General features: G+C 51.1%; 2 protein-coding genes across 4 annotated transcripts; both read right to left on the bottom strand.

Annotated features, from left to right (window-relative positions):
- Positions 1 to 31,593: 31,593 nt before the first annotated feature.
- Ifitm10 (interferon induced transmembrane protein 10) lies at positions 31,594 to 45,627 on the bottom strand. 3 transcript variants are annotated; one of them, XM_057779864.1, is made up of 3 exons: positions 45,200 to 45,627; positions 43,982 to 44,344; positions 31,594 to 32,186 (listed from the first exon to the last, which is right to left on the bottom strand). In XM_057779864.1, exons 2-3 carry the CDS (start codon positions 44,132 to 44,134, stop codon positions 32,037 to 32,039), a joined length of 303 nt encoding a protein of 100 aa, XP_057635847.1. In that variant the 5' UTR covers positions 44,135 to 44,344; positions 45,200 to 45,627; the 3' UTR covers positions 31,594 to 32,036. The 3 variants fall into 3 exon arrangements, with proteins under 3 accessions (XP_057635847.1, XP_057635846.1, XP_057635845.1); XM_057779863.1 differs by having other exon boundaries at positions 43,892 to 44,344; positions 45,109 to 45,614; XM_057779862.1 differs by having other exon boundaries at positions 43,892 to 44,344; positions 45,200 to 45,614.
- Positions 45,628 to 48,830: 3,203 nt separating this feature from the next.
- Positions 48,831 to 60,598, bottom strand: Ctsd (cathepsin D). The gene is made up of 9 exons (XM_057779170.1): positions 60,430 to 60,598; positions 58,215 to 58,374; positions 56,302 to 56,425; positions 55,586 to 55,704; positions 53,852 to 54,072; positions 50,311 to 50,433; positions 49,929 to 50,073; positions 49,741 to 49,839; positions 48,831 to 49,650 (listed from the first exon to the last, which is right to left on the bottom strand). The coding sequence occupies exons 1-9, from the start codon at positions 60,495 to 60,497 to the stop codon at positions 49,483 to 49,485; spliced, it is 1,227 nt and encodes a 408-aa protein (XP_057635153.1). The 5' UTR covers positions 60,498 to 60,598; the 3' UTR covers positions 48,831 to 49,482.
- Between the last annotated feature and the right edge of the window lie 10,113 nt (positions 60,599 to 70,711).

The raw sequence follows: 70,711 nt of genomic DNA, 5'->3' as shown, positions 1-70,711 counted from the left end.
TGCGTCAGTGCCCCCAGCCCCCTGCCGCCCAGGAGGCCCAGGGTCTGCATGGCCCAACTCTGGGACGCATCACCGTCACCGCCCAGACGGTTCCTAATTAGGTAAAATTAGGCCTTGCATTCCTCCAAAATCCCCAAGATCTCTGCAATTTCAGGTCTTCCCCAAAGGAAAACATCGGGTGATTAAACAGCATGAGCAAGAATGGTATAGAATGTTCTCTGGCTGAGGAAGCAGCTCTGGTTTCCCACCCACCTTGGCTGGACAGAGGATCTGCTGGGAGGTGGATTAACCATGGCCTTGTTCTCAGGGCCTGGGTGGCCGTGGGACTGGGGGAAGGGGGCAACTAGACCTGGTCTTGGATCTCAGCTGGTGGGGTGTGGGGCTGTTAGGTCCCCATGACCTGTGTCATGCCTGTAGGCAGCACCAAAGACAGTGTTTCCAACAGGGAATTGTTGAGATCAAGCTGTGTCCCAACATAAGTGACTCCATATTGCATAAAACTGTAGTGTTTTGGGTTGTGTGTTGTCCAGAGAGACCCCATTTTATGAGTAGTCTTTGACTTCATTCTGAGAATGAAGGATGACTGCCTGGGTGGACACATGAGTAGCACCGTCCAACACCACACTGATGAATAACTTACTCTGGGAGTGGAAAGTGTACACCCTAGTTTTATCAGAGTTAAGTGAAACCACGGGGGCACATGGGTAGATTCTAATCATACCAGGGAATCCAGGCCCAAGAATTCACCAGACAAACCAGACCAAGGAAAGAGTGGAAATCCCTCACCTGGACTCTGTAAAGAGGTATTGACTTTGCCTAGGGGTGGCAATCCCCCTCCCCCTTCCCACACACCCCAACCTGTCATCTGATCACTTGGCTCAGTGACTGAGAGTACTGCCTGCTCTTCCAGAGGCTGAGTTTGGTTCCCAGCACCTACGTTGGATGGCTCACATCTAACCTTTACATGAGATCCCACTCCAGGAGATCCAGCACTCTCTTCTGGCTTCTCCAGACACCAGGAACACATGTACACATGTGTGTACATACACAAAAAAGGTTTTTAATGCTTGTTGTTGAGCCCTTTATAGACAAAGCCTGCTGAACAAGGCTCAGGCCCGCACAGTGAAGTCCTCTGGCTCAGAGTGGAGTTTAAGGACAGGGTCTTCATCTCTGGGACACTCCACCCTCCCCACCTCAGTTGCTGTGTTTTGCCTGAGAGGGCCTTTGCTTCATCCAAGGTGTTTACTTTGGTTTTGTTGGTTTGTTTGTTTGAGCCTTGGCTGAAACTGTCTATGTAGAACAGACCAGCTCTAATTCACAGAGATCGGTTTGTGTCTGCCTCCTGAGAGCTGGTGTAAGGGTGTGGGCCAGCACTCCAGGCCTCACTCTGCATGTGGGGATACTGTCTCTAGACCCTTTGGGCCCTAGACATTCTGCCCCATAAAAACAGGTGCTCAGCTTCGCACACTGTGGGGTGTGGGGTAGGGGGAAAGTGTAAGAGCAGAACAGGTTCGGTACTCACAAGGACAAAACGTTCAATCAAAATCAGTGTGTCGTGAATCCATGGTGTTTCTGGTGAGGCCGGCACATGTTCTTTTCTTTTAATTTACATGTGTGTGGTGTGTTTGCATGGTGTGGGGGTGGGCAGGGTGCGTGTGGAGGGTGTGGTATGTCTCATGTGCAGATATGTGGTGTGTATGTGTGATGTGTATGTGGGGTGTGGCACATAACACATGTGGAAGTCAAAAGACGTTTTAGCACAGTTGATTCCCTCCTGCCTTCCTGTGAGTCCGGGACAACTCAGGGCTCCAGGCTTTCTTACAGCAAGTTCCTTAACCTACTTAGCCGTCTCTTCACCCTAGCGATCTTCTCATCCTTAATAAGTGGTAAAATTATATGTACACTGAAGAATTGTTTTAAAATAATTTTATTTATGTAAATTTTAATGTAACATTAATGATCGGCGAATGTTTGATATGCATACCTATTTTTCCCCCGACAGCAGGTCGAAGGCAAACTTGTCAGGAGTGGGATATGAATACACATCTCTCTGTATACCTGTGCATCTGGGGTTGGGGTAGGATTTCTCAAAGGAGAGTTGATTGTAGAGAAATGTTATGCTTATTCTAGAGCACTCCCTGCCTGTGGGCCAGCTGCTGGGGACAATCTCAGTCTTTGGGGACAATCTAATCCACTCAAATGGGATAAAGGTGGCCACTATGGCACTCCATGGTCTCCTCTCTCAGATAAGAGGGTTATAAACTGTGGGCACGAGTCAATGTCCCCTCCATTTCTTCTCCAGAACATTGCCAGGCTGTGCTCACGAGTTAGGCCCACAGTTCTCAACACACAACCCTGTGTGTGCTCACGTGTCAGATGGTGTGGTCTCCACACAACACAAAGACAAGTCAGAGGTGGACATTGCTGTCCTTGCTGTGAGGACTGATCTGACGCCATGTTGGGGTATACTCACACACAGGATAGACGACCCGTTGCTGCCATTAGAATGCTTTTCAGGTAAGCAGTACGGTTTCAGGGAGAGGTGAGCGTGGCCTTGCTGCTAGGGGTGGAAAGCCATGGGACCTACTGGCCTGATAAGGGGTATGGGGGTCGATACTCAACTGGTACCAGGGACTAAGGACAGTACACCTATGTGTTCCTGACGCCTTCACTGACTTGCCCAGCTTCCAACATTGTGAGTGTGGAGGTTGGGGGCTTTGTGTCAGGGGGCCATTAACGTGTTCTCTGTTGAAGGAGGCTATCACAGCAATTGGCAGAGACAAGGGGACCACACGGCAAAAAAGGCTGCGTGGTCACTCAGAGCACAGCAGATTTTCGTTGTTGGCTTCAGGAAGACCATCTCCTAGGGAGGGGATGTCAGCCGGAAGGTAAGGCTGTGACTTTTGTCATTTGACTTTACCTTTGCCTCTCTGATTAGTCATCCTGTTCCCTGAGGCCTCAGTGCTAACTCGCAAACAGGCACGTACAAACAGGCACACACGTCAATAATGAGTGAGTGACACCAGGCTTCTGGTTTGAGGCTCTGGGAGACCTAAGAGGCCTGGACGTAACTACCCTTATCAAATCTCACTGAAACATCCTGCAGGGAGGCCGCTCCCACCACAGGCTTTCAGGCTACAGGGTAGGGAAAGAGGTGAGGGTTGAGGAGATAGTCCCTTATCAGCTGTGTGTGCCCAGCTCTCAGGACAGCTTTGAGGCTGGCCTCATCCCCTGGGTCCTTCCCTTCCCGTCGAAGGAAATTGAGGCTCAGGGCCCGGAAGTGGCTCAGCCAGATCACAAGCAGGCATGCTGACCATGCTGGAGGAGGCTGGCTCCCTGGGGAGTCCTGATTGTACCACATGTCAAGCGTGAGCATCAGCAGATGCTGGTCCAACACCCTCCTCCAGAGCCAGGAACGGCTCTCCTCTGGCGTGGGAAAAGTACACAGGGTCAGGGTCACTCCTCATGGCTCTTCCATAGGAATCCGCTCACAGTGGGGCCTGCCGGTGAGCCCTACACATACAGGTCTGCCCTCCTACGTAAGAAGGTCACTAGACTCTTTTCCTGCCCTGGCCTTCAGGTACCTGCCTATCCCTGGCCTCTCACCCCTAGGTGTCCCACAGTGGGGTGATCTGCTTCCCCCAAGCACTCAGACCTAGCTAAACCTACCCTCTAGAGCTGTGGTTCTCAATCTGTGGGTCACAATGCCCCAAATCATTGGAAAACACAGATAATCGCAATCCAGAAGAGTATCAAAATTACAGTTATGAAGGAGCAATGAAAGTAATTTATGGTTGGGGGTCACCCCAACATGAGGAACTGCATTAAGGGTCACAGCGTTAGGAAGGTTGAGGACCACTGTTCTGGAGGGATACAAGATGGCCTTCACAAGAGAAAGTGAGCTCTTGTTGGGGGCTAAGGCCAGGTTCTGTGGGGTGTGGGGAGCACACTTTGCCTCCATCTTGCTAGGAAAACAGCATTCCTATGGAATGGAAGAAAGGAGAAAGGCCGCAAAGACGGCCCCAGGGCCACGTGTGTCACACTGGTGTCTTCTAGGGCCATGAGTTAACTGGAAGATGGGAGCTTGCACCACAGAGACAGTGGCTGCAGCAGAGTGACAATCAAGTGACAGAGCAGAACCTGTGAGGTCATCTTCAGAGCCACAGGCTCCTGAGAGCCATCAGAGGTAGGCTTGCAGCTCACCCCTGAGTCCCGCCATGCCAGCTCCCCTGAAACTGTACCACCAAATTCTTATATTGTTAAAGAAATTACAGGAAACCATTAATTCTTTGTATATTTTAAATGGTATTAAAATATTCATTTTATCACATTATTATGTGTTATAATATATAAATAATATAGTATAGTATATAATTTTATTTATTATGGGGTTGGGGGAAGGACAGTCACATGCCTGACACATGGAGAGGTCAGAGAATGACTCTCAGAAGTCAGTTCTCACCTTCCACTGTGTGAGTCCAGGGAACCAAACTCAGCTTGTCAGGCCTAGCATCAGTGCCTTTACCTGCTGAGTCAGTTCACCAGCCCTGAAGACGGGATTTTTGCAATGACTTCTTCTTGAAAGACAGCTTAGAGTGAGGGAGTAAAAGAGGGAGGAGGGAAGGAGAAGAGAAGGGAAAGGAAGGGAAGGGGGAGAAGAGAGGAGAGGAGAGGAGAGGAGAGGAGAGGAGAGGAGAGGAGAGGAGAGGAGAGGAGAGGAGAAGAGAAGAGAAGAGAAGAGAAGAGAAGAGAAGAGAAGAGAAGAGAAGAGAAGAGAAGAGAAGAGAAGAGAAGAGAAGAGAAGAGAAGAGAGATCTACATTGGGAGAGGCAGGCACAGTGAAAGGCACACCTTCCACTGGTGCAGAGCTGAGTCCATCTTGGGGACTGTGGTCCCAGCACTGACTCATTCTTCTGGTCCTCTCACGAGAAGTGGTGGAACAGGCAGGAGATAGCACGGAAAGGAATGAAATGGGGTAGCAGGGTGTGGGTCTAACAGGTCAGAGGATCTTGTTTTCTCTCACAGGGTGTTGGAGAGATCAGCTGTGTAAGAGACAGGGAGGTGGAGTGGTGGTGCATGCATGCAGTCCCAGCACTGGAGAGGCAGGGGAAGGAAGGCTAGGGTTCTAGTCTGCCTGGGAGCCACAGGAGACCATGCCTAAGGAAAGAACAATGGTTCAACTTTGCAGTCATCTACTTCTAGAACACAGACCGATTGACTCACAGCTTTTGTGAGGCACAATTCACACATGGCACAGTCAGTGGATCTGGACACAGTGGCAAAGCTGGGCAGCATCGCCACAGTTCATTCCTAAAGAATCACAGCCATCAGCAGCCACTCTGCCTCCCTACTGTCCTCCAAGGCTACACAGCCGCTAATCCCCTTTCTCTTTCTCCCTTTGACCATGATAGAAATTGAGTAAGGACCAGGGTCCATCCATGGAGCATGAGCTAGCTTGCTGGAGCCCATTCCCTATGGTGGGATGCCATGCTCAGCCTTAATGCAGGGGGGGGTCCTGCCCCAATTTAATGTGCCAGACTTTGTTGACTCCCCATCAGAGCCCTTACCCATTGGGAGGAGTGGGTGGGAGGTGGGCTGGGGAGGGAGACGAGGGAAGGCGGGAGGAGGGGTGGGAGCGAGAACTGTGGTTGGAATGGAAAATTCAATTCTAAAAAATTAATTAATTAAAAAATTGAATACTTGTGGACTCACCTGGGATGTGGTCTTTTGTGACTGGTCTCTTTTACCCTAGATTCATGCAGGTCTCATACCTTTTTACAGCCGAATACAATTCCATCACACAGATAAACCACCATGAGTTAACCCACGTACACACGGAGAGGCATTTATTGTTTCCACTGTGGGTCTTCTGTAAACATGACCGCTATGAACCTATGTGTGCGAAACTTTACAATAATTTTCACATTTATTACTTATGGAGGAGGCCATGTGTGTACTGTGGTGTGTGAGTGGAGGTCAGAGGTCAACCGTGAGGATTGGTTCTCTCCTTAACCCATTGTGGGTCCCAGGGATTGAGCTCACGTTCTCAGGTTGGTGGCAAACTTCTTCACCTGCCAGTCTATCTCACTGGCCCATGTGTGAGCCAGATTTTACGTGGACACATGCTTTCCTCTCCGGATGGTGTGCTCAGGTGCAGCTGTTGAAACATGTGGGAAGTCTGTGTGTACTGTGTGTAGAGACACAGCAAAGTCATTTGCCAGAGCCGCACTGTCATCTAAAAGACCATCCAACATACAGGGTCCGAATCTCCCCACCACACCCTTGTCTTCTCCTGTTGTCCATGAAACTTCAGTGCTCTCAGAAAGATTTATTTAAATTATTGTATGTGTTTGTTTGAGACAGAGAGAGAGGGGAGGAGAGAGAGAGGGAGAGAGGGGGGAGAGAGAGAGAGAGAGAGAGAGAGGGAGAGAGAGAGAGAATGTTGGTATCTATGTGGAGAGGACAACCTGCTGGAGACCATTCTCCCCTCCTAGTATCCGGGTCCAGGGTCTGAACTCCGGTCAACAAGCCTGGTGGCAAGTGTCTTGACATGCTAAGCCATCCCACCAGTCCCTCTCTCAGTGAGGTTTGGATCTGCACTCTGCACTGCCCACTGGTGAACAAGGTGAGGCTCTTCTCTAACGCTAGCTTTCTGAAAAATGTTCTTTGGAACCTGTCTGCTCTGATGGTGCCATCGTTTCTTTAGACTGAGTTTGTCATCTTCAGTGTTGGCTTTGCACGCTACCCATCATTCATTTCTGCCCGCAGCTTTTTGATGACCCTTGCAGAATTTCCACATGGGCAGGCAGGCAGCCTGTCTTCCATCTTCCTCTGCAATCTGTTGCCTTTCTTGTTTCTCATGCCTCACAGGCCAGACCCTTCCTTGAAGGGTGGCAGACAGGGCCGGGGAACCACATTCCTGCCTTGTTCCTTATCTCTGAGGGAAGCATTTAATCTCCCAGAACTTGCTACAAAGTCCACCGCATATTTTTCATAGATGCCTTTTTTATCAGATGGAGAAAATGCCTTTGAACTCCCAGCTGCTTGAGAGTTTTATGCTGAATAGATTTTTGGTTTTTTTTCAAGTGTTTTTCTGATATAGATGACTATAATCCCGTGGGAATTTTCATTTGTTAATATGGTGAATCTGGTCTGTTTATATGGGGAATTTGCTGACTTCAAATACCCGGATATTCTTTGCTCCTAGTAAAGGCTCTGTGCCTCCACCACAGCTAATCCTTTGTATATGTTACTGGATCTGACGTGCCAAGTTGTTCCATAGTGTTCATGAGAAATGCCGGACTCTAGGCCCCTTGATGCTCCCATCTTATTTTTGATACCAGTATGAAGCCACAGCAGCCTGGGAGTTGGGCAGGAAGCAGGGAGCCACTATGGCTTCCTTGCTGAAGGCTGGTGGGTTCATTAGTCTCAAACCACCACAGCAGTGTGTGGCTGTGTCAGAACACCATTAGCTACAGGTGTAACTTCCTGAGCAGGCCCGGCCGGCCCACTCAATCAGCCACTTTGACAGAGTTTTGGTCCTTTCTGTGGGTCAGGGACTTTATCATAGAATTCCCTTCTGGTCTTAAACTAGTTTTTTAAAAAGATTAATTTTTAGTTTTTAATGTTGTGTATGTGTTTGTGTGGGACATTGTGTGTACATGGGTGAAGGTGCCCGAGGAGTCCAGGATCCCCTGGAGCTGGAATTATAGGTAGTTGTGAGCAGCCTGATGTGAGTTCTGAGAACCAAACTTGGGTCCTCTGCAAGAGCAGGAAACATACTTAAGCATGGGACCCTCTCACCACCACCTCAGTGTTTCCTGCTCTTTTTATTTAGAATCTATAGAACCAAAATCCAAACTGAAAAATAAAAGCCCTGTGGTTCTGAAGGAACATCCAGGGGAAGTTAAGGGGACCCAGAGGTGGGGTAGGGGAGGATGCAACAGGATACCAGTGAACATGCAAGATAATTGACTACCAAAACATAGTCACTTCTCCACTGACCGTCGTAATAAAGAAGGTACATGATTGCCAGGCATGGTGGCGTACACACCAGCATTAGGGAAGCAGAGGCAGAAGGGTCAGGAGTTTAAAGCCATCCTCACTTACACAGCAATTTCAAGACTAGCCTGGGCTACACGAGACCCTGTTCAAAACAAAACATAAATAAAAATACATTTTTTCAGGAGAAAAGTGTTTCCAGCAAGTATAACAACAAAACTATGAATTCCTATCCTTTCTAGATTGTTTTTATGTGTACGAATGTGTGCCTGCATGTATGTCTGTGCACTGTAAGGCCAGAAGAGGATGTTAGATCCCCTGGAACCGGAGTTACATGTGGTTGTGAGTCACCATGTGGGTGCTGGGAATTGAACCTGCGTCTTCTGGAAGAGCAGTCAGTGCTCTTAACCTCTCCAGCCTCCTGACTTTCTACTTTTTCTTTCTTTTTTAAAAAAGATTTGTGTATTTATTATGTATACAGTGTTCTGTCTGCATGTATGCTTGCACACCAGAAGAGGGCGCCAGATCTCATTACAGTTGGTTGTGAATGTGGTTGCTGGAAATTGAATCCAGGACCTCTGGAAGAGCAGCCACTCTTAACCACTGGGCCATCTCTCCAGCCCTCTGACTCTACTTTTAAGACCCAAATTAGTTACACAAATCAACAGGCAAAATAACTGGGCAGGAAAGAACAGGTGATTCCCATGGGACTCAGGTTCTGTGGAGACTCTTGGCATTTTCTCACTAAATTAATATCATTAATACCATCAATCATGGTGGTTGATTAGCCAGTAGCCAGGCAGGAAGTATAGGCAGGGTGACCAGACTAGGAGAATTCTGGGAAGAGGAAAAGTAAAGGCACAGTCGATATCCAGAAGCAAAGGAAGCAAGATGAGAATGCCTCACTGAGAAAAGATACTAAGCCACATGGCTAAACATAGATAAGAATTATGGGTTAATTTAAGCTGAAAGAGCCCATTAGTAGTAAGCCTGAGCAATAGTCCAAACAGTTAATAATTAATATAAGCCTCTGTGTGTCTATTTGCGACAGAATGACTGCCAGATCGGGTGGGACAGAAACTTCTGTTTACAAGAGACCCTGTCTGAAAAGTCAAGGTGAACGGCTCCCAGGGAATGACACTCGAGGTTGACCTCCGCTTCCCTCTGCCTGTTCACACAAAACACAAATAAAATAAGTAAAAGCTGGCCTTGACCTAAGCTGCATAATTCTGACAGATACCAAGCCACACTGGATGAAAATCTACAGAACTTTAAGAAACACACAGGAGCAAATGAGCACACCCTGGCCTATGCCCCTGTATCACGAATAGGGGCTGGAGAGACGACTCTGTGGGTAAAGCACTTTCTTCACAGTCAAGAGGATGCACCTGGCCGGGCGGTGGTGGCGCACGCCTTTAATCCCAGCACTCGGGAGGCAGAGGCAGGCGGATCTCTGTGAGTTCGAGACCAGCCTGGTCTACAAGAGCTAGTTCCAGGACAGGCTCCAAAACCACAGAGAAACCCTGTCTCGAAACCCCCCCCCCCCAAAAAAAGAGGATGCACCTGTAGTCCCAGGGCTGCCCAAAACAAGCTGGCTAGCTAGACTCGCTAAACCAGTGAGCTCTGGGTTCAATGAGGGACTTTAGCTCAGTAAATACAGGGTGACTGATGAAGACATCTAACCCACATCTCTGATCTCCATGTGCATGCATGCACTCCCTCTACACACATACCCCCATATACACAAACACGCGTACACACACACACACACACACACACACGCGCGCGCGCGCGAGAGAGAGACAGAGTGGTTAAAACAGCACGAAGAAGGAAGCTATCAACAGGGGAAAGATGTTGCAAACACATACGTGATAAAGGTTTTAATTCTAAAATAAAAGGAACTCTCAAAACTATATCGTTTAAACCAGGCATGGTGGTATACAATGTAATCTTAGAACTTGGTAGGCTGAGGCAGGATGATTATTGTGGATCTGAGGGCAGCCTGGACTACATAGGGAGATACTAGCTCAGAGAAAACCAAACTACACACAAAATACTACATTGTGCAGAGGCAGATGAACCAGTTCAAGCAGATACCAGGCCTTGAAGAGACAGGGTGTAAATGAAACGCTTCAAAGGCAAATGAACTAGCAGAGTGTGCGGCCTGCACTGCCTTGCAAGGAACACAAGTCCATCAGCAAGACGGATGGCAGTTCCACAGGCATTGTGTAAAGAGCCAGAAGAACGAGGTGTCCCCCACTCTGCCCGTGGGAAGGTAGAATAGCACATCATCTCTGGAAAATTGTTTGACAGTTTCTCAAAAAACTAAACATACACTGACCATACGGCCCAACAGCCCCAGTTCTGGGCGCCCAGCCCGAGGCGAGAACATGTGTGTTCGCACGCAGCCCGCACACAATTGCACCTACACTCTTTGATGTATAACCCTAACTGGAAATAATTAAAGTATCCTCGCTGGGAGGGTAGGGGGAGTGAGCTTGTGGGTCTGTGGTGGGAAGTACAACCGTCCACTTAGTGGCAGCCAGGCTCTCAGGACATCGCACAGTAAAAAGACAAAGAAGACTAGTTCCATATAGTCCCCTCCTATATCACGTTCAAAGTGACAAGATATAGTGGCCCCTGGGAACGGACAAGAGGGCTTGAGTGCTTGCTTCACGAGAGATGGGAGTGAGGTGTGCACAGAAGTCTGTCCGTGTCACTATGACAACTGCAGGGCTCTGCTTGCTGTGAGTTGGGTGCCCCATGACAAGAAAGTCAAAAGGGGACACTGTGTGGCAGCGTGGGGGGACTCCAAGCTGTGCTAGGAATTTCCTGTGACCCTGATTATTAAAAACCATTCATCTGAGCAGATGGCTCCCTCAATAAAGGGCCTGTACAGGAGTGAGGACCTGAGTTTGACCTTTGGCCCTCGGTTTATAGGCTGGGTATGGCAGCGCATGCCTATAATCTTGGCATGCACTTGGGAGGCAGAGGCGGGAGAATCCCTGGCGCTCCATAGTCAGCCTGCCTAACTTCATCAGAGAACGCTAGTTTCAGCAACAGACTTCCTGCAAAGACGAAATGGAGAACATTGAGAAGGACATCTGATGCTGACCTCTGACCTACACACACACACTCACATGCACGCACGCACGCACCACTGTGTGTCTATGCAGACATGTACATACATGCAGACAAGTACACAAACATCATGACCTGGGCTGTAATATTGGGGATAGGGGCACTAAAGCAAGAGGAATTTGAGGCCAGCCTAAGCTACATTACTATTAGGCCTCTAAATAATAAATAACAGCAATATATATATGGACTAAGAGTGTCGCTTGGCTCCTGTGCATGAAGCCCCAGGTTCAATGCACAGAACAGCAAAAACAAAACCAGAAAGCACAGCCAAAGCCACCATCAGAGGAAACATCTAGCAGGCAACTTTGAGTAAGAGGCCTTGTGGGTCGGAGGAGAAGGGAGAAGAAAACAACATGTATCTGGTTAGTTTCACAGACACTGCAGAAAAGATAAGACAGACTAAACCAGATGCCTGTAAAATCAGGGAAGAAAAGCCAGGCATGTTGGCACCCCTATAATCTCAGCACGCAGGAGACAGAGGCAGGAGGATTACTGTGAATTCAAAGCCTGGTTGTGAGTTCCAGACATCCAGGGCTATGTCATAAGACCTTGTCTCAGAAATAAAATAAAGTAAGATAATACTACAGAAGAAAGAAGACACCCCCTCAGGAGCTATTCTAACATTTAATCTTCAAAAAAGAAGAAAGACAATTTAAAAGGACAAGAAAAAATGCAAAAAGACTGAAGATAGGAAGCAAACAATGAGTACATTGAAGGCCCAAGGCTTGTGAGGGCAACTGGGAAGGATCTCACCCCGCACTGGCAGCTTCCTGGGGGGAGAAGTGAAGGACTGGGTGGACACTTATGCCAGCTGCACGGGCCCCACTTAACCCTGCTGTCGAAGACACTGTCCTTGGTGCTACCTGTAAGCAAGACACAGGCCAAGGCGGCCTAACAGCCCCGCACCCCACCAGCTGAGATCCAAGACCAGGTCTAGTTACCCCCTTCCCCCAGACCCACGGCCACCCAGACCCTGAGAACAAGGCCATGGTTAATCCACCTCCCAGCAGATCCTCTGTCCAGCCAAGGTGGGTGGGAAACCAGAGCTGCTTCCTCAGCCAGAGAACATTCTATACCATTCTTGCTCATGCTGTTTAATCACCCGATGTTTTCCTTTGAGGAAGACCTGAAATTGCAGAGATCTTGGGGATTTTGGAGGAATGCAAGGCCTAATTTTACCTAATTAGGAACCGTCTGGGCGGTGACGGTGATGCGTCCCAGAGTTGGGCCATGCAGACCCTGGGCCTCCTGGGCGGCAGGGGGCTGGGGGCACTGACGCACATGTTTACCTGAGGTCCTGGGCTGCAATCTGGTTCGCATTGGGAAATCAGACTGTTTACAGGAGGCCGCAGCTGTCTCTCTGTCTCTTTGCTTTTCATTTTTCTGTGACGTTCTGCAGGTCTCCCTGGGCCCCCTTAGGCAGGTCAGCAGCATCCTTCGAATCTGCCCACCACATATGGCCCTCATGGGGACTCAGAGTGGGCAGTGTGGATTTGAGTGGACTGTGGAGACCTGAAAAACCCAGAACATAGGACAGAGGGCACAGGACACAGGCACTGTGGCCACAGGCCCCAGGGGACAGCAAGGTTTGTTCCATTTCTAAATTCCCATCTGGACCAAGGAGCAGGATGCTGCAGAAGGGATAGGATGGAGAGAGTCACTTCCCTGTGGGTTTGAGCGGTGCGTAGAGAGGCAGGACAGGGTTCAGCAGGGCCCAGAACAGTCAGAAACACTGCAAGAAGAAGAAGCTGTTGTCTTCCCAGAGATCAGAGGTCCATATCCTTACCCTGGCCTCTCCCCGTTTACTTGTCAGCCTCTTCCTGCTGGGCCTGAATCAACTCAGGGATTCTTAAGGAGGTGGGTCATGGGGTGGGGGGAGTGGAAGATCACAGCACTTAACAGCCTGGCCCACAAATGGGTCAGTGGGCACCTCCATGCACCAGCCTAAGCTCCACCCTTTAGGCACCCACTGGAGGGTTCTGAGCTTTCACTACCTGGAACCCTGAGGCCCCTGCCTCGGTGCCTGCAAAGTCACGTTCTGTCTTCCCAGGACTACAGTCTCAGAGCATACAGCCACCAGGGGGCGCCCACGCACTACTCAACTTGTCTAAATAGATTCCTTGCTTGGTTTGGCTGACTCTTCCAGAATTGGCTTCTGCAGTCTCACCAGAGAGACAGACTGTGCCTAGGAAAGAGGAGGCAGCAGAAGAAAGAAGCTTGGGTCCAGAGGACACACTAGCCTCTCAGAGAGCTGGCAATTTGCTCTTCGTGATCTCTGATTTGCAAAGCCCACCCCATCAAACTGGCTTTTTATGATAGATGAGATGGAGGCCTGGAAGCTTTCTATGACTGCTTGATGCTGTGTAGCTGGGGGAAGAGGGCTGAGTCTATGGAAGACTAGACTTTGGCCCAGCCACTCCGCCTCTAGACTCCATTCTTGAAGGAAGTGGGTGGGATGGTCACTGCGGCCTTATCCATGGAGACAGAACAATGCGTGTCTTCCATTTGAGGGACTGAGGTGCTCCCTGGAGCCCTAGAGTAGAACACTGCTTTTCAAGGGTGCACAGATGCCCTGGGTGAAGCACCCAGCTTTCCATCTGAGTATCTGAGTCCTTCCTAGATGAGCACCAATAACACCACTAGGTTTTTAACATATGTCTATACATGCCTGTGCTCTGGCTACTGCAGGACCCTAAGGACACACTTAAAGGGTTCCCTTGACCCTGGTTTCTGATGGGACTGGGACTCTACCTATGTAAGCACCCACATTCTTTGGCTCTTTCCAGTGTTCACCTGGATAGACCATATGGTGCTTCTCTTCCAGAGGCCACTGTCCTGTGTATGGGGTGGGGACAGGCCTTCCACAGCTGTGGCTCTCAGAGCTCTGGTCACTGTGATGGCCTAAGAGGCAGGCTGGCCACAGTGCCTCCCTGCTAGCTGTTGTGTGCTGTGCCTGCTTCTATTTGTGTCCATATCTGCCAGTCAGCCAACCAGTGCCATCAGAAACCACAAGATGTGGAATGACATACCATCTCAGTGCCTTATATAAGCCAGAGTCAGCCAGCCAGTCCTAGAGCACTGATTCCACAGGACCCAAGTTCTTAAGCTGTATGTATCCTCCACAATCCAACCAGGATCCCACAGTCTCTGGGAAATTCTGATTCCTGCTCTGGTCCTGATCCCTGCTCTGAACCTCAGTGATGCATTGATCCTGAGTCCCAAAGGGGCCTGATCCTGAGTCCTGCTCTGAGTCCTCCTCCCCCAGTGCCCTGATCCTGAGTCCTGTTCTGACCCCACCCCACCCCCAGAACCCTGATCTTGAGTCCTGTTCTGACTCTCCTCTATGCACCCCGCATGCCCTGATCCTGAGTCCTGCCCTGTAGGAGACAACAGACATAAATACAGAGGACAGGGCTGTGTGAGGGTGGTCACAGAGACTGGGAACGCAGGAACATAACAATTTACCTAGCAACCAGAAGCTGGAATAGGCAGACAGGATCCTCTTTTAGAGAATCATGACCTTGTTGCCCTTGATCCTGGCCTTCCAGCCTCCGGAACTGTATTACAGTAACAGTAGTAGCAGATACCTGGTCCTGTGTGTGTCTATGCTTGTGTGCACACATGTGGGGGGACACATGTGTGCTTGCACATGTGTGAAGTCCAGAGGTCAATGTTGGTGTTTTTCTCAGTCTCCTCTGGCTTACTTTTCTGAGACAGAGTCTCTCATTAAACCTGGAGCTCTTTAGTTCCAGCAGTCTGGCTGGCCAGTGAGCTCCCAAGATCCTCCTGTCTGTCACTCCAAGGTTAGGATTACGGGTACACACTGCCACAGTTAGAGTTTGCCTGAGTGATAGGGGTCTTATGCTTGCTCGGCAGCACCAGGGGCCAGATCTTGAAGCCACCCAACGGATCATTTGCTGCACAGCCCAGCAAATGTGTGAAAGGGACAGAGCTGGGTTTCATCACAACACCTCACCCCACAGGAACTTTGCTACCGCCTCAAGAGCATATGAGGAAAATCATAAGCCAGTAAGAAGAATTTATGAGACTAGTGTGGTTATCTCAACCCCAAATAAATAGATTTTCTCTGGGGAAACAGCACAACCAGGAACCAGGAAGCGACTGCGTGCCAGCCTCCAACCTGATGCTGGGCAGGAAGAAGAAGGGGTCCACATCTGCACACCCCTCTCACCCCTCTCCCTTCTTGCTCCTCCGATCTACTCCATCATCAACTGACTACCAGAACCATGAGCTGCTGTGGCTGTTCTGGAGGTCAAGGCTCCAGCTGTGGGGCCTATGGCAGATGTTCAATGTAAACTGGCCACACTGGGACTCACACTGTGACTTCTGCAGATACAGTTTCCTGGGTGCCTCTGGCCACTGCATCATTAATACCAGGGGGCAAAGGCCCTACCTTGATCTTTGCTTTGGAATCAAATGGCCAGGAGACTAGAGGACAGAGGCCAGGAACGAGGTCACACTCTCTTCAGTCCCTTTCCTGTGTCCCTGGTTCTGTTCTCTGCCCCATCCTCTGGAGGAAGAGGGTGGTAGAGACCCTGCAAGGCCTCCAAGTCCTCCAAGATGGACTCCTGCTGACCCACCCGACTGGCTTTAGACCCTTTGCCTGCTGCGGTTGTGGGGTAAAATGGACATGTCCCTTTCTAGACTGAGCAGAGCTCATAAGACTAACTGAAAGCTGGGGCTTGCAGCTCTGAGTCTTAATCCTCCATCTAGGACCCCTGAGGCACTGTCCTTGCTGCGCTGTGGCCAGATCGCATTGGCCAAACAATGCAAAGCAGAAACACCTTTATTGGACTTAGCTGAGTTTTCACAAGTTGGGCAGCCTCCTAGACCAAGATCGAGAACATTCCAGCTCCCCCAGAACACCTCTGTCTCACCACCTCCACACAGGCAGGACCTTGAACTCTCTCATCAAGTACTGGTTTTGCAGGGTTGGGGTGGAAGAAGGTATACCAAGTACGCAGGAAGTCCTGGGCTCAATCCCCAGCACCACGGAAACAAGATACAGTGGTGTATCCTGTAATCACTTGGGAAGTAGAGGCAGGAGGATCAAGTCATCCTGCCTACATAGTCAGTTTAAGGATAACCTGGGCTACAGGAGAAGCAATCTCAAAAAGAAGGAGAAGGAGAAGAAGGAAGAAGAAGAAGGAAGAAGAAGAAGAAGAAGAAGAAGAAGAAGAAGAAGAAGAAGAAGAAGAAGAAGAAGAAGAAGAAGAAGAAGAAGAAGAAGGGCTGAAAGTCTGGCTTTGCTGTTAGTACTACTTTTACCTGCCTTTGGGGAAGCTCCCTAGCTCAGCATGCTGTCCCCACTGGCTCAGCTCCTTTGCCATTTTTTTCTATGACCCATCTAGTAGTGCATTGTGGGAACAAACTGAAAACTCTGGCAGGCAGGCAAAGAGGAGTCTGAGGCCTGGAATATGAGTAGTCAGAGCTGGGATTCCTGTACGGGAGAGGATGCTGCAGCAGGAAAGGGTAGGTCCAGACCATCTGCCACAGCCAGAGAGGATGGCAAGGAGAGACACTGTTCTGAGCCGGTAGGCCAGGGCCACCTGCTCACGGATGTGAGTATCCAGAATCCCCAGCTGTGCCCAGAGCTGCCTACAGAAGGCACAGGAAAATTCTAGGCAAGACCACAGAGCTCCAAGGGTCTGAGCTCCAGACACACACACCTAGACCCTGGGGAAAGAAGTCACTTTGGACAAAACTAAGGACAGAAGAGATGCACAGGGGCGAGGACCTCAACTGACCACTCTGTGACAACAATGACAAAAAATGTCAGTTAGTTAACTTTTTAAAAAATCATTTATATTTTATTTTCTTTTTGTTTGTGTATATATGTGTGAGAGAGGAAGCGTGTATCCCATGTATATGTGGGTGCCTAGAGAAACCAAAAGAAGGCATCAGATTCCCAGGGTCTGGAGTTACAGGTGGTTGTGAGCTGCCATGTGGGTGCTGGGAACTGAGCCCAGGTGCTCTCCAGAACAACAAATGCTTTTGGCCACTGAACCGTCTCTCCAGCTGAGCCAGTGGGTTCTTTGGCTCCTTGGAACCTTGGTCAGAGCAAAAGGTGACTTCCAGTTGTGGTAAGGAGAATCATGCAGCTGGCCTCAGACTTCTATGTGGCTTAGGATGACTTTGAACTCCTGATCCTCCTGCCTCCACCTCCCAGGTTCTGGTGTTACAGGTGTGTGTCACCATCACACATTTACTTGGTAAGTGCTGAGGGCCAAGCCCAGAGCTCCCTGTATCCTAAGCAGGCACTCTACTAACCGAGTCACGCTCCCAGTCCTAGAACCCACTGGGCAAGTTAGGCTGTTTAAGGACTCTGTGCACATCACCAAGAGACAAGTACAGAAGGGGCCCAAGGAAGGACAGTGCCTAGTGAGGTTTCCTTGTTCGCCAAGTTGATTCTAATTAGTCAGTGAAAGGGAACTACATATCCCATCATCCCAGAAAAACATTCACAAGGAAGAGAGTCAAGTTAGAACATCAAGATGTTTAATAAAATCTCAGCAACACTTTTATACCAGATAAGAGAAAGGAGACACTGATGACTGTGGAAACCCCAAAAATATGAGCCTCTGTTCACGTGGACCAAAGATCAGAGGGCTGGAACTTCCTCTAGTCCTTCAGGGTTATTGTGTTTCCACCTAAAACAAAGGTCCCACCTAGATTTAGCTAGGGCAGTTCTGCTCTCTCAAGGTTACTGTCAACAGGTGTGGCTAATAGCCAGACCTTGTATTTCAAGAAGTCTCTGGATCCAACTAAATTTCAGTTCCCTTAAGGAGATAACTTCGGGTTCTACCCAGGGAGTGGTATGCCTACAGAATGTTTTGGTCCAGGGTATGAGTGTGACTTGTTTTGTTCTAGCAACAGAATGCTAGGCTGTAGCCTGCGACCTTCAGTGGGTCTGTTCATTTCCCTGTATCAGGTTAAAGCAGTTTTTGTCCTAATCCTACCTTTAGTGAGCAGAGGTATTTTAAGCAATTGGAAATTAAACACAGGCAGTACTCACTGGAACTCCCCCCAATACTATTCTATGTTTCTCTGTCTTATTATTTTTAAGTGTGTCTTCGTATTCTTTACTATATTTCTAAATCCCCACACCTCTACCCTGGAGAGAGGTATTTTTGTCGAGGCTGGTCCCCGACAGATGACCAATATTAGAAATGAAAAGGGAATCATCTCAGACCCCATGGACAGAGAAGCAGGATCAAATCAAGCTTTAAAAATGTCTATCTGAAGCACTCGGGAGGCAGAGGCAGGCGGATCTCTGTGAGTTCGAGGCCAGCCTGGTCTACAAAGGGAGTTCCAGGACAGGCTCCAAAGCTACAGAGAAACCCTGTCTCAAAACAAACAAACAAACAAAAAAAAATGTCTATCTGAGGGTGGAGAAATAGCTCAGAGGTTAAAAGCACAGGCTGCTACTTCAAAGGACCCCAGTTTGGTTTCTAGTGTTCATATTGGATGGAGTAGCTTATAAAGGTCTGTATCATCCTCTTGTAGCCTCTGCAGGTGCTACACACTCATGGTGTACACACGAGCGCACAGGCACAATTTAAAATAAATAAAGCCTCTGCCTGCTCAAGAATCAATCAAAAAAGCAGAGAGACATCCTGTGGGGTGGGAGGAAGGAGTCACCAGCTGCAATGGACTAACATCCAGGGTATGCAAGACACAAAACCAACCCCAATTCAACTAACCCAACCCAAAATGGGACACTTCTCACACAAGAGTACATGTGATGCAAATACAGAAAATGCCTGGCAAAACGACATAGAGACCAGGTGTATGCAATGGTAGAGTTCAGCTACCCAGTTCAGAGCCCTGGGATCCATCCCCAGCACTGCTAGAAAACAAACCAACCTACTTTTTCATCCCATGAGAATGGCTAGTAAAAATAAAGAAGTCAGGGATGTGGTCAACATGGCTCACACACCTGATAATGCAATCACTTGGTAGGCGAAGACAGGAGGACTGCATTGAGTTGAGACCCATCTGGGCTACAGTGTAAGAACTGATATTAAAGGAGAAAGACAAGACATTCTGGAAACAGCATAGAAGAAGAGGATGTCTGTGTGCTGTCAATGGGAATGTAAACTGGTCCAGCCATTAAGGAGAACAGCATAGACTTCCCACAGAATTAAAAATAGACCTATTTTATGATCCAGCTATTCTACTTCTGGGTTTATAGCCAAAGGAAATTAAATCCACACACAAAGAGATACCTGCAGGTCCGTGCCGTCTTCAGTCCTGATGTGGAATGGCCCAGGAGTCCATCAATGGACAGATGGATGAAGAGAAGGAATGTATGTATGCACACTCGAGTATGGCTCAGTTGTAAAGAAGAATGAACCCCTGCTGTTGGCAGCAAAATGGACAGAGCTGGAGAACACTGTTGGCGAGGTAAGCCAGGCTCAGGAGAAGTTCCTCACCTTCTCATTCACAGTGGGAGCCATGAACTTTGTAACCATAACACCATACACAGTAAATAGACAGGTCTTCCCAACGGGGATGAAGCGAACCAAGCTCTGTAGTGACACGGGCCACCAACTGCTCTCAAGAGAAAATGGATGAGCGGAACCATCTTTTGCCTTAAAGTCTAAGAAAAACAAAAACAAATGCGGAAGAAAGCCCTCCATGTCTGCCTGTTTTCACTAGTGACGTCTAGAAAGTTGTTGAGGAAGTAATAATACAAATTTCACATCATCTTTCCCCAAAAATAGAAGAGGAAGGGCCACTTTCAAATTCTTCTTCTTTAAAGTGAGGACCCAAACCAAACCAAGCAGGTTTAGACATGTGGACACAGACACAGAGACAGACTCCTGGGGAGTGTCCACCATGGCTGCCACATCCACGTCAGCCCACACCACAGTTGAGGGCAATTGTTCAAGGAATACAAGGCTGGGAAAAGGTTAGACATGAGGGTAATCGGCCATAAGAAGACACTCAAGCCGGGCAGTGGTGGCACACACCTTTAATCCCAAGACTTAGGAGGCAGAGACAGGCGAATTTCTGTGAGTTCGAGGCCAGTCTGGTCTACAAGAGCTAGTTCCAGGACAGGCACCAAAACTACAGAGAAACCTTGTCTCGAAAAAAACAGACAAACAAACCACCAAAAGAGAAAGAGAGAGAGAGAGAGAGAGACTCAAGAGGCTGGATAGGCTTACTGGATAAACCTCAGCTCCATTCACAGTAAGGCAAGGACACAGGCCTGAGACACCCACAAGCCCACAGCAGCAGTGTACTCGAGAATTAAGGGGGGTGGCATTTACCCTGTGGTCAGGAACACAACAGGAAAGTCCATTTTCGCCCCTAATGTGACCCTAATTGACACAGCCTGCTCAACTGCAAGGCGCCCAGGAGCACAGGGATGTTGACAGCTCCGTGGGTAAAGTGCCAGCTGGGCAAGCGTGGGGACCCAGCTCCATTCTCAGCACCCACACAAAGGCTGAAGGGTGACACATGTCTGTGATTCTGCTGCTGAGGGATGGCTAGGGTCAGGAGGATCGCCTGGGCTCCCTAACCAGACGGTCAAGTCCACGCTCAGGAAAAGACCCTCTTACACAGGGATAGAAGAGAAAAAGAAAACCCGCTGATTGGCCAGTGTTGTAGTTATGCATTCGTTTAAATATGTGATGTGTGTTGTGTATGCTTTGTGGTCCAAGTGCACCACATTCACAAAGAGGGACATCAGATCTTCTGGAACTGGAATTGCAGGTAGTTGGGAGCCATCATGAGGTTTCTGGGGAGTTCTGCAAAAGCAACGAGTGCTCTTAACTGCTGTGCCTGCCGTCTCTCCCGTCCTCAGATGTCATAATCAATGCAATTTTAAAAGTCACATCATTCCACCAAAACTGCTAGAAATATTCAGTGAAATCAACATCACAGGGCATAGGACAACCCCCCCCCAAAAAAAAAACAACAAGCAGTCACTTTTATGACTCAGTATGGCAGTGAGAAACAGTGAGAGGCCAAACTTATTAGAAATACCATTCAAAATGGCTCCTACACAAATAGGCCTCTGAAATATTCATGATGTCATTGGCGTTTAGGGAGTTGCTTCTTACAGTAACAACGCAATGCACTGCATAGTGCTGCGCACGCAGTACGAGGACCCGGTAGTGTGGACGTGAGCATCAGGAGCTCTCATCCGCAGCTGGTGGGAATGCAAACTGGTCCGGCCACTTGGCAGATGGGCTGACAGCATCTCACACAGCTGTGTTCACCCAGCGACTTGTAAACACATCCACACACAGCCTTGCGTGTGGGTGTTTGCAGCTGTAATTGCTGAAACTTGGAGGCAAGCCGGATTTTGCCCTTCTGCGTGTGGATGGATAGACAAACAGGTCGATCCAGACAGTGGATTATGATGCAGTGATAGAAAGGTGTGAACTAGGGCTGGGGTGCGCAGCTCCGTGATGCAGCTCCAGGCTCTGGCTTCCGTCTCCCGCAGCACAATGAAGAAATGATCTGTACAGTCCCTCAGAGCTTAAACAGAACCACCCTATGTGATTTGAGGATAGTATGCCCCCCATAGACTCATATGCCTGAACGCTTGATGCCCAGAAGTGGCACGGTTTTGGAAAGTTGCGCATCCTTCAGGAGGCAAGGCCTCATTGGAGGAACTCTGTCACTGGGGTAGACCTTCAAGATCCTTTTCCTGTCCACTCTCTACTTTCTGACTGTAGAGTATTGTTGCCAGGATCCTCTGGCCCGTCACAATGTCTTTCCTTCCCTGCCATGATCTGCTGCACTTGAACAGACTGTGCAGAATAAACCTTCCTCAAGATGCCTTTAGTTGGAATTTTGGTCACAGTTAGAAGAAAAGAAACTAATACACAACGTAACCCAGGAATCCCATTTCAAGGTTTATACCTAGAGGAACTGAAAACAAGGAGTCGGTAGCAAGCTGTATATGCAGCAATATTCACGGTGGTGCTCGAGAGTGACCGTGGTGTCCATCAACAAATGACCGGGGCGGCAGTGTGGCCGTGCACACAGAAGAGTTCAGCTCTAAGAGGAAGGGGCTCTGCTAAAATGGGGATGAACCTGAAGTCACTGTGCTTGCTGACTGAGACAGGCCTGCCACAGGGGGACACCCACTCCCTGTGGGATCCCACTCCTGCAAGACCCCCAGAGTCAAGGCATCCACAGGGCAGAGTGAGAACCAGTGGCTGGGGATGAGTGTCAGCGTTTTATAGCAACAGGTCTCCAGTGTGAGAAGATGAGAGAGCTCGAAAGCAGATAATGAGACGGGCTCTGTGTGCTACTGTAGAAAATGGGAGGATGTAGAGAGGTGGGGTGGAGGTGGAGGTGATCAAGACACTTTATTCATGTATTAAATTGTCAAAAGTTGAATAAAAGCATCAAATAAGCAAATGATAAAAATAAGAAAGATGCCAAATACCATGTACATTTTGCCACAATATCAAATAATAGGGAGATGGCTTCCTAGGTGAAGTGCTTAGCTTGCAAACATGAGGACCTGAATTTGGATCCTCAGCCCCCACATAAGAAGCCAACCATGACAACATGTGTCACTAACGTAGCACTAGGGAGGCTGAGTCAGGAGGAGCCCCAAGGCTGGCTGGCCAGCAATTCTTACTGGATCAACAAGGTTCAGCTTCAGTGAGAGACCCTGACTCAAAGGATAAGGTGGAGAGCCACTGAGGGAGACACTTGATATGAATCTAGTTAACATGTGCACACACACACACATGCACATGCGCACACACGCACCTCATACTCAACTGAAAAATAGCTATGGAACCATGAACAGAGAGAAGGCATCTTGAGTGAATATTGGGAATGGGAATGAGCCATAACCCAACCATGCAACATTCTGGAGAAAGAGAAACAAATGGTGGAGACCGTGGGGGCAGTTAAGGTGTTCCAGGGGAAGGGGACGGGTAGCCATGGAACAACTAGGATGGTTAGGGAAAAAGTACTCTGCCTGGTACGGTGGTGGCCAGTCCCTAGCACAATACACTTGTCAGAAGCCACACACATCTCCCACCAAGACAGAAAAGCAGTGTGAACTAGGGGCTCTGCTGACAAAGGCGTGTCAACGTGAGCCGTAGACTGTGACAAGTGTCCCTCTCTGGGGTGGAGCAGTGATAATGGGTAAAGCTGTATATGGGGGCTGGGGATGACTGGTACATGTGGGTGACAGGTAGATGGAAGGACAAGTGGGGTCAAGTGGGGTGGGTCAAGTGGGGAGACTGCGGGTGCATGGGAAGACAGGTGAGTGGGGTGGGGGACGAACGTGTGTGGTCTGGTGCACGTTGGGTCTGTGTGCTCTGCCCAAGTCAGTTGTGAGCCCAAAGCTACTGAAAAAATGAGGCCTATTTTTACAAAATCAATCAAAGGCTTAGCGATAATCTAACTGTACATGTTCAGAATTTGTTTACTACAAATTACAAGATACTGACTGGAGGAATCGATGAATATGTGCGTGGAAAGAGCATGCCCTGAGGGTTCAGTTGAAGACTCGGAGGAGAGACGATGTCAGGTTCCTCAAACCCACTTTCAGACTCACCGGGGTTTAAGAGAAACACGGGGTTCTATGTAGAGAAAGACACACTGTTAGTGGAATGTATGTGGAGAGGGGGGAAAGAACATCTAAAGAAACTGAAACAAGAAATCAGTTAAGAGGAAAGGGAATTGACTGATTTTAAGACTTTTGTGGAGTGACAGTGGTCTAGACAGAAAGCACAGCCCATGTTTTTGTCTGAAGTTCACTATGTCAAACTTACTCCCTTGGTGTTAATTTGTCCATGTGTGTGGGTGTACATATATGCATGTGTATGTGCGTGTGCATATGTGTGCATGCAAGTGTGTGTGCGTGTGCACATATGTGAAGGCCAGAGGTCAACACCGGGTGTCCTTCCTCAATCACTCTGTACATTGTTCTTTGAGACAGTGTCTCTCAGTGAACCTGGAGCTTGCTCACTCAGCCATCTGGCTGGCTAATTAGATCTGATATTGGATTCCTCTCTGTATGCTGTGCATGTTTCATTAGCATTGGTTATTAAGGAAGCTGTGGCTAAGCCAGTGGCTTAGCAGGGTAAAGCCAGGCAGGAAATCTGAACAGAGATAGAGAGTAGGTGGAGTCAGGGAGATGCCATGTCACTGCCAAAGAACACACTGGAAGAAGAACACAGCCTCATGGCGATACAGAGATTAATAGAAATGGGTTAATTTAAGATGTAAGGGCTAGTTAGGAATACACCTAAGGGTATTGGCCAGACAGTGTTGTAATTAATATAGTTTGTGTGTGATTACTTGGGTCTGGGCGTCTGGGAACAAAAGAGCAGTTCCCCACAACGTAGCTCCAGGGATCCTCCTGCCCAACCTTCCCAGCCCTGGGACTACAGATGCCTAACACCACATCTACCTTCTTATGTGGGGATCTGAACTTGGGTCCTCACACTTGTGTGGCAAGCACTTTAGACTGAATTGTCTCCCCAGTCCCTTGGCGGATCATCTTGAATGGGTGGGGAGAAGCCTGGAGCATGAGTGACCCTCCCTTCTGGTGGCTCTGTGAGGATGTTTCCACAGACATTGGTCCAAGAGGCAGAGGGAAGGTCATGAAGGGGAAAGACCCATTCTCAGTGTGGGAAGTACCACTTAACAGTTAGGGCCCAGACCCGATGAAAGTGGGAGGAGAGGAAAGCAGGCAGCGCACACAAGTGCTGCTCACCTCACTGCTGCCACCACTGCCACGAATGTCAGAATCCCGATTCTTCCAGCTCTCTACATGAGCTCACAGGAGTGGCCCTTGAGAAATCAGCCTCCGGCTGGAGCTGCATCCTTGGTCTCTCTCATTCTAAGGCTCCTCATGTCTTGGACTGAGCAGCTACCAGATTCTTAGCTTCTCCAGCATGCAGACATCACTGGACCATCCAACCACCTATGATGTAAGCCAGCCTACTAAATCCCTCCTTAGGACACATAAACATGTTTACATATGTAGATACACATACTGAATAAAAAGAAATCCCACCGGAGGCAGTCCAAATTTCCAACCACTTTTACAACGAGTAATCTCAGAGGGCAGCACACTGAGTCTGAAATAATAAAAGCTGACTGGCATGGCACCCCACACCTGTAATCCCAGTACTCGGGAAGCTGAGGCAGGAGGATTGTAAATTCTAGGCCAGCCTGAGCTACACGGCTCAAAAAAAAATGACAATAAAAGAACGTCAAAGATAAATCAGGTACATAGGGAGTTCAAGGCCAGCCTGTGCTACGTGGGAGGGAATGAGAGAGGAGGGGGATTGATGAGCTAACCATTTAGTGTGAGATGCTGGAATCAGGAGCAGCAAACAGGACAGCACAAAGAACAGAAACTCTTTAAGAAATTAAAACCATCTGTATCTGTTACCTTTCTCATTACTGTGGCCAAATGCCCCAGAAGAAGAACCTTCAGAGGAGGAAGGATTTACTTTGCCTCATAGTGCATTGTGGGGAAGGCCAGGTAGCCGGGGCTTACAATGTGGCTTGTCACATCTCAGTGGATCAGGAAGCAGAGAGGTCGTTCTGGAAGGAGAATCAAGCTGTGGGCACTTACGTCTTGCCTCTGCGGACCTCCTATGTCTCCATCTAGACTCACCCCATGTCCTAAAGGCTCCGGGAACTCCCAGGACAGCAGCAGCTTCTGGGATCCAGTGTTTATACATTTAAGCCTGTGGAGTGCGTTTCAAATTCAAAGCATGACTCCTTCCACTTAGAGACTCCAGGGCACGTGGCCCCATCATCTGCTGCTCCAAACACAGCACAAAGACACCCCTCTCCCAGTGATATGTCCCCAAGGGAGCGGGAAGAACACCAAGTCTATCACATGCCTCTGCGTCTGAAGAACAGCAAATACAGCAGTGTTTTAAAAATACGAATACAAAGGGAATATTTAAATTTGGTTCAGACACACAAGGTTATTTCAATGTTAAAAAACAACAAATAGAATAATTTACAATCATTTTTAAAGATTTATTTTTATTGTGTATGTGTGTGTCTGTGTCTGTGTGGGTTTGAGTGCTTATAGTGCTTGTAGAGGCAAGAAGAGTGCATTAGATCCCCTGGAAACGGAGTTACAGGGGGTTGTGAACTGCCCAGTGTGGGCGCTGTGACTCCAACCTAGGTCCTCTGCAAAGGCAGCCGGTGCTCTTAATCACTGAACCTTCTCAACAGTTCCAGGTTTATTTTTTATTTTAAATTATGTATAGTGTGGTGTGGCGCATGCGTGTGCGTGTGATGTCTAAGGAGGCCAGAAGAGGACGTCAGATCCCTAGGAGCTGGAGTTAAGGTGTTGTGAGCTATCTAATGCAGCTCCTGGGAACTAAACCTGGGTCTTTTGCAAGAACAGCCAGTGCTCTTAACCACTGATCTATCTCTTCAACCTCTAACTTAATAAGGGAGAAAAGAATCGTGCAATTAGATCAAAACTGCAGGAACACTGTTACAGGGCACTCCGTAGAAAGTAAACATCATTGTGCTGACAAGGCAGGCAAAGGCACTTGCTACACAAGCCAGATGACCTAAACTCAATCTCTGGTCCTTGAGTAAAAAGAGAAAATGGACTCTAAACTCTGACCTTCACATGTGTTCTATGACGCACATGTTGCCATGATCACATCATACACAGAATAATAAAAAAAATTAATTTTTAAAAAATTGCTGGAAAGCTGGCTCATGGTTAAGAGCACTTGTTACTCTTGCTAAGGACCCAGGTTTGTTTGCCAGCACCCACATGATGGCTCACAGCCATCTATACCTCCAGTTCTAAGAGAGCTGATGCCCTCCGTGGGCACCACATACACGCAGTGCAGACATACGTGCAAACGATATTCAGTGAGAGTGAGGGCAAGCAGGCAAACACAAGCGCTTCCTTCTTCCACGTCCTTTTACATAGGCTGCCGTCAGAATGTGTCGGCACATTCTGGTTAAGGGTGGGACTTCTGGCTTCAAGTAATCTGATTGAGAAAATCCATCACAAGAGTGCCCAGCAGCTTGGGTTTTAGTGGATCCCAGATGCAGTCAAGTTGACAGCCAAGACTGGCCATGACATATCATTGCCATTGCTGGTCCTTTGCTGACGTCAGATTCCAGCTTCTTCAGCCTTGCACCCTGACTGAAAACCACTGTCGATATGCACTACATTTTCTTTATCCATTTCCCTATCGTGAACAGTATTGCAGTGAACGCGATGTGCCGAAGTCTCTGTGATATGTGCCCAGGAGGAGTATGAGTTTTACTGTTTAATCTTATTTGAATGGGGGGTTGTGAAAGGGCATGTAGAGGCCGGAGGTTGCTGTTGGATGTCTCCCTCAGTTACTCTCCATTTTATCTTCAGAGACAGGTTTTCCATGAAGCTGGAGCTCACCAATTCTACTGGTCTGGCTGGCCAGTGAGCCCCTGGGATCTGCCTTTGTTTCCTTCCCCAGTGCCAGTGGCTGGCTTTCATGTGTGTCCTGGGGCTTCTCATGATTACAGGACAGGCGCCTTACCCACTGAGTGCCTCCGCAGCCCCAAGCTTATTACTTTTTAATGTACGTTTTTATGGAATGCTAAAATTTGTCCTATCATCTTGCAATCTAGCAAGGAAGCCCTCATGGGCATATTATGAATAGTCGTGAGCTTCCTTATGCAAATTCTAGAGAACTGCAAATAATCAGAATAAATATCTTAGGGTGTCACGTGACCTTGAAGGACTTATCTTTCCCATGAGGGTTACACAGAGAAAACCTGCTTTCCCAACTGCTCTGCCACACTGTAAATGAGGCCTTAGGAAAGGCAGACAGTGAAGAAACCCAGTGCATACTGATGAGCTTAGATATCCCGGGAGCATACACAGATAGAGCCCCACAGCTACAGAAAAAAAAAAAAAATCAGATCAAAAGACCCACTGAGAGAGATGCTGGCCATGCACCTGTGATTTGAATATCAGTTATGTTTTGTGACAACTGTAATGTATACCCAGAGAAGAAAATATCTCAGGCTGTGGCTTTAACAACCACATAAAAATTCTTTGTCTAGGAATCAACCTGACAAACTCTTTGAGACAGTACAGAAAACTAGAAAACATTCTGGGCAGAAATCAAGAGAGGCCTAAGGAAAGGCAGCCTACTGCACACTCAGGGATTTGGGAAATTCAGCGTTGTTGGACAAATGTAAGCTCCCCCCCCCCCCGTGTATCTATGGATTTAACCAAATTCCCATGAGGCTTTTGCTTTTGTTTTTGTTCTGTACTTGACAGACAGATTCTGAAAGCCGAATGAAAAGCAGAGTGGAGTAGACAGGAGGTTTCTGAAGAAGGACAGCACGAGGTAGCTCCGCAGTGGTTGCAGGTCTGGAGCGCACCCCGGGAAAAACCTTAGAAGACTCAGGTTGGAGGAACAAAGAAAGAAAGAGTGGCTGTCCAGAAAAGCAGGCAGGGTTTGCGTCCACTCTGCTCGATTGTATACCTACAAGTGAAAAGAATCCTCAAAGGCAAGTGCAGACAAATCAAGACTGTCTGTGATTTAAAGGGAAAAAGTCACCATGGAAAGGGACTGCCTCACAGAAAAGGACGTCCCAGTAGGTGACATACACTACAGCCACCAGAAAAGACTGATGGCACCTAAGACATTGAAAACCTATTCCTTTCTGGTCTTTCTGGGGCTGGGCAAGAGTGCTGGGCCTGGTTCGGCGTCCACCATAAGAGCAGCCAGAGCAGACATCAGCCGAGGAAACAGTGAACAATGTCTCCACTAGATTCCCAGTCTGTCGGACTTTTTGTGTCCATCCTTACTGACAGTGGCGACCCTGACACATTCCTAATATGGCCTATCCCTTCGTGGCCAGCCTCCATCACCAGCCCTCACACCTGGGTCCCTGGCAACCTCTCCTCCTGCCCTTCCTTTTATGTGTCCTGCCCCATGGATTTTTCCCACTCTCTTTGTAGGTGTTTTAGTTCCTAATAATAACCACTAAACCCCTCCCCACCTGCTTTTTTTTCACAGAGACAGCTTGTATCTAGACATAGTAATGAGCAAATATTTTTTAAACTAGTTTTTCTTTAAAAATCAAAGACAACACCTGTTCTACGCTGGAATCATTTATGAATGACTTCAGGATGACAACCCTCAGGGAAGTTACTGGAAACTCAAACCGAGATGTGCTCAAGTACATATTTTATATTCTTATGCATGCGAAAACGTACTAAAGGGTGATTTGGTTGTCTCCTACTGTGGCATTTATGAACAACATACTATAAATGTGTACGTATAAACACATGCACGTTGAACAGAAGCTACATAGAGTAAAACATGTGGCTTTATACTTTGGAAAATAGCCAGACAGTGGTGACTCACACCTTTAATCCCAGCACTCAGGAGTCAGAGGCAGGAAGATCTCTATGAGTTCAAACCTAGCCTAGTCTACAAAGCTAGCTCCAAGACTTCTAAATCTACATAGGAAATCTTGTTTCAAAACAAAACAAAACAAAATTGGGAAATAAACGCTCATGTGACCCCCCACCAGCATCTCACAAGTCACTATGGATACTCTGATGGTCACAAAGCTGCCTTTTCATCCCAGTGTCTTCAATTTTAAAAATGTTTTTAAGAACTATATATTTCTTGTTTTATTTATGGCCCATGCCTTTGCTGTGTGAATATATGTGTATCATGTGCATGCAGAAGCATCGGATCCCCTGGACCTGGAGTTTCAGATGTTCCTGAGGTGCCGTGTGTTTGTGAGAACCGAACCTGGGTCCTCTGGAAGAGAAGTATGCATTCTTAACTGTTGAACCATCTCTTCAGCCCCCAAATGCCTTCTGTTGATATATTACAGAGAAGCAGTAACCATGTGAATAGTGTCAAGAAGCTGTGGGGAGCTGCCTGCCACACCCTCCAAGCACTGGCTGACAAGAAAGTGGCTAAACAGTGACAGCCCCATAGGAAGTGGTCAGGACTCTACCATGTTCTACTAAAGGGGCCAAATATCCAGGGAGGTACAAGCTGAAGCTACCATTTTACCACCATGAGCTTGGCAGACGTAGACACCAAACAGCAGGGAGGGCAAGGAGCCACAGGGGCATAGCTTCTGATTTAAAACTGGCATCTCCTACCAAAGAATGTGTTCTTGGAACCCCATGGCCCAGTAACTTACCTAAGGATGAACCCCAAGAAATGCATTATTTCCTGCATAAATAAATAGCCCATCATTTTTCATGAACAGTCACCCTCTCCCCTGCAGCTTTGAAAATAAGACCTGGACACATACACACTTTAAATACACTTTTTTTCTTATCTTTGTCTTTCTGCAAAACTGCAATGATTTTCTTGTCTCTGCTCAAACGCCTGATGAGAAACAATGTAGCCCGGGGTATCTCTTGGCTCAGGATTGAAGGGCGGGAGGGCATGGTTATGGCAGAGGAATGCGGGCTGCTAATTCACATCTCAGTGTACCTGAGAGCAGAGAACACTGACTGGGGGTTCTCAGCTCCTGTTCTCCTTTCCCTCTTATTCCACTCATGTCCCCAGCCTTGTTTTGCTTTGGGGTTGGCCTGGGTTTTTTTTTTTAATTAATTAATTAATTAATTTTTCTTGCCGTGTAACTCAGGATGTATTGAACCCCAGTGACCCCAGGCCTCCTCATCTCTCATTCTCGTCTAGTCCTGTCTAACCTTCCAGCTATCTGGTTAAGACAAGCTCGAGCTTCTGCATGTTCACAGCCCCCCACTGACTCCATCTACCTCTGTGCCCACTGCTGGTGACAACCTCTATTCTTGCCTGTCTTGTCCCAACACTTCTGACACTGCTGAGGGTTTGATCAGAAAAGGGCCGAGCCTCCCCACCACTAAGCATGTCACTGGCCCCTATCTGAGCCCCACGATACCTATTTTTTTTTCAGACCAACCAGGCCCTCATAGGGTGGGGGCTATGTCCACTCTGTCCACCATCCATTTTACAGCTTACCCCCACCCCAGCTCACAGGGCAGCACCCTTCTGGGGCAGCACCACTTCCAGGATCAGCACACGCTGTTGCTGGTCTTGACCTTTGAACAGTGACCTTCAGATGACAGGGAGTCTCTTTCCCCATTTCAGGGGCTAAGTAGGTGAGAACCTGAGCAACACCCTGTGGGTTCCCTGAGACTGGCAGAGTTTCACCGTCACTGTAGGATATTTTCCTGGATACTCCATATCATCTCTCCCACTCCCTACAGGTTTCCCAACTCTGTGCATCCTGTGTGGAATCCCTCCACTTAACACCCCTCATTTCACCATCCTACACACCTGGCCACTCCAAGGCCACTTGGTTTCTGAGCAAGACTTGTGCAGAATTAACCATGTGTAGGCCCTGGGGTCATGGACTGCAAGGAGCACCTGATAAAGGTCCCCAAACATCCCTGCTTGGAACACAGACAGAAAACGAAACTGAGCTGGGCACATGTTTTAATGAAAGTTCACAGATACAAGAGCTTGGAGCAGGGATCACAGCTTAGAGGAAGTTGGGGTCAGGAGTGAGGGAGTCCCAGGTGCTGGCAGCTCCCCTTCTGGGAGCTCCCACATAAGCCCTTCTTGCTGGGTGTCAGGTCTGAGGAATGCAAGAGCTTGGGTCGGGTGCATCGGTCAGGGATGGAAGTCACTGGCAACCAGGCAGCAACAGAGGGAGCCCAGAGATCCAGTGACAACAGAGCAGGGCAGGAGGCAGATAGGGTGGCTGGGAGGAGTGTGCCACTCAATTGGGCACTCAACTTCTGGCGGCCTTGCTGCCATGCATGGCTCTGGGCCTTGGTAGAAGCCCATTCTGCCCCACACTCTTGGCATCCTGAATCTCAGTGACTATCAGTCTCAGTGCTGTGTCTCCAAGACCACTGCCTGCTGGGCTCAGTAGTCGGTAAGGGGGTACCGCAGGAAAATGAAGATGAGGATGATGCAGGAGGCCGCCAGCGCAGAGCTGGTGATGTTAAACAGCCGCGCTGTCTTGGCATCTTCCACGGCTCCATTCAGGTCATTCAGGAGCTTCTTGTCGCGAACCTGGAGGCATAAGGAGGAGGAAGACAGGCAGAGGTCAGAGGAAGCAGTGGGTGGAGGTCAATAGAGAAAGAAAGACAGGGGTCAGAGCAGGAGGAGGAAGGAAAGAGGAAGCTGTCAGAGAAAGCAGGAAGAGGAAGCCAATAGAGGACAGGGGACTGTGGTCATCAGAGGGGGAGGAAGAGATGCAGAAGTCAGGAGAGGAGACAGGACAGAGGCCAGCAGAGGAAGGAGGATGAGGTCAGGAGAGGAGAGAGGACAGTGGCCATCAGAGGAGAGGAAGATGGGCAGAAGTCGGAAGAGGAGGTAAGACAGAGGCCAGCAGAGGGATGGTGAGAGAGGACAACAGAGGAGGGGGAACTGGAGCCAATAAGGAACGGGAATGGAGATGGGCGGAGGGGTATGGAGACTACCAGCAGCAGGATACAGAGGTCATCAGGGGAGGTCGACAGTAGAGGAGGGAGGTTGGAGTGGTGGGGAGCAGGGGTTTGAGTGTCAAGTAGTCTCGGGACCTCCTACAAGCACCCCCGCCTCGGTTTGGGGAGCATAGTCAACGAGAAACTCATCTTTCACAGTTTGTAAAGTAAATAATGTCTAGTCAGAGAAGGAAACAGGGAACAAAGAACACAGGTACCCTGTGAGGATGCCCAGGAATTTCTGTTTTAGTTTGTGCAAATGAATCTGAAGTGATCTAACACGAAAGAGGAAGGTGACCCTGGAGACAGCAGATGCACGGTGAATAGGGTTGCGACGCCAGCAACAGTAGGCGTGAGATGTGGTGGCGTGTGTGTCCAGGGTGTTGTGATCAGTTCTGCCTAGCTGAACATTAGCTAGGGAAATGAGGACAGAGCTGGCCATCCCTAAGAGACTACTTGGTCAGGGCAGACATGTCTTAGGACAGTCCTCGTATACGACATCATCCAGTGAGCGCCAGCTGAACATGATGCAAGCTGAGAGCAGAGCCGAGAAGATGGAGGTGGAGATGAAGGCAGGAGATGAGGACTGGGTTTGGTTGAAAGAAGGAAGCTGGACAGAAAGACACTTGGACTAGCTGATGTCAGGAAAGGGGTCACCTGAGGAGGAAGTGTGGCGGGAGGGAGGGTGAGTGGGTGGGAATGGGGTTGGTTATGAACAGGCAGAGGACAACTGAGGCCTGCTAGGAGGAGGGACTGTCCTGGGGAGGAAGGAGTGGTAAGGGGGAGCAAGGGAGAAGAGGAGGTGTGCGATGGGTACCCAACAGTGGGCAGGACAGAGGGAGCAGAGAGAAGGAAGGCCTGGGCTGGGGTAGAGAAAGGAAGGGGAGGATCCAGCAAAGGGCAGGGGTGACTTAGAGGGTGGGTTGTGCTCTGTGTGAGCTGAATGGAGAGGCCACGGGAAGAGGGCTGAGGAGTCAGGAGAGCAAGCGTGGGAGTGAGATCCTGCCCTCTGGTGATTTGAGGGGGAACCAGCATCTCTGTCACCAAGAATGAGGTGTGACCCCATTTACTTAGTTTGCACAATTTGAGTGAAGTTTTTGATAACGTTTTATCATTTTCTCCAGAAAATTAAATTCTATCTTCCCTTGGATTTAGTATTAGCCTACTTGGTTTGCAGCTGTAATGTCAAACCCATTCCCTCATGGATGCTTGCTGTAGACACTGAATCTCTAGCAAGTATATTCCGTATCCAGTTCAACTACCCCGCTGCTGTCATTAGCCAGGTGTTCTCTTTAGCAAACCAGCTGTTCTACTTCCTCTTGTCAGCCCCTCCTCCAGGCTACAGCTGTGGTAGAGAAACTCTGCAGGTGTCCACTGGTCACCGCACAGAGTTAACTGTGGCTTCTCCTAGCGCTTGCCTGTGGGGTGAAGACTGTGCAGTGTCCACCGCACACTGCTGGGAAAGGCCGTGATTAGTCTCATGCTCCTGGCTCAGCATCTTGCCCATAGGCTCCTATGAGGAAGACAAAGAGGATTCTAGAACAATGCTGAGTAGCAGAGAGTGTGCAGGACAGCCTCGGCTCACCCTTGTTCTTTTGCATTTTATTTTTTTTTTTAAGAAAATAGATATTTATTCTTTGACAGTTCTGGAGGCTAGAAGGTAGCTATAAATACAGAAGCAAATATCAAGTGAACAGTGGGGGGGGACAGGTAAATAAACTCTCTCTCTCACAGACACACACACGCGCACACACATGCATGCACACACACACACACACACACACACTTCAAGTAGCTTAGGCAAATAGGGCCACTGGTGTTTTGATGTGCGTTCGATGGACAGGAGAGACAGTAGGTGAATTTGGCCACGTGCTAGATGAGGGAGGGAGGTACACAGAGGGACCTAGGTCAGATGGAAATAGCAGGACAGAGAGAAATGAGTGGACGTTTGTTGTGGGGGTGGATAGACAGACAAGTGTATGAATACACGTGTCCCGGATGAGCAGAGCAGGTGGTGTGAGGAGACAGGAAGTATGTTGCTTGTGTAGGGTGGGTGCATCGAGTGATCAGAGAGGTATATGGGAAATAGTAACACATTCATGTAGTTAGGATGGACGCCTAGATAGAAGTGTGCTGATGGGTGGGGCAGGTGGGCAGATAGGTTTTTGAAGGTGTGTCAGATGGTTGAACTGGCACATGGGGTATAATGGTGCATTTTGTATCTTTGGGATGAATTCCTGACATGTCTGCTGGATGTGTGGGATGGGTAGACAAACAGATTTAGATTACATGTGGGATGGGTGAGGAGAAAGAGGGAGGAGGTTAAAAGAATATACCATTGACTAATAAATGGAAGATAGGTACAGACTCTCAAATTCACCAACCAAACAGCCAGTCAGTCAGTCAGTCAGTCAGTCTTTACTTCGTGCTTGCTCTGGCATCCTGGGTGTGTAACGGCAGCCATGCATAGCCCAGCTGTGCCCTGGTATGCAGCATAGAACAAAGAAAAGCCTCTGTCCTCGTGGTTCACAGACCAGAGAAGAGTCACAAGGCACGGGACAAGCAGGGCAGGTATCCATGGGATACGGGGGCTAGAGAGAGATCTGACGATGCTAGGGGTCAAAGGTGTCCTGGGAGATCCAGCCTCAGCAAATTGCCCAGAAAGACTTCATTGAGTGGATGTTTATCATCAAGTCAGTGACGGATTTGGTCTCATGGGGGGAAGCACACCAGGTTGGGGGAGCAGAGACCCATGAGGGGATGCCTGAGGTCAGCCAGCAGCTGCTGATGGAGGTCAGAGCACAGATATGGGGAGATCAAGGGAAGCCATCGAGAAGGTGGCGGGGCTCTGTGAAGGCTTTTCAGAGCAACATAGAGCCAGAAGAAAGGGAAGGCCAGACAAAGTCTAACGGAGCCTTTGGTTGAGGATTCAGGTCAGGCAGGAAGGAGGCAGAGTCTGGCCTGGAGGACATGGGTCTAGTACCATGGACAAGAGCTGTGGCAATGAGAGGGCTGACAGATGGGTTCCGGACCTGTGTTGAGGGCGGCACTGACAATGCCGAGTTCAGCATGGCGGATGATGATGGATGGGGCTTAAGATGAGGTGGCCTTCTCGGCAGTGCAGGTCCCGGCACCAGGCTTACGGCTGGACAGTGGGGACAGCGGCGCTGCTGAGTCTGGCGTTCAAGGAGGAGGTGGAGGGCAGAGATGAACACGTGAAAGACACCACATCGGGCCCTGGGGGAGCTGGCTCCACAAAGATGAGGAACCCAAATTCAAAGACCAGGAAACCAAATGGGAACAGTAAGAAGACTTGGGATACTGGACAGAGAAGCAACAGGAAAGATAAGAGGAGCAGGAGATGTGAGTAGGGCAGGAGCAGAATAGTGGAGAAGCAATCCGAGCAGGAAAGACAGGCAGTGCTCCGTGGGCCTGAGAGGTGACAGACGACATCTGCTGTGGTAGAGGAGAATGGAGAGACTGGAGGGTGAGTCTACCAGAGCAAGCAGGGAAAGACGATAAGAGCGTTAGACGAGAAGGGCAGATGAGCAGGACCATGAACGGCAGCCTTTTAGTGAACTTCATGGTCTGAGAGGTAAATCCATTAAGGGAAGGGAGAAAGGGCAGGCAGGCCCTGGGTGGGCAGACCAGTGGGTGCCAGCTCATCCTCCAGTGCCGAAGGGATGGAAAGGAAATGGCGGCTGATGGGGACCAAATGGTCAGGAAGAGCTGATCTCTAGGTATGCACTCCATCAGCTTATACAGTGCAGGTCTTGGCCCCCAGCGATGGTAGGGGGTGGGGCCCTTGAGGGAGGGGCAGCCCTCACATAGCAAAGGCCCCACATGACCTTTACCCTTCCATGCGTGAGAGATGTGAAGAGCCTACAACCCGGAAGAGTACAGACCTCACTGGAGCCTGGCCATGCTGAGGCCTTGTGAAGTTCTGGAAGGTCAGCAGAACTATGGGGAAGTCACTTCACACATGCAGAACGAAGCAGGTGACTTAGATTGGGGGTGTATGACAGGAAGGATGAGCAAGGGAGGTGACATGGTGGGTAGTCAGTGGATACGTGAGTGAGAGGAGAAAGGAGAGAGGCTGGAGGGCGCATGGACAGGGATTTTAGAGTGTTCGTGCAACATTTGGGTAGAGTGGGGGTGAGTATTTAGAATAGATGGGGCATAAAGGAGTACGACTCACTTGACTAGAAGAATGGATCAGTTGAGATGGGAAGGAAGTACTGGAAAGTAGACAGAGATGGGCCAGGAATGTAGCTCAGCTTGGGGAGAGCTTTAGCATGCATAGAGCCCTGGATTGAGATCATCTGAGTGTGTGGGATCCAAGCAAATGCTGGACTGTTTTAAATAAGAACTTGGGCATCCACGAACTTGCGTGTCTGTGGAACCAATCCCCTGTGTGAATACTAAATACTAAATAAATAAATACCAAATACTAAAGGAACGGCCAGGCAACAGCCTTCCACACCCACCTCCCTAGGCAGCTCCATATCACTAGGAAGCTACTCCCATCTGGGCTCCCAGCCCTGTCTCTCTGCATCCTTAGTCTGTCACCACATGGAAGCGTCCTCACATGGACCCACTCACAGTAGATGACAAAACCCTCACCATGGAAAACAAGGCTGTGGCTCGGCATGTCTGGTCCCCTCTCCTGTTTCAACCATACAGGCTATGGAATTTTGTCCCTGGCCTTCTGCAAGGCCTGCTCCCCATCCTGGGATACACTTCCTCTGGACCACCTTGGGCTACACTCAATACACCAGCACAGACTTCTGTGGGAGTCCACCTTTATCTTTATGAAATGCCAATCTCAGCCACTCCCCTTAGTCTTCACAGATGTTATATAAGTGCATTTTATGATGGTATGAGTTCCCTGACAGAGGGAAGTCTCCTATGGTCAGGGGCCGTGTGGCTGGTCACTCCTCATACACTGGGCAGTTATTTGCTGCATGAGAAGGAAGCAGGGTAGTGGGAGAATGCATTCCAATGAACCCATGGCTACATGGTGGATGAGATAGTTTAATGAGTGGCCATGATGGTGACATCATAGAAGAGGGCAAAAGAGTAGACGAGAAAGAGGAAGGTAGACATAAGCTTCAAGGGGAAGAAAGATGGGAGGCTGGGGAGATGGCTCAATTCCGGTAAACTGTTTGCCAAGCAAGCAAGAAGACCTGCATTCGATCCAAGGAATCTGTGTTTAACGTCAAAAACAAAAAGCCAGGGTGGCTGGAGAAATGACTCAGAGTGCTTGTTGCTCTTACAGAGAGGACCCAGGCTCAGCTTCCAGCACCTGAAGGGTGGTTCACAACCATCTGTAACTCTAGTTCCAGAGCATCTGACAGCCTCTTCTGACCTCCTTGGGCACCAGGCATGCACATGGCACACATACATATATACAGGCAAAATATACATGCACATAAAACAAAATCAGTACATCTAAAGCTACATTTTTCAAATTTCAGACATAGCAGCTCGTGCCTATAACTCAGCACTGGGGAAGCAAAGACAGGCAGTTTGATGGCTATCCAGCCTAACTTAACTGGTAAACCCCTAGTCTCAGAGAGAGACCTTGTCCCAGAAGACAAAGTGGGGGTCTGAGAAGATGGCCCATGGATCAAGATACCTGCTATCAAGCTGAACAATATGAGTTTGATCCCTGGGATCCGCATAGTAGAAGGAGAGAGTAAACTCCCGCAGGTTGTCCTCGACCTCCAGACAATACACACGAGTATGTATTCATGCACACACAAAAGTGAGTCATTTTTAATAAAAAGTGAAGGAATCCTGAGGGATGACACTTGAGGCTGACTTCTGACCTCCACATGCATGCATGCTTACACACACACATGTGCACTGGCACACATACAAAGATGCACACACCCCATACATGAATATGTACACACTTGACACAGACACAGGAGGGAAGAGAATAGATAAACATGGGACACACAGGGCAAATTCATGGACAGAAGAGGGTGAGGAAGAGACAAGAGGAAGAGGAAAGTGCACGGTAGGTGTGTGGGTGACCAGAGGGTAGAAGAGGCAGACGGCCTGTGTGGAGTAGCAGAGTGACAGTGGGAGGAGAAAGGATGGAAGAACAGATGGGGCAGGACATGGATGAAAGATAAAACATAGGAAAGGAAAGCTGGAAGATGAGCCAGGAGATTGTCGGGTGAACCATTAGTAGGATTTGTGCTGATGCTCTGGGCATTTTCTTTCTTCTTTCCCCTTTTCTTCCTTCCTTTCTGTTTTCTCCCCTTTTAAAGAGAGGGTCTTAATGTAACTGATGCTGGCCCTGAGCTCTAAATCCTCCTGCCTCTGACTCCCAAACGTTAGGATTTCAGGTGTGCATCACCGTATCTGACACATCTAGGGTGTGTCAGTGTCTAAAACTAAGGGGGGGGGCAAGTGTGCACATGGCTGAAATATGAGTGTGCAGCTAGGCAAGTGAGAGTGTGCATGTGTGTCCACAGCCACGTATGGATCAGTGTACACGTGTGTTCACAGTCACATATGGATCAATAAGCTATTGGACAGGACAGACAGATAGGGAAGAGACTGGGGCTAGGAGAGAGTGAAGAGAAACAGGAGAGTAAATGTGTGGGAGGACATAAAGCTGGAGACAGGGCAGATGCTTGAGACTGAGAGCTTTGAATGTTGATAGACGGGTGCTAGGGTAAAATTCTACACAGGGGGAGGGGCGGAGGTTATGAAAGTTGGAATGAGAAGAGAACGGATGGGTGGATGGGTGGGTGAGTAGGAGGGTGGGCGGGTGAGTAGGAGGGCGGGCGGGTGAGCGGGAGGGCGGGCGGGTGAGCGGGTGGGCGGGCGGGTGTGAGCGGGCGGCTGGGTGGGTGAGCGGGCGGGTGGGTGAGTAGGCGGGCGGGTGGGTGAGCAGGCGGGCGAGTGGGTGAGTAGGTGGGTGGGTGAGCAGGTGGGCGGGTGGGTGAGCAGGCGGGCGAGTGGGTGAGCAGGTGGGTGGGTGAGTAGGTGGGTGGGTGGGTGAGCGGGAGGGCGGGTGGGTGAGCGGGCGGGCGGGCGGGTGGGCAGGTGGGTGAGCAGGTGGGTGGGTGAATTCAGCCTATGAAGTTGAAGGGGAACTACAAAAGAGAAGAGAAAATGAATGGATACATAAATACATGGGTAGAAAATAGAAGAAAATGATAGAAGGATGTATAAACAGCAGGGAAGAATGCAAATGAGGAAGGTGAGTGAGAAACACACGCGCATGGCTACTTGGAGTGGAGGGATGGATGGGCGGGAGGATGTGCAAAGCATGCGCAGATGGGAGGTCGGGCTGGTGAGTGCTAGGGGAAAATGACATCAGAGAAAGCTTAGTGAATCTGTGCTCAGGTTGGTAGGGAAGGAGTGCGACGGTGGAGGGCAGTCAGAAGGACAGATGATTGTGCCAGCAGGTGGTGGGAGGCTGATGCTGTCTGGATGTCGTGAACAGAGTGGAGAACTGATTGGCACAGCCATGCGTCACTTAATGAGGGGTATCTGAGAAACTCCAGATGGCCTCATCGTCTGCTGATGTCACCGAGTCTATGTACAAATCAGCGACGACACTAGCAAGCGAGGAAGTCTTGGGCATGTGACCTGCCGTTGCCTGAAATGTCCTCTACTGACTAACAGAGGTGACCACATACATGGATGGGCGGATGGCGAAGAGATGGAAAGGTGGAGGGGTGGATTGTGAGCGTGTGGAGCAGTGAGTGGGGGGACAGTAGGGTGGGTAGATGGGTAGATGCGCAGACGAAGTGTAGGACGAGGGGTATAGTGTGGATACATGGATGGTGGGTGGACGGGTAGAAAGGTAGGCCGATGACCGGCGGGGTAGGTGAGTGGATGGGTTGAATGGGCAGATGGACAGGTGAGTGCTGGCTGGGTGGTAGGTGGATGGGTGAGTGCATGAGCAGATGGTTGGGAACAGGAAAATGAATAACTAGATGTGAATGCGTGTGATGTGGATAGACGGATGGTACACAGGCAGGTGAATGGATAAGTGATGGGTGTGGCGTGGATAGGTGGATGGATAGATATCTGGAATGGATGAGTGGGAAGATGGCCAGCTGATTTAGTGGATGGATGGGTGTATGAATAGATGGATGGATAAGAGGATGAGTGGATGAACGAATAGGTGTGGGTGGGTAGGTGAATGGATGGGCTGGCAACACTGATACTCAGAAGGGCGAGATGGACAGATACATACGTACAAAACCCAACCAGAATCTACCCTCCTAACCTAGCATTTCAGACTTTCCTGTCACAAGAAGTCCCCAAGCCTCCGGAGCGCAGATCAAACATCTGCTGCATGCTGGCTGCACTGCACTCCCGCTCCCGTCCTTCACACTTCTGCTCCCCACAGAGGATGCCCCCGCTTAGTGTCTGTTCGTTTCTTCAGGTAAAACTTTCTTCTCACCCACCCCTCAATGGCCATAGAAAATCCTGCCTCCTCCCAGAAGCCCTTACTCTGACCCCTACTTGGCCCCAAGCTCAGTATGATGTTTCCCTTTTCCAAGACAACTAGGCTATATATCCCCTTTGGTGGCATCTTCTATCCAGACAAATAATATCTTTAGGCCTCCCCCATGATGGTCACCATGCTTTGGACACTGAAGGGTGGTCCTGAGGGTTGGACAAGCAGATGTGACCAAGAAAGGAAGGCCATAGAAGCTCTGCAGGAGAAACACAGGCTTCTTACAAAAAAGAGGATATCTGTGCACCAATGTGTGCACAAAACTCAGTATTTCCCCAGGAAGAGGGTGATGAGGAACCATGAGGGGACTTGGACACCAAAACTGGATGCTGGGCACCATCCAGCTGACAGTGGGGCTGTGTGGTTATGAGACAGTGTGTGGAGAGTGGGTTTACTGAATCCTCCCGGGTCACAGAGCAGGCTGCATGGCTCTGACCTGACCCGTGTGGTGGGAGGAATGGATGGGGGCCTGATGGGAGACGGACATTCAGGGCAGGCAAGAATGCCATCATCTCAACACCAGCCTGCCAGCCCCGCCTGATCACGTGACCACTTGAACAGTGTTGTGAGCAGATGAGAGGAAGGGCTCGGCAAGCAGAGACAGCCAGAAAATCTGCCAAGTCCTCCTGACCCCTGGTCCACCTGCTGTCCTTGGACATGCTTGCATTGGGCTGCATGAGTGGCAGGTGCAGCTGGTCAGGAGGCTGAAGCTACATACACAGGTGGACTGATTTTCAGGCATCCGGTCAGAGTTAGCCTGGCCTATGCTGACCCTGAACATACCTCCAAAAAGTCCCAAGGCCTGTTCACTGCTCCCTGGGAAGACCTCAGGGAGCAAAGCAAGGGAGAGAGAGTAAGCCTTCTCTCTTCTCCAAAGTGTTCACCTCACATCCAAATACAAACCCATAACCATCCAGAAATGCCTGACCTACCTACAACCCACACCAGATGGGCTACCCTGCCCAGCCAGCCGGACACAGCCTGAGCCAGGGGAGGAGGAGACAGCTCCCGGACCAGAGCCCGGGCAGTCATACCCAAATCCTCAGGCTGTAGACGTGTAGGGACAGAGGGCACCAGAGAAGGCTGTGTTCCACTAACAGCCTGGCAATGGTACTCTCTGCCTGGCACTGCCCCAGAGAACAGAGCTGAGCTGGCCTTAGGACATCCCAAGTCCCTAGATCCCCTTCTCATCTTGCCTCTCAGCACAAGCATGTACACGCACATGCACACGCACACACACAGTTGTGATGTACTCATATGCAAACATATATTGACTTACAAATATTTGCATGCATACATATTATACTCAAACATGTGTCCACTCATGATATACCTAAATGGATGTAGGCATGTGATTATGTTGACACTGCTCACATGCAATTGGACATACATTTCTATATATGTTCATGTACACTTACACACAGTTACATTTACTCACACGCATGCATATGTGCATGTACATGATTACATGCATACAATAGTGCTCAGATGTATGCTCAAGTGTACACACTCACATCCATATAAACATAGCCATCCATGCATGCAACACACTCAAATGCACCCACTCATGCTCTCCATACATGGTAACTTACACACATGTGAGCACATGTGCACACACATGCTATCACACGTTCTCACAGACATGCCCACTTATGTACACAACTCCCACGTGGTACCAGTCGAGGTGAGAAACCCAGGCCTGGAGATGAAGGCATGAAGATAACGTGATATGCTGGGTATGAGTCAGGCAGAGGAGGGGAGAACCTGGTGGCCAGGCATGTGATGCAAGGCAAGGCGGGGTTCATGTATGCAGATGAATTGTGGGTTGAGCTGCCTGGGTAGCCTTCCTCTTGGGTCAGTCTTGCCTTCACTTTTTACTCCTTGCAGCACCCTGCTACTCTGCCAGCCCCTGGCACCCCTCCTTGCTGGGCAGCTGCAATCTCTGGGCTGCATCTTGCTTGAGCCATTCGAGTCTGGGCTCAGGAAGTGATGATCTGTGTAATTGTGAGCCAAGCCCTTCTTTCTGGAGATGCAGGATGGGAGGAGGGCACCCCGGCATTATCCCCGCACCCTGCTGGTGGGGCTCCCACAGTCCAAGGATGCTCAGCCCTTGCCTGGGACACATCTATCAGAGCTTCTCCCAGCCCCACTTTGCCATGGGAAGGGGTAGAAGTGACTGAAGGGTCCCACAGGCTCGCCACGCTGTTCCCTTCCCAGCTGCCGACTCCCAGCACAAAGGGGAGTTGGTCCTGGAAGTTGTAGCCACTGTGGGTGCAGAGTGGGTGGGGATAGGATGAGTTTCCCAACGTTCCCCCCAGGTCAGGTTTTAGTCTTCCGCCACAAATCCTGGCCACAGATCCCCCTGGGGAGGGACTGACATTAGAGGGTCTGCAAGGGCTCTGAGACCACCCTTCTGCTTCCCACAGCCACGGGATTTCAAGTCCCTTGGCTCCATGCAAACTGCATCCCATTTACCTAGGTGTGACTACTGGCTATGTTGACTCCCATGTCTCCTGACCAGAGGACAGGACCTCGAGCTCCGAAGGCCTGCTCCCAACAATTTAACTAAGCTAGCTGTACAGAGCTGACAGCCCTACCCCACTCCCCAAGCGGATCAAGTTTCCCTCAGAAAGGGAGGTGGCTCTTTGCTGTCCAGACCTGACCAACAAACAGCCTTACCTCTCTGAACTCATAACAGATCTCCCGGCTGTGCTTGCATGCTCTGCCCTGGGCTTCACCAAGTGACATTGCATCCTGCTAGCCCCGTTAACCCTGCTCCCTTCCCCACCCAGGCTCACTTTGAGGGAGTAGGCCAGAGCAATGAAGCCCAGGCAGCAGAAGTTGAGGTAGACGAAGTTGAAAATGGACCACAGATAGTAGTCGTTCACCTCCGTGGTGTCGGGGTAGACCTCGATGACTGTCGTAGGGTTCGTCATGGTCTTCTTCTCAGCTAAGTGCTTGCAGGCCTGGGGGACACCTGATGCCCGGACGCTGTCAGTCTTGCTGCTTTTAGATTCCATGGGGAACAGAGTGGGTGCCATGGGGGGCGAGGCCGAGGGCTCAGGGGCTGGGCCCGCTGCAGCCTGCAGGGCAGGAGGCTTGGACACGCAGGTGAAGCAGCCCTTGGGTGAACCTGCTGGTGGCCTGGGAATCCAGAAGGCCCCGTCCAGGGGGACTCGGGCTTCCTGGGTGCCGTCCGTGGTGCTGGCCGGGGCTCCCAGCAGGGCTGGGCACTGGCTGGGGCCCTGGGCCTGGAGGAAGGGACAGAGTGAAGAGGAACTGGGTCCTGAGAGCCCAGTAGCGCCCACCCTGGAGCCTTACAGCATCTCCCCTGCAGCCCTATAAATGGCCTTCAGGAGATGGAAATCCCTGCGAGCTTGCCAGCTGCCAGCCTGCCTGCCACCTGCCTCCCCCACCCAGCCGGCCACGGCCAATACCAAAGCCATTCGCAGTAGACTTGGCAAGCATATCGGGGCTTTTCATCGCTTTGCCATCTGCACCCACTGACACATACAACAGCACCCCCTCAGCACCCTGAATGACACCCTGTTACGAATAAGCAGAGCAGCCCCTGCATCCCCACGCACTCAGGGCATTCAGACCTACAGTGACACTGCTCTAGTCACCGACTGGCAGAACGAACAGCTCTCACTGAAGCACATACACACCAAGATGAACCACAAACATTATCGGCTCTCCAGTCCCAGCACACCCGCGCGCCCAGACGTGCCAGGTAAACAACTGCCCACCAAGAAGCGCAGCACTACACGCACCGCCCCACAGGCTCAGACACATCTCCGGAAGATACGCGCAGGTGCGGGGCTCCAAACTCGCTCACATTGCCCCCCAAGCCCGGCAGAAAGTGGCACCGGGTACCCTAAGAGCGCACACGGTCACAAAGAACCACTCACTTCCCCCCTGCCCCCGTGCCACCAACAGACCCACAATGACACTCAGTGAAATGGACACTTCCAAGAGACAGCTTGGCGCCGGAGACCTGCGCCACAGGGCGCACCTGGCACCGGTGAAGAGATATCAGGGGACAACGACCGGGCTGGGTGGCCCCTGGTCTGACCCCGGCTGCAGCAGCCACCAGGACCGCTCACCTATTGGCGACGCGGCGGTGAGTGGGCCAGACGCCTCGGAGCGCTCGTCCTTCCGCCGTCCCGGGCCGGGCCGTTGTCTGTCCGCTGATCACTTCCCGGCGGCCCAACCTTGGGGGCGGGGAGCGAACGGGGCTGGCGCCGCTGCCTCCCCCGCTGCCCGTGCGCGCTCCGCAGCGCCAGGCCGGCCACGGCTGCAGCCAGAGCCTGACTCACAGCGTCGCAGACACCTCCGCCTCCTCCATAGGGAGGGAGAGGGCCTGCGAGCACGGAAGCCAGGACCCCAGGGAGTCGCTAGCTGAGAGAAGCTGGGGCCCACGTAAATCAAGAGCTGCATGACTCCCATATTCGCTGACCATGGAGCCGCCACTCCAACCCACCTGTCCTCACATTCTCTCGCGGGTCCTCAGGTCCCGCGCAAGTCTGTCTGCTGAGCACTCCACCTTGTTCCCAGGGCTGATCCCTTCTCCCTATATTTCTCACACTAAGCCTTGCTAGTTACAAGACCTGTGCCTTCAGAATCCTTTACCTCGAACCTCTTCCTCTTGCCATGTTGAGTCCCATCTGCCACCCTCGGTCCCCATGGTAGTCCTTGCCCTTTCTTCATGGGGCCTGTCCTGATATCTGCTTCCCAAGCTCCCACCCACCTCTACCTTGATCCTGCCCAGCTAAGCTCCTTCCTTACTTCTAAGTCCCTGTCTGAGCTGACCCAGCCACCATCCCTAATCAGGCTTCCTTTTGGAGTCTCTGGGTCCCTTGAAGCCTCCAGACTGCAGATCACAGTTCCTACCCAAACAGGATGCAACACACCAAATCCCAATTAAGTATTCATCTTTGTTCAACCCTGTCTCTCAAGTCCCCAAGGTCAATGTCCAGGGTTTTTCCTCCTGAGCCCTCAAGTCCAGGCCCTTCACCAACAATCTTCAATCCCCACCCACCAGCCGAGCCCTGTTGGATTAGAGATCCTGTCTCCCAGTCTGACCCCACCAAAGCCTGGTTCATTCGTGCTAATCCTGTTCATCATAAATCCGGCTTGAAGAATCTGACCTGTAACAGGCTGGCCTGTCCCTGCACAGCCAAGCTCCCCTCTGCCCTCAGGGCCAGGTGTGCTACTCCAATGCCCTGAACCCTGGTCCCTCTGAGACCCCCTACACCGGTCTCCTTGGAGCTCAGCTTATAAGCCTGTCTAACCCCCATCCTGGGCCCCAGTCCCGACAGTATTCTGTCCCTATGCATTACTTGCCCCAGTAAATACTGTCCTCCATGGCTTAATTCCATCTCTCTCCCCTAATTCTCAATCACTTGAACACTTGTCCCAAACTGAATACCCAGATCTAGATAAGTCCCAATGGGATCGCTTTACCATGGAAGACCCTCAACAGTCCAGTCCTCCCTCCCTCACAACCCCTACCTCACCATGTGTGGGGGCTGTTCTCAGTAGGTCCTCGTCACCCTACTTTCAAGTTACCCAATCTGTGCACAAGAGCCTTGTTTCCCACCTTCTTCTTTGAATTCCGCCATACACACACAAACACACACACACACACACACACACACACAGAGAGAGAGAGAGAGAGAGAGAGAGAGAGAGAGAGAGAGAGAGAGAGAGAGAGCTCTTCTCTCGGACCCTTTCTAAAGTGGTCCAGGACTGCCTAAGCCCTTAGTCCTTCTGGTCTCCTGGAACCCGGACTCTCTGAACCCTGAGTCCTCCAAAGTCCTGTCTCCTGGATAAGCCCTGCCCCATGCCAAGATCCTCCCTTTTCAGCTCAAACCCCACCTCTGATCCCTGCTGACCCCTGGCACAGCTCAGTTCTGCACATCAGGAATTTTCAGTTTGAAGTGGATCTTAAGTGTAGATTACAAAAAGAAGAAAAACCTTCCTTTAGTGGGTGGAATTAATTTCCAAGCAGGCAGGGACCCCTCCTACCTTTTCTTGGCTTTCTTCTGGATACTCCCTAATGGAGCCTAGCTTTGTTGGTCCAATGAGCCTGGGGGCAAATGGGCCTTGCCAGAAAGCCAGTTCTCCCTCACCCAACTCCATCACTCCTTTGGATCCTGAAAGCCTGGCAACCAGACTGGCTGAGGTCTGAATTGAGGAAGGTCCTCCCCAGCCGTGCACCATACCACTCATTTCCACCCATTTACACCCTTGACTTTCTCCTTGCCACACAACCTGGGTCAGCTGTTGCCCTTGGCATATCTGGCCTGTGAGACTCCTTTGGCCCTCAGGTCTGCGCAAGGTCATTGACAAGGTGAGTGCTGAATCGGGAGGCCTTCTTCCCAAAAGCCAGCTTCAGGGCTCTAGAGTCAGTGTCCCAACTCTCCACTGGTGAGGAAAGGGCTAGCCTCAGGTATGGTCATGCCTGACTGTCCACCAGATCAGGGATTTAAGGGAAGAAACACCCACCATCAGAAAGCTAGGACATAGGGTTTTACAGGCAGCATGGGTCCTGCTTCTTCCCAGGGACTGCAGGCCGATGTGAGGGTATCACTCAGCTAGAAGAAACCAAATTGGAACCCTGAGCTAGATTCCGGGGCATCCTCAGGGCAAACCTGGGTGGTAGTGGTGGCTGTAGCAGCAGCAGTAGCAGCAGGAAGGCCTGGCAGTGCACCTCAGCCTCAGGCCCGCAAGGGAGGGAGGAGCTACTTCTTCAGCTTTGGTGCACAAGCCTTTGATAACTCTAGTCTCTAGAAGTCCTGCCAAGCCCTGCGGGACTCCTCGGATTTCAGAGAACACTGGGCACATGTTTACTGGCCTTCCAGCAATCCTTGATACTGCTCAGTACCATAGTCCCCCACACGCCTCCCACTGAGACAATTACAGCCAATGTCCAGCAGGAGAAGGATGCCAGGACAACCCCAAAGGGTGACAAAGGTCACACTTTCCTATAACACACCTTCTGGTGTGGGGAAGGGACTTCAAGACGACAGGGTTACTGATTCCAAAGCGAATCCCCGCCCTACCAGTAAGGACTCACGAGTTCCTACTCTCGGTAGCTATGCTCACCCCGCCCCCCCAGACCCAACCCTCACACTAATGCTTGTACGGTGACTGCAGCCCATGACCAGGGGTTTCTGATGAACCCAAAGACCCCAGGCAGGCAGGCTTCAGCACTGGCTTGATTAAAAAAGAAGGCTGCTTCTGGCAGAGGCCCAGGCAGGAGGAAGGCTGCCCACAGACCCAGCAAGAGTCGAAGGACTGACTGTTGAGATGGGAATGTATGGAGCCCTAGATACCCTTTGGGGCTCATTCCCTTTTCTCTGGGGACAGGCTGGTTTCCTGGCAAAGTACAGCAGGTGTTGGCCTGGCCACCTCTGAAAATGATTCAACACAGGCCCTGCCCCAGAATTCTAGGCCTGTCCCAGTCTCCAGCCAAGGCCACATCCGGCTGCTGACTACTGCCTGAGGTCCCAGAACCTGCCAGTTCTAGGCCAGACTCATCTTGCCCACAAGGCTGAACAGCAAGCCAGAGCCTTGGGAGTCCCCTCTGTGGGCTGGCCTAGCCCTGAAAGCCAAACCTAGGCTCTAGGCCCACCCCACCCCAGGCCAGCTTGACCCTGAATGAGCCCTCAGAAGCACTGTGTCTCCATCCTCAGGCCCCATTTCGGAAGCAGTACAGAGCACACCAACACAGAGAAAGAGGCCCAAAACAACTGTATTTGTATACCAACTTTGGCTCCCAGCTGCTTAGCCCAAAACGAACACAGCAGAGGCTAGCCAAAACCAGTCAGCCATCCTTCCTCTGCCCCGGGCTACCGCATGCTTTCCAGGGTGGGTGGGGTCAGGCCCCAGGTAACACCCCAGGTTCATAGCTTTTGCTTCTGTCCTCTTGCTCCTTCCTGCTGGTCTTCAGGCCTCTGTCAGGCCAGGATACAGACAGTGGGGCAGTGGAGCCTGGTCATCCCCAGGCTGGGTGAGGGACCTGGGTCAGGTAAGGTTTCTAGGAGGGATCCTAAGACCCATTTGCCTACTTTGGAATGCCGCCCACCCACCCGTCCACAGAAAACGGAAGCAGGACAAGGCAAGCTACCAAACCAGTAGGTGCCTTTCAAGGCAGCCTGTATACTGGGTGGGCCTTGGCCTTCTTCAGACAGGCAGAGGATAGCATTCTGAACCCAGGGACAGAACCACAGAACAGCTGGACCAGTGCCAGCCAGGCCTCCCAAGGGCCCGGCAATGCCAGGCGAGTGTGAATGTGTGTGAGCGGGGCAGGTAGAAAGGTGGGGCTGGCTGGCTTCCTCTACTGGACTCTGATCCATTCCCCTGCCGGTGGGCAAGGGGCAAGCTAGAGTGTGGCAGCCTTGGCAAAGCCCACCCTATTGTTGTCTCTGTCAAACACAGTGTAGTAGGTGCCAATGAAGACATCACCCAGGATCCAGAGAGGCCCACTGGGAGGGGGTATGTCCATGCCCATGAAGCCACTCAGGCAGATCGTCTTTCCACCCTGCGACACCTGCAAGGCCAGAATGGTCACATGATCACATGGCTCCCACCTCACCCAAGGTATCCCAGATTCACACTGCCACCGCCCGCACCCACTCACCTTGAGTATGTACTTGTTTGGGGACAGTTCATAGTTTTTGCCTCCTAGCTTCAGGGTGACAGAGGGCAGGCTGGATACCTTCTCACAAGGAATCATGTACTGAGAGACACAAAGACAACACGTCCTGAGGGGCTGGCCTCTGGACCCCCCTCTGCCTGCCAGCCAGCCCACACAGGCCTGTGGCTTACCTCGCCCTGGATAAGAGGTACTGCTCCAATGGCCTTCTGCAGTTCCTTCACCTCGTCCACAGGCCCCACCAGAAGGGACGTCCCTGTGTCCACAATAGCCTCACAGCCTCCCTTGCACAGCGTCAGGCCATTGGCCACATCCAACCTATAGGGCAAGAGTCATCTGTCACTTCATCCTGACACAGTGAGTCTGGGGCACAGCTTGTCTAGTCCAGCCCTGGAGACACGTGTTTCTTTTCTGTCAGGACCAACCAACTCACACAGGACCCTGAATGGTCCAGGGTTACAAAATGAGAAGACTCAAATGGCAAAGTAGGGCCCCCAGCTTCCCACATGCCACCCCAACATAACATTCCCAACCCCAGCCACACCCATGACTCACTGGTCCATGTGCACCTGCCAGTAGGCCCTGCGGGTGACATTCAGGTAGGACAGCTCCCCCTCGTAGTACTTTGAGTCAATGCCACCAATCATCAGTTCCCCTCCAGGTTGCCCGCTGGGATCCCTGGGAAGAGAGGGATCAGTCAGTCTCCACTCACTAGCACAGGAGGGTCATCAGAGAGCCAGAGACAGGGGTTAAGAAACAGGGGCTGTGGAACAGAGCCAGGAAGAGGTTAAGTGGGGCAACCAAGGAGGGCCTCCCGGGGGAGAGACCTGGGGAGCTGTTGAGTATAGCTCAACAGCTCTGTGCCTAGACTTGAGTTTCTCTACTTTATAAAGCATCATCCTTAGCCTGTGTTATTCTTCTGAGTGTGAAGTAGCAGTAAGAATGACTCACATCTTACTTACACAAACAAATCCCCACCATCCAGCAGCACACCAGGAGAAACAAACTGATAAACAACAATTGAGACTATCAGATCCTAGCTCCAACAGACTCCAGCTTATCAGTCACACCAGATGGAAACCCCTCACCTGGGACTCCAAAGAGGCCACCCAAGGCTGAAATGCAGCAGGTATACCACGAGCCTGGTCCAGGAATACTATCATGGCAAAGGACCCCTGATTCTGTCCCCAGACTGTAGGCCCAAATAGATTCTCTTGCCTCTGAACTCAGTGTACTTCCAAAGTGACCCTGAAAAGGGCCCGCTGCCAAAACCTACAACTGGCATCTCTGTGATTCAGAAGACTTCTTATGCGGTTTTCCCTACATTCCTCCTGGTGTTTATATCAACTCTACCTCCAGCTTCTATGCAGCCTCTCTGGGCTCTGCAACCCCTGGGATGCTTTCTTAGCTGTTTTGTACCTGAACATACAGACAGTACTGTGTGAGCTGTTAGTATTTGTAATTAAGATCGAAATAAAAGTGGCTGGAGAGATGGCTCCGTGGTTAAGAGAGCTTACTGTTCTTGCAGAGGACTGAGTTTACTCCCCAGCACCCAAGTCAGGAAGTTCCCAAACAGCTGTAACTCAAGCAGCTGGGAATCCCAACACCCTCTTCTGGCCTCCACTGGCAACTGCACTCATGTGCAAATACTCCCACCCAGACACACAACAATCAAAGACCAGGAGTAAAAACCTGAGATCCCAGCTGCTGGCTATCAAGCAAAACTGGGATTACCAGTCAAACTGCAGTAAATAAAACCTATTTAGATTGTGAATTTATCGCTATTCAATAAATTCTAATACTGCAGAAAGACACAACATGTCCATCTACATTTCCAACACGATGCATTCACGGCGCCCTGCCTGCCTGGAGTACAGTCAGCTGAGGGCTCAGATCCTAAGCACAATTCATGTTTTCTGATGTGCTGCCCTGTTGAGCGTCCTTGATTCCACAGGGATGGGAAGATGCAGAGAAAAGAGGAAGGTGGAGCCCGTTCACCCCGGGGTGGGGTTTCCAGCCTAGTCTCACATACACTGTTGGGTACAGCTGGCCCTTCTCTGTAGGATTGCTGGCTGGGTGGCCAAAGCCAAGGCTAGAGTCAGGCTGGAGCTGAAGGCCAGGGATGCTCTCTGCCTGGCAAAACTCAAGGCAGGCTTCTAGGAAGCCAGAGCCATAGCTCTGAGAGGTTAAGCTGGCTCCATCCATGGCCGCAGCACTTGCTGTCAAGGAATTCTCCGCACCCACTCTCAGCTTCCCCTCCAAATCCTTCTCTTGACTCCCCACCTCTGTCTCATGGAAACGCCTGTTGCAATGCCCTCAAGTGGAACACAGGGAGTGTGGCATGTAGCTGCAGTATTGAATGTCAACAGTAAGTATGAGCTTGTCACCCCTAAGCTAAGGGGCAGAGGACTTTGAGTGTCATGCCTGGCCAGGGATCATCCTGGGGCACGATCACCTAAAACTGAAGGAAAACTTTCATTTCGGGATTTGCCATCCTGCCAGGCCTTCCTAACCGGGCTCTTTGCCTTCTTCAGGGCCTATGCTATACTTAGAAGCCCTGAGCCTCACCCTGCTCTCCTGCCCCAGACTCCACCCTGCCTGGCTTTTGCTTGTCATCACCTCTGAAATCCCAGATGGAAACATGATGGGCCCTGGCCCTGCCTCTCCCCTCCTCATCCAAGTTCCACCCACACACCTGGTCACAGAGCCACAGCCCCTCACTCTGCTGGTTTCACACCTGCTTGCTCAGCAGTCACAACTGTGGGTCACCAATCTGGGACCTGGCTGGCAGAGTAAGCGCCCTGGGGCCTAAGCTATAGCTACCACATCCTTTCCAACTTGCCGAGCCTGGGGGCTCCTCCTAGAAAACAGAGTCCAGCAAGAGAGGTTATCTTGAGATCCTATAGTTGAGCCTTGGGACTTACAGGAAGGTGGTATTTGAAGACCACTCGGTCATCGTGCGCCATGGGCCCGGGGAAAGGCCACTATTGAAAAGTAAAACAGAGGTCTCACGTCTGTGTGACCTGGTCAACATTTTCAGACAGTGTCTCTGCATGTAGTCCTAGAGCACATGATGCAGTCCTGGTTGTCCTCGAACTCACAGAGACCTCCAGCCCCTTTCTCTTGAGTGTGGGGATTAAAGGCATGTGCCACTAGGCCCAGCCTGGTCGACTTCTGGGCCCCCTCCTGCACTAGGGAAACAGAGCCCAGGGGTCCAATGACCCTGTCCATTTACCCATGCCCCTGCCTCTAACGAGTCACTTTGCTGAGCTGAGTAAGGGGCAAAAGTAGACAGAGAAGAGCAAAACTAGAAGATTCTAGGCTGGACAGTGCCAGTGACCCACAGTCAGGAGCTAGGGGTCAGGCCTGGAAACAGCATGGAGTGGCAGTGGGCATTTGGAGGTTACCCTAGCTGAGGCATGCAAGTCAGCCAGCCCAGAAAAAGGACGGTGTGGTCAACAGCAGCAGCTCAGAGCAGGAGGCCACCTACTTACACCCTGTCTACACCCAGGAGCTGAACCCAGCAAGCGAGGAGCCCCATGTACCCAGCTGTCCATCTTATCTGAAGTTCCTGAAGCAAGCTGTTGGACAGGCATGCAGGAGGGAAGAAACTGACGGTGGAGGGTCCTTGCAAGGTCGTGTATGTGGGTATCATTTGTACTGTAGGGAGATCTCTGCTAACAGGAAGGTCTGCCACTCTCAGTGTGTAACCAGAGCTCTCTGTCCTCCCTCCCCCACCCGTCACTTCGGCCTCTGCCCCAGCGAAGGCTCCAGAGTTGTGTCACATATCAGGGCTCATACCCATGTCTCTCCTAGCAACCAGAAGACCAAGCAGAGACCACATCTGCTCTCACCAGTCTCAGGACTCTAGTCATAGGAGGACGACCCCAACAGCCAAGACTCTGACCAGGCCACCAGCATCTCCTGGCAGAAGCCCCTGGCATATGGCCTCTCCCAGGCAGATAATAGTAACTCCTGCCTGCCAGACACCCTCAGGTCTGATGTCATGACCAAGCCCGCAGCAGAGTTCCAGCTATATCCCTCCCCCTGGAGCTGAGCCCAGGGGAAGGTGAGAACCACGCCTCGCCTGCTGCACCTGTTCAGGTAGAAGGAGAAGATGTTCTTGTCCACCAGCTTCTGTTGCATCAGATTGTCAAAGACTGGAAGCACATTGTTGACAGAGATACGAGGGTATGCCATGCCCAAGATGCCATCAAACTTGGCTGCGATGAATGTGATTCCAGGCTGCTTGGTGGCTTCCCCAAAGATCTGTTTCTCCACCTTGAGACCTCCTGGTTGCTCGGACTTACATGGCACCTGCAGGCCAGAATACATGCTTCAGCTGACATTCCCTCTCAGGACAGCCAAAAAAGTAGAGAGGGCAGACAGAATGGCTGAATACTGGCACACAACTGGAGACAAGGACATGGAATCAACAAAACAAAACAAAACAAAACAAAAAGCTATAGCTCTCTGAGGGACTTACGAGGTCTTTGTGCTAGGCAGAGATGAGAAGAGGGGGCAGAGAGACAGAGACATACCATTTCAGCTCTCACCTCGCCAACACCCCTCCATGTCTATATCCACCAGGCAGGGTTGTATTTGCCTTGGACTTGGGGATAAGCCACTGAGCCTGCAGCCTGAGCAGCTGGGTAAGCCACAGCAACTGCCACCCCGAAGCCACACTCCCATCTGCCCACCCCACCAAGCTGAGGCTGCAGACAGAACTAGATCAGGAAATGGAAAGAGTTGCTGCTGAGGACATGTCAGAAGGATGCAATGCGGGCGGTTGGGCGGTCGACATCCTGTGTGCTGAGGGGCCCCTGAGAAATATCACAAGGAGCCCTCTACATCCGGGGAAAGGGCAGAGCTCTGATCTCATAGGTACAAGGTGTCGCTCTCCAGACAAAGGCTAGGTGAACAGAATGCCGGCTGGACTCTCAGCCCCAAAAGGGCCCAGTTGGGATTTGAAGTTTCCTGCCCTCTGACCCCTACAACCCTGCTGTCCTGATGCTAACTCATGAGTGGTGAACAGCCTCTCCTCGAGGAAGAAGACTTGGCCTATAAGATCCCCCTACAAACAGACAAAGAGCCCATCCCAGACACACTCTCTCCTGGCTCCTTCACAGCATTCGTTCTGGCTTGGACAGGGTTTTCCAACCCATCTCAGCCTCGAGAAGTTTCAGGGACCCTTTCTATCTCCAGGCCTGGCCCCTCGGCCTAGACCTTCTGGTGGCTGCCAGGCAGTGGTGGCACATGCCTTTAATCCCACCACTTGGGAGGCAGAGGCAGGTGGAACTCTCTGAATTTGAGACCAGCTTGGTCTACAGAGCAAGTTCTAGGACAGCCAGGACTACAAAGAGAAACCCTGCCTTGAAAAACAAAAAATAAACAAAAAGACTAAAGCATCCAGAATAGTCCTCCTCAGCCAGAGCCCCCAACCCCAGTAACAAGCAGCAGATTTGCCCACGGCCTGCTGGTCAGGCCAGGGTTTGTCGGCAGCTGCTCAGGGGTTGGAAGTCCTCACTAGCCAACGCTGCACACCCCAGCTCTGTCTCTCCCACTCACTCCTGGCTGTCCCTCCAGTTTACACATAATAAGGCTGCCCACTCCCATGTCCTGCCCATTTCCTTTCCAAGCATGCTGGGCCCTCTTGCCCCAGGGCCTTTCTCAAGTGGCATCCTAATCTTGCAGGTCTGCCTCTGTTCCCTACCACCCAGTACTGCCACCTAAATTCAGCAGCCCTCTTTCCTCAGCTGGAGGTGCTCTCAAGATGAACCCCTTGCCACAACAGGGCCTCTGGGGTCTGGGACAGGCCGCAGGAACTCACCGACACAGTATCCTGGCTCAGGTACCCTGAGAGGCTACCTGAGCCGTAGTGGATGTCAAAGGAGGTGCCGTTCTTCACAAAGGTGCTGGATTTGCCACTGTTGTATTTGTGGTGAATCCCTGCGGGGGGGGGGGGGGGGCAGGGCCGTTAGTCTGCGTGCCACCACCATAGTCTCTGGCCTCCCTGGGGTGCTGTGGGGCCAGCAGCCTCGGCTACTTTTCCAACTTGGCCTCTGACCATGACCTATGCCTACATACTGAAGACCCCGTAGGCCATGGGCTGTGATCTTGGCCTTACAGGTGGCCCAGCACTCAGCTTGCTCCATCCTTGACCAGACCGGGTAAGTGGGTACCTCAGGGCCAAGCTGGAGAGCAGGGGCTGTTGGATGTGGTGGACAGGTGGAAAAACATTGCCCAGGAGGTGATCTGGATCTTGGTATCTGCAAATCTCAAGCCCAACCCGCCTCCCATAGCCTCCCATAAAGGTTGGACTTCAAAGAGACGGGGCTGGAATCCCAGCTCTCCGGAGAAATGGAAGCCAATACCAGTTGCTCAGGGGCCGTCACAATAGGGCCTCTGTCATCCTGGTTGTTCCAAAGGCCACTGAGTATGGCGGATAGTATAAGACAGCAGAGCCAGGCACCTTAGGGCATGCCTTTAGTCTTTCCTCTAGATCCTTGGCGGGGTGCTGGGACAGAGGACCTCAGGGAGACTCACAGCAGGCTATGTCCAGCAGCTTGCAATGAATAGAGGGGACCCACAGGTTAGAGGAGCCGGTATCAAAGACGACTGTGAAACACTGTGGGGGGGTCCCGATGCCGATCTCGCCATAGTACTGGGCCTAGGGGAGAAACAATGTTCATAAGCGTGAGGAGAGATTACCTGAGAGGGTTTCTGGCTGTCTAGGAAACCAAGCCTAAAAGGCCAGGCTGAGGGAGGGAGCACCCTGGGGTGCAGGCCTCGGCTAGCACATCTATCTCAACCTACTGGACCCTGAGGGGAGGGAGATTAACAAAGAATAGATTCTAGAAGGGTGGACCTGAGACCCCAGTACTGAACTCCAAAAATCTGGGTCCCTTTACCTAATGTGACACTAATGGTCAGGCAGGCTTGGCCCTCCACAAGCCCAGTGATGCCTAAGACCAGCCAGGAGGACCCTTCTGCTGTTTGAGAGGCCTTAGTACTGAGACTGTCCTGTGGAATCAATGGTGAGATGGGTACCCTTGAAGGCAGTAGTACTGGCCTCAATTTGGTCACTGCTTCATAGAGAAGTCTGGCCTTAGTTTCCCATTTATTTAGAGACAGCAGGGACCTCCAGGGCTGCCAACTCCAGGGACTAGGCAGACACAAGAGTTTCCAAATCCCTCTAGGGAAAAACTAGCTGTTAACTACTGGCTATGGGTCACCCATACTCTGTCTGCCCCAGAAGAGGCCTGAGCCACTGGTGTATATAAGGCCCAGGGTCCAATTCCACTTAACTCCAGGTAGCATCAGAAAAACCAAGAGAAGTAACTGGGAAAAGAGCATTGCTTAGCAAACTGTACTTTGTGCGCATGCGTGTGTGTATATAGGAACTAGCCAGCTGGACCTAGACACACAGACCTTCCACCTTCCTCATGCTTCCTGTCACTGCCACAGCTGGGGACAGACAAGACAGAGGGTACTGCCAATTCGGCCCAGTGGGCCACAAAGCCCAGGGCTGCACAGCCACCCTGGGCTTATACAATTTGGAGGCAGGGGCCTAAGAAATGCCAGGTTCTGGCCCAGAGCCTTCCATAGAGCTGGGACTTGCAGAATGTTTTCCCTCAGAGCTTGTTTTCCCTTCAGAGACAGTGGGCTGCTGAGCCAGATCTGTAATCTCAACTGCTCAGAAGGCCAAGATAAGAGATTCCAAGTTCAAGGCTAGCTTGGGCAATTATCTCAAAATACAAGAGAGGCGGGTACAGAGGGCAGTGGCAGAGCAATTGCCCACCACGTACAAGGCCCTAATCAGTTCAATTCCCAGAAAGGGGGTGGGGCCTAAAAAAAAGCAAGAAGGAGGTAGATCCTGGGGAGGATGACAAAGTGATGGTACTGGGACCGGATCAGCCTAGGCCTGGGACACACACACACAGGCTCCAACAAGTTACAACTAAATAGGTCCAGTAACTGCCCCCAGCCCTAGGGCAGGCTCAGGCCAGACTGGGTTTAGCACCACGGGATGGTTCTGAGAGTTCTGAGCTAGAAAGTCAGCTCTGAACCTAAAAGTCAATGTTCGAGACTTAATGTGGGGTTGGGGAGGGCATGATTGGGGATGTAGCTCAATGACCAAGCACTGGCCCATCCTGCATGGGGACCTAGGCTCAGGCCTAGTACCACACACAAAACAAAGGAAACCGCTCAAGACCCAGGAAGAACCTTCTGCAAGAACCAAGCAAGGCCACCCTAACCTACCCTTTAGTCTGAGCAGGCCCCTGTCAAGGTGGGAGGAGCGAGGGTTGCAGGGTGGCAGGAATGAAGAGCTGTCGGGCAAGGAATGGCATGGCTAAACCTGCAAGCCCGCCTCTCCGACTAAGTGCTCTGATCCCCGGGAGCTAGTCCCTTCCACATTCACCCCTCAAAGCAAGCCCCCCAAATATAATCCCACTCACATCCAGGTAGTTTTTGAGTATCTCTGACACTGGTTCCTTGGTCTCAGCAGGTGACTCCATGGAGTACTTGGTTATGGGACCCTTAAGGATCAGGTCTTCCACAGAGCCGCCCACCTCCGTCATAGCCCGACGGAGAGATGTGAACTTGTGCAGGGGGATTCTGTCAAGATGGGACAGGAGTGTGTTAGGGCACAACTTTGACTGCTGTTCTTCCACCTCTCACCCAAGGATACTCCGGGTAGGCTAGGGCAGGCCTCTTAGTCCAGAATGACTCCCCACCACCATGTTCCTCAGTGCTTCTAGCAAACTATGTCCACTGAGATGACACCGTGTATCTCAAACTGACCACGACATTTAACAAACGCCTGCCCCAAAGCCACAGGCCCAGTGGGCCACCCCATCACCATCACAGACTCCTCAGTTCACCATCACAGAAGGCTCCAGCCTGCCCCAATCCCCACATTCAAGCACAGGCTAGTGTGCCCAGCCCTTCCCTTCACCAACCACATCCCCGTCAGGTGGTTCTCACTTCAGAGGCAAAACAACACACATACTGGTCCCCAGTCCTCTCTGTCAGCCTACTCTAGTCTTTCCTGGGTTAGTGGCTAGTGGGTTGTGTTTAGGGTGTAGTCAGGCACTTGTGCCCTGTGCCCTGGAGAACCCAACCCTGCAGGAGGAGAAGGCGGTGGCACGGCTGCATCCAAAGCAAGGTGCACACAGGGCTCCAGGACTAAACCACCGAACTTGGTGGCCCTTAGTGACATCTGTTGCCACATGAACTCTACAGAGATGTGCCCCTTACCCCAGGCTTGCAGTGACAGTATCATCCTGACCTCCCTGGGGGGTTCTTTCCCTAACCATGCAGGAGCTTGCTAACTGGCCCTGGTACCCTTCATAAAGCCCAGCACCCTAACCCAGGTACACCTACATGTCCTACCACCACACAGACTCGTGGTCCACACATGTTTCTGTAGCCCTGCTGCAGCCCAATAACAGGGAATTCTCCCATTAGACAGCAGAGTGAGGTGTCCTGACCCGTCCTCCAGGTCACCTCTCCACCCCTAGTTTGCTCCTGCTCCCAAGGAGAGCTGGCTTGAGTCCGCAATTACTTGGTGAACCTTCCCTGCCCGGGGAATTTGTATTCAAGGTCACAGCTGGCCTTTCCTGGCACACTGAGGGAGTGCTCTGGAGAGATAGGAGGAGTCTTGCCTAAGAGTGGTGGACCGGAAGAGCCAGGCTTCTGGCCTGGGAGTGGGTGGGGGGCACACATCCTGCAGAGGCCAAGAAACATGCCAACAGCCCAAGGTCCCGAGGATCATAAGATGGCTTTGATTCTGGTGCCTAGTCCCTGGGAGTCGGGAGTTCCCTTCACTGGCACTGCCACCTCTCCTCGGAGAAGACCGGCCTGAGGGTAGGGAGGGCAAGGCCAGGGCAGGATCAAGCCCAGGCCACTCCCTACAATGGCTCCACTGAGGCTACCCACCCCCAGCTAGCAGCCTACAGGCTGTACTTCTTCCCACCCAGCCCTGGTGCCCAGCCGGCTGAGCCAGCTCTGCCCCAGCAGCCTGTGGCCTCATCCACCTGCCACAATTGGACTCCATCACAGAGTGGGAAGACACTGGCTACCACAAAGACCCCATCTAGCACAAAGGCTGAGTCCAAAGGCCTGAGAGGCACCTTATGGGACTGACCTCAGACCCAAGGTATCTGAACTGAGCCACTCCATACCTCCCCTCTCTGGGGACTTGTGCGACTCAGGAGGGAAGAGGAGAGATTCACCACCCAGGACCAGTAGGAACATTTTTGAGTAAACTTCTGCTCAGTAAACACCAGTGCACAGCTGTCAAACAGGGTCCCTTAAAAGGAAAGCCCTGCCCAGGTTCTGGGGGACACGAGCAGACTGGGTATTCCGACTTCCACAGCTGAGTTGGTAGTCACCACAATCCCACCCATGGTGGAGCACTGCTCCTCGGAAAACCCCGTGCTGGGGAGGTTAGAGCTAAACTCATTTGTGGCCACCCTACTGTCTCCTCTCGTGTGACCACAGGAGTAAAGGGGGACCCAGGAGACCCCTACATTCTGAGTCTCTCGCCCCACAGTCTGCAGGGCTTTGTGGAAGGCCGGGCTGAGAGCACAGGTGCATCCCAGGACCCGCTGGAGCACACGCGACTCCGGAGGACGGACCCCACATTACCGGAACAGGCCGGGTCCTCACCTGATGAGCGCGGAGGCGGAGGCGGCCAGAAGGCCGAGGGCGAGCAGCAAGAAGCCGGGGGTCTGCATGGTAGCGGCGGCCCGGCAAGAGCGAAGCTGTATGATAAAGGTCGCGCGCTTATAGCCGGGATGACGCCGCAGTCCCGTGAAGTCAGCTGACCGCTTGTTTGCCCCCGAACCGGTCACGTGGGACGCGGGCGCGGGGCGGGACGACCCGGGAACCGCCTACAACACCTCCCGAGCGCAGGCGTGCCGCTGCTCCAGGCTTGCGTACTGCCGATCTGGAGCGCGCCCGCAGACTTTCCCGGGACCAGAGAATTCCTGGATGCGGATCACGTGGGAAAAGGAAGACCGCGCCCGTCCTAGTCCCGGAAGCGTCCGTGGGAGGGAGCCCCTCCCTCTTTGCTGTCCCTTCCCCTGTCTTCTTGCAGAACTGAGATTCTCATTAGCTAGATGATGGGCCCTGACCCTCTGCTGGACACCAGCTCAAACCCAAGCCTCTTCCCTCCTGTGTTCTTTCTTTCCCTGGAGCCTTTCTGGACCCGCATCCTCCGTTCTCTTTAAAGGTCCACTGCCTACTCACTTCCCCAGAGCGATGCCCCTCTTCCTCGGGCTAGAAGACCTAGCATGCAGATCCAGAATGTAGCACTGTCCTGGGACCATGCATCTAGTGATATAAGGGTCCCAGATCTGTGAGTTTGCAGAGAAGGCAGGTGAAGGGAGTGCACAGGGAGAAGAGGCCAGGATTGTGATTACACTTTGGGTCTTCACGAACTCACTCTTTAACGCCCTGCTTGGTGTCAGCAACTGAATTAGGTGCTGTTGGAGAGAGCCGGGGTCCATCTCTCCATCATGGGGAGTTCACAGCCTGGAGAGGCATTTAAGGAGAATGTCCTCTCTGAGAGGTAATGTCCAAGCAAGGACGGGAACACTGAGGACCTTGGCAAGGGTCTGATCCAAGGAGCTCTTTCGGGCATGCTCTGCCGGTACAGTTCATATGTTCCACGCTATGAGCTGTTCCGGTTCCCGGTTCAGGGCTGCAATTCTCATCGGTTCCGGCACCAAGTTGGGCACTTGACTTCTGTCAAGGTTCCCCACTCAGGGTCAGTGTTACGGCCACAGTGTGTGAGCGCAGCCTGGACCCTGCCTCCACAGTCAGCACTCCAAACATTACCTAACCTTGGATGTGAGGCAAGAGCTTAAGGCAGCTATCTCTGGGTCTAAGACCATCCTCTGGTATCCAAGAGACTGGACCTGGCCTGAACTTGTCACTTGCTTTCTAGGATGCTATCTAGAGATAATTGCAGGACCATGGGTGGGCAAGGTAAACGGTCCTCTGGGGCACCATGCTGGGGCCCCTAGCCCTGCCCCAAATAGTGCTGCAGGGTGCTCAGGTCCAATATAGACGTCTATGAAATTACCAGACTGCTGAAGGGAACGGACAGTGTGTGTCAGCATGACTAGAGGCAGGGCACAGCAGTCAGTTGTGCTCACGTGTGCGGCGGACCCAAACACCAGGCCAGAGCAGCTGCGGTCAGTAGGGATACAGGCCTTATCTGGTGCACAGCCTGAGGGGAATGAGGAGGCAGGTAGGAAGTCAGCCTAGATACCCAGCCTGTGCAGCTACGGGGTAAAGTGTCGATAGGGTCACCCCCACCCCACACCCTCTGCAGTTCATTCTCTGCAAGGAGTACTAGCTGCCTCTGACCCTGGGTTTTCCCATACCTGGTACATGGTAGGAGTCCTGCAGTCTCTGTGCGTGAATCTGTATGCACCTGCTCCTACAGTTGCTAGCCCATAAGACCTGGGAGGCTCAAAGGTGGAGGCTGAGGTGTGTGTCTTCTGATCTCTTAACTGACAGAGCTCAGGGATGGGCCACAGCTTCTAGAACTCCTGAGTTCCCCCACCCGTCCCGATACTAGAGTACCCCCTCCTGCTCTGCCTGTCTCAGGCTCCCAGGCTCTCTGGGCTTGTGAGGCTGACTGGAACCCTCTTTGAGCCAGGCTTGCCTTTGGTACTCCCCAGTCAGCGAAGGAAGAGGATCAACGTGTTCAGCCCCTGACGTTCTGAATTTCGTCATCCACCTTTGGTTTGGAGATACACTTAGCAAGGCCCGTGGCACTTGCCTCCTGTATCTGGTGGATTTAGACCCTTTGTTTATGACAGCGCACAGGGATTCCTAGGAGCTCCAGGTGCACCAGGCTGGAGGAGTTGCATTCAGTGGGGACATGGGTCTTATCTGTTGCATGGTGTGAGTGGAATGAAGATGCATTTGGGAAAGCCAGCCTAGATATCCAACCTGTGCAGCTACAACACATGGAGCTCCCTCTAGAAAGGGAAGTGGCCCTGGGTCCTCCCTAAAGGCTGGGCCCTCAGGTTGGGGACCTCTCTAGCATCTTCCCCACCCCAGGCCTCTCCTGTCCATTTGACAAAGGGTCCAGTGTAAATGGAGACAGCTTATTCATTTCCCGGCCACCCATACCCGAACAATCACACAAAAACTATATTAATTGGCCGGGCGGTGGTGGCGCACACCTTTAATCCCAGCACTTGGGAGGCAGAGGTAGGCGGATCTCTGTGAGTTCGAGACCAGCCTGGTCTACAAGAGCTAGTTCCAGGACAGGCTCCAAAGCCACAGAGAAACCCTATCTCAAAAAACCAAAAAAAAAAAAAAAAAAACTATATTAATTACAACACTGTTTGGTCAATGGCTCAGACATATTTTTAGCTAGCTCTTACGTCTTAATCCATTTTTTAAATTTTATATTTTACCATGAGGCTGTGGCTTCCCAGTAATGTTCTGGCATCTTTCTCCTTGGGCAGCTACATGGCATCTGCCTGACTGTGCCTTCTTTCTCCCTGCATTCAGTTTAGTTTTCCTGCCTACTTGTATTCTGCCCTGCCATAGGCCAAAGGACCATCTTCATTAACCAATGGTAATAAAACATATTCATAGCATACAGAGGGGAATCACACATCAGTCCAGCAATGAGAGAAGAAAGGCCAGAAAGGGGAGCGGACCTGCTCAGCAACCTCTATGTAACTCTTCCTCCTTGTGGAGATTTTCACTGCTTAGAGACCATCCCCAGACTTGGCTCTGAGGTGAGACAGCCCAGGCTCAGGTGATCAGAAGCTACTTTCCTGGACTTGCACTTCGCAGCCTGCCAGGGGCCACTCTATGCCTCATGGGTCAGGCCCTCCCAGTACTGGTGCATTTGTCTTGAGTTCCCATGACTACTAAATGCCAACTGCATGCCAGACTCTGCCCTGGATGTCCGGAAAAGGGAACAATGCAGAAAGTCCTGCCTTCCTGGAGTCTATATGTCAGGTGAGGAGAGACAGAATAGGAACCAGGCAGTTTGTGCAGACCTCGAAAGCTGGCACAGAAATGGGGTACAGGAAGTCACGGGGGTATTGCAATCACAGGGCCCTCATTTGAGCAGCTCTAAGGAGGTGAACAAGAGCCAAGGACACTGGAAAGTAAAGAGGCCAGGAGGTAGCTCGAGTCTTGGTCTATTAGGAGAGAAGAGAAAGAGACGGGGGAGGAGTAGACAGGGACACTGGGTGCTCAGGAGAGGATGAAGGCAACTGAGAGATGCAGCAGCTGTCCAGGAAAAAGGAAGCAGTACATCATCCTCATTCAGGGCTTCATCCCAATCAGAGTGGGTGAAGCTAAAGGCTGGGTGTGCAAAACCTGTGCACAGAAGCGATCTAAAGATCAAACCCCGGAGCTTCCCAACAATACGAGGCTAAAATGAGGGGACACAGCAAAGGAGACCAAACAGTACTCATCTGGAGGCAGAGGCCAAGAGAGAGGAGTGCCTGGGAGCCCCGAAGAAAGTGTCTTATGGGAGGAGTGGCCACGAGGTTAGGCAGCTTTGCTGATGTGTGGGGTGGAAGACAGAAGCCACCACGAGACACTGAGATTTGGCAATCTGACCCAGACGACAGTCATGTCAGTGAAGAGGGGGTGACTGTTCTGTTCAGTAATCAAGACAGGACGGTGTTGACAGAGACGTGGGTGGCAGTGAAGGAAGAGTGTCACCCGTGGATCTGTCCAGGTGATAGGAAGGGCAGTGGAGGAAAGATAATCTCGAATAAGCTGCAATTGCAGTAGAATTAATGATCCTTCTCTTGCATCAAACTGAGCAATCGATAAATCCCAGAGGCACTGGAGACTTAGCGGGGAGCAAACAAAAAGATACCTTTCTCCAGGACTTGGGAATCAGCAGGTTTGTTTAAACAGCAGGTGTTGGAAGGAGATTGCTGTGCGTTCCAGACCAGTCTGAGCTATAGGGTGAGACACTTTCTCAAAACAACAACAACAAAAAAAAACAAAACAAAAAAAATAAACAAAAATGACCAACTGATCTAAACAATCACATGACCAAAGACAGAATCTCAAAGGCAATTATTCAGAATAGATGCCTGGAACCTCCTGTCACCAGGGAATTACAGATTGAAACAACAATGAGACACACTGCACACCTACTAGGTAGCCCAAATCCAAAAGGATGACGACATTGGTTTAAGGCAAGGCAGGGGCGTAGTGGGCAGTCCCACTCATTGTGGTGAGGATGCAGAATGGCATAGCCACTTTGGAAAGCAGTGTGCTGTTCTCTTTCAAAACCAAATGTCCTCTTGTTGTACAATCTAGCAATTGTTCTCCTGGGTATTTACTTGGAGAAGCTAAAGACTGAAGTGGGGCACGAAGGCTTGTGACTGTGAGGAGAGCTGGAGAGCAGTCTGGGCCACTAGATCCTGCCTCAAGAAACAACGAAAAGAAACGTATGTTCCCACAAAAAGTCACACATGCAGGATAGTGGGGACTTTATTCATAATGGCACCAATCTGAAGGAACCCTGATGTCTTCAGAAAGTGGTTGGATAAAAGTGTGGTGTGTGTCCACAAGGGAGGATAGGATTCAGGGTGACAAAGAATCGAGCTATGGAGTCATGACATGAGGACCCAGAGATGCACATTGCTAACAGAAAAGCTAAACATTTGAAGCATTGTGAGCCCGGAGAAGCATGGAGAGGAAGGCAAACATGTATCTGAGGGCTTCCTCATGACAATGACACTCTTCTGTCTAATGCTAGTGGTGGAAATGTGACATGCAAGAGGCAGAAGGAGCAGCCCAGGCCTCAGAGGTAGGCTTCTGGCTGCCTTTGGTCCTGTGTATTTTGAGCTCTTAGTTAAGGGTAACGAAGAGTAGAATAGGGCTTCCATGCTGTCTGAGTCCCTGGTTGTGGCCCCTCTGAGCCAGTTCTCAGGCCCCATTTCCTCATTCCCCAGCTCCAGGCGGAGGTTGGGAAATGTCTATGAAGGCTTCTGGTTGGGGGTTACTGGGACTACAGGCCTCCTGGAGGTTGCCCTGCCTCCTTCCGGTCTCACATCAGCTGGCCTGAGTTCTGCTAGGGAACCTCTATTTCTCACTGCCAAGATGTGTGGTCAGGCAGAGCTCAGCTCTGGCTGGCTTCAGGTCAGCTTACAGCTTTCCCTCTGCATGCTGCTTCTTCAAGGTGCCCCCCAACATGCCCCAGTCCCAGCCTCCCCTGCTCTCTCTCTTTCTGCCTCCGAAGCCCTATTGTATGTGCAACCTCCATTTAATTCTTTACAGAGGGTGGGGTATATACTGGGGACATCAGGATAGAAGGAGACTTCAGTGTGTGTGTGTGTGTGTGTGTGCGTGTGCATGTGTGTGTGTGTGTGTAAGCCTTCCTTGGAGTTAGCTTCCAGGTTTGCCAGTCTTGCAGGTAGGCTCTGCGACCCCTGTCTCATTAGCTGTCATTAAATAACACAAGGAGGAGCCATGTCCAGATCTCCTTGACCCCCACTGAGCACTGAGATGCCCATAGACTCTCTGCGTACAGGGGTGGAAGGAGGAAATGGAGCTAGAAGGTTGTGGGTGGCCCTAATGCTAAGTGGGAAATGGTTTCACCCCAAACTCCAACCTTGTGATGAGATGCTGAGTCACCCTATTCCTCCTTGCCCCTCCCCCTCCTGACTGAGTCATTGATCTGAGACCTCAAGGCCCAGCAACTCAGGCCCTAGGAGGAAGGGGGTGTGGCTCCCTGACACCCAACAAGTTTCCCTACAAGTTTTTCAGGGGGCATCTAAGGCCATTTGAAAGAACGAGCCATGGGCTAGCTGAAATGAGGGACTTTAGCTGTTGGGGGGAGGAGTAGGGTTGGGACAGCTGGCATAGTTAAGGCAGGGTGCTCCCCTTAATACAAAGGTAACTAAGGAGCTGCCTTCAGCCCTAACAATGTCCAAGACTCCTAGGGTGCCTGAAGGTCTCTGCTGATTGTCCCAAACATGAGGCCAGCTTGGTTTCCAGGAACAACAGAGCCCTGCAGATAGGTCACAAGGAGATCACCCCCAAGCAAGAGCAATCACCTTCAAATCACCCTACAGAGCCAGAAGTGAGATATGGCCAGCAGGATCACAGCTGAACCAGAACCAGTCACCCAGCCCACCTCTCACTTTGCCAAGTTCCTCCTGTTTAAATTCAGAGCTCTCACCAGTGCCCTGAAGTACATCTTTTCAACATGGCTTTGGGGGTTAAAATCCCTTCTTGCCGCTTTACCGTGTTGCTGCTTTCTTTGGGGTGAGTAACCATAGGTGACATCTTGGCAATCCAGAGTTGGGCCTCTGGCTTAGGACTAATTACTGCTAGGTGTAGGGTATAGGGGTGAGAGCAGACATTAGAAGAGAATTGGAGAAGAGAAGTCCAGGGTTCCAGTGACCCATAAGCCCTCTGGAGAGGTCAAGCCCTGGGGTGTGGTATTCTTCTATCTCGGCTGTTCTGGGGGAGCTGGGTATCTGTTAGTCATATGGACACCCAGGAGCCCACAGGCTCGCGTGTCTTATAGACGACTACAAAAAGGATAGATAGGCGACTTGCTATTTTCCAAGTTGGCCACATTGGAGAATGAGGTCAGGAGAAACTGATGAGAGAGAGAGAGAGAGAGAGAGAGAGAGAGAGAGAGAGAGAGAGAGAGAGAGAGAGAGCTGTCTAAGAGAGGAGTTGGAGGTAGTCAAGAGGGGCATACAGAGATCCTGAGGGGCAGAAGTCTCCGGAACCTGGCGGGGGAAGACTTGTGAGAAACCTAGAGATGACAGGGTCAACTAGTGGGCCGTAAATCGTGCATGGGGCATGCAGCTGGGTTGGGGGAGGCAGGAGGCAAATTTACTCTGCTCTACTTAGTGCCTGCACAAGTTCCATCACCGCCACCTGTGCGTAGATGGAACACTTGCCTGTGCTCCATGCCTTCTTGTCGGCTCTGGGTGTGATGGCAATTTTTTTGTGTGTGTATCTAGATGTTAGTAGACATCTAGCAGTCTAGATGTTCCTGTGAAGGTATTTTCTAATGGAATTAACATTGTCCTCAGCAGGTCATGAGGAAAGCACACAATGTAAGCAGGCCATGTCTAATCAGGTAAATACCTTAGAGAAAAATGCTTCCCCAGGAGCAAGTGTTTCTGCCCCCTTCTTGGAGGTCCAGCTACTCCTCAACTGTAGCCAGTTGTTTAAAATAAGTTTCCCTCCCTCCTCATATCCTGTGTTTGGCTTCTAGAGGACTGTGATGAAGACAGGCAGGCTTGGGGAAGGATCCCTGGGAGGTGCCTGGATGGTCAGAAGCCATGCAATCTTGCCACATAGTGGAAGAAAACAGGCTTGAACTGAGACCATGGCATCAAGAACAGGAGAAGAGCTTGGGCACGACAGCAGAGGAGTGCTTGCCTGGAACACAGGAAACCCTGTATTGCATTTCCAGGACTGTAAAAAGTAGAGAAGGAAGGAGGCAGGGTGGGGGACAGGGAGAAGGAATAAGACAAAGGCAATAGGTGCTGGTACGCAGATGTCACACTGCTTCCTGCCTGTGTCTGTGTCCTACGGCTGCTGTCATAAGGGAACACAAACTGTGGGACTTAAAACAACACATCCTTGTCCTCCAGAGTCCAGAAGTCCAAACTCAATGGCTCTGCACTGCTTGTTGTGTTATGAGCATGCTGTGCTGTCTCGGAGGTCTGGAGGAGACTCTGCTCCCTTCTTCCTCAGCATCTTGTGGTCCTAAAGTCCAAGGCTAAGACTCCACCCTGAACCTCCAAAGATTTCTCTCTACTCTCCACTTCCCCCCTCACATCTCCAGCAACCATCTTGCTTTCTCTGGAAGGACCCATATTTTACGCTGTGAGGTCCCCTCTTCCATCTCAGCTGCCAGGGACCCAAAAAAGGACATCTCAGAATGGGATGTTATTCTAGCTACCAAACTGTGATTAGTGGAAATGGAGAAGGCTGTGTTTAGAGTAGAGAGCATGTGGTATCTGGGAATTGAACCCGTCACTGGAATCCCCGGGGTCAGAAAATGATGTTGAAGAAAAGCTGGTAAAGTTTGCACGAGGATACGATTGGTGGAAAACGAGGGCTGGGAGAAGTGTAAGACTATGAAGGGATGGAAAGAGGTCACTGGGAAGGAGAGGTGAAACTGGGTGGTCAGAGTCATGTGATATAGGTCAACAGGAAGATCAGAAGGGACAGGTTCTGGGGGTGGGCTGACAGCCTGGGCTGTATAGTCAAGATAGTCATAATGATCTTCATAGAGACTTACCAGGGCTGGCCAGAGAGCTCCACAGATGCCATCTGTCATGTGACTTTTACTCTTGTGGCTTTTGGGGGTGCGCCACCCAGCTCCCAAATAAATCACACTCAGAGGCTTATTCTTAGTTATGAATACCTTACCTTAGCTCGGCTTGTTTCTTGCATGCTTTTCTTATCTTACATTATTCCAACTACCTTTTGCCTCTGGACTTTTATCTTTTTAAATTCTATATATCTTACTTTCCTTCTTACTGTTTATGTTCCTTGATCTTAACTGTGTTTGGAACTCACCCACTGTGCTCTAACCTTGGGCACTCTTCCCTCCTGGCATACAGACTAAGATCAGGCTACTCCTGGGAGCCCTCTGACCCTGCCTCTGGGACCCCACATGGTATTACATTTCTCTCATGCTCTGCCTATCCCCTCTGGCCTTGGGAGACAAAGTCTCTCAGCTTTGTGCATGCAACCACAGTGGGACAGAGTGGGTAGGTGACCCACCCTATAGCTATGGCCACCATCGACATCACTGCAGATATGGCCACCAATGTTTCAGCAGGAGAGAGACCTGTCTGACCTCCATTGCCAGTTGCTCTGGCCTAGACCTTGGGGAAATCCTGACTTCCCAACACTGAAGGGCCACAGGACATCCTGCCTTACAGAGTGTGTCCCTGCTGCAGAATGAAAGGATGGGGAGAGCCCAGCATCTCTGTTTTATGACTGTGGTCCAGCTCCTATACCTGGGGCAAGGCCATATCAACCCTGGGATGACCTTGTCGTGCATGAGCCTGGTAGAAGAGAGCTGGCTCCTGGGAGGCCAGGGCAGGGACTCATCCTTCAGTCCTGCCCGGGAACCTGTTTTGCAGGGGCTCCAGGAAAAGACTTTAATGTCTGCCCTCCACCCACAGCCACAAGGCCTGTTCCCCAGGGTAGGCCGGTGGCAGCGGTCAGTACCTTTCTGACTTTGAATACCAGCTTCCTGTGGCACCTGCCCCTCCCAGGCAGCTGGATCAACGGGTCTGGGTTTACAACACCCCCTCCTTGGAGCAATGACTCAGGAGGAAAGGGAGTGGTGGGTGGGCCATGTGTCCCCTCCATCCCCAAACAGAGCCCCAGCTCTTCCTGCCTGGATGGCCCCAGTAAAGCTGGCTGGAAGGATGGGGCAGCACATCTCAGAGATAAATCTGAGAGCCCACTTCTCACTGTGGAGAGCGATGCTGGCGTGTCCCTGCTTCACTTATAACAGTAAGGATAGATTAGCCAGCCCTGTGGCTGTGGGTGAACCCTTTACCTTTGCAGACCTCAGTATCTCTACTGTCGGCTCTGCGGCTCTCACGAATGTGGGGTGGGTCACCTACCCACTCTGTCCCAGTGTGTTTGCACGCACAAAGCTGAGAGACTTTGTCTCCCAAGGCCAGAGGGGTTAGGCAGAGCATGAGAGAAATGTAATACCATGTGGGGTCCCAGAGGCAGGGTCAGAGGGCTCCCAGGAGTAGCCTGATCTTAGCTGTGTGCCAGGAGGAAAGGGTGCCCAAGGCTAGAGTACAGTGGGTGAGTTCCACACACAGCTAAGATCAAGGAACACAAGCAGGGCACAGGGAGGGCTGCAGGTGTGTAACTGAACCCTTCCCTCCCGCCACAGGGACTCCACAGTTCTAACAAATGACATTTATTCAACTTC

The sequence above is a fragment of the Chionomys nivalis genome, chromosome 8 (genome assembly GCF_950005125.1).
Source record: "Chionomys nivalis chromosome 8, mChiNiv1.1, whole genome shotgun sequence".
Classification (NCBI taxonomy): Eukaryota; Metazoa; Chordata; class Mammalia; order Rodentia; family Cricetidae; genus Chionomys; species Chionomys nivalis.
This window is presented reverse-complemented; position numbering and strand designations above follow the sequence as displayed.

Excerpts from the sequence above, each read along its gene's own strand:
- Ifitm10 (XM_057779863.1), bottom strand. The coding sequence starts at position 44,134 with ATGGCACCCACTCTGTTCCCCATGGAATCTAAAAGCAGCAAGACTGAC. Across the intron at positions 32,187-43,891 it reads CTCTGGCCTACTCCCTCAAA|GTTCGCGACAAGAAGCTCCT; the intron begins GTGAGCCTGGGT and ends TTATGCCTCCAG.
- Ctsd (XM_057779170.1), bottom strand. The coding sequence starts at position 60,497 with ATGCAGACCCCCGGCTTCTTGCTGCTCGCCCTCGGCCTTCTGGCCGCC. Across the intron at positions 49,840-49,928 it reads TACCTCTTATCCAGGGCGAG|TACATGATTCCTTGTGAGAA; the intron begins GTAAGCCACAGG and ends TGTGTCTCTCAG. Across the intron at positions 49,651-49,740 it reads CAAACAAGTACATACTCAAG|GTGTCGCAGGGTGGAAAGAC; the intron begins GTGAGTGGGTGC and ends CTGGCCTTGCAG.